Source organism: Melospiza melodia, chromosome 5 (assembly GCF_035770615.1).
Source record: "Melospiza melodia melodia isolate bMelMel2 chromosome 5, bMelMel2.pri, whole genome shotgun sequence".
Taxonomy (NCBI): domain Eukaryota; kingdom Metazoa; phylum Chordata; class Aves; order Passeriformes; family Passerellidae; genus Melospiza; species Melospiza melodia.
In genome coordinates this window covers 86,829,958-86,902,046 of record NC_086198.1, presented here as the reverse complement: position 1 = coordinate 86,902,046, position 72,089 = coordinate 86,829,958, and positions in this window count along the sequence as shown.

Genomic DNA, 72,089 nt, shown 5'->3' with positions numbered 1-72,089 from the left:
GAGTTCCAGGTCTTCATACTTGCCTGTTCATACAGTTCAATTTCTAATTTAGAGTTTATTTTTCTTGTACATAGAGTTACGTGGGGAATGAAGATTTGAATTCCAGCTTCTGAGTGCCACAAAGGAAAATATTGCTTCTTGAATTTCTCCCAGACAACCTTCCTGTTAACACACAACCTCTAGTAATATCTCAGTTAAAAAAATGAACTCCATCTCTCTGTAAATTAATTTTCTCTAGTAATTGTGTGTAGTCTTGGGGCAATTTAATTGATCTAAGATAGAGAAGAACAATAAATTGGGAGTGCCTTCTTTGCTTTTAGAAAATTTGCTTGAACTTCTATAATTTAATCAAGCAGGATTGGAATTACTAAAGAAAGAATTGATGAAGAAATACAAAATACTGAATAGAAACAAACTCACATTAATTTGGCAAAAAGAAAAGAGGACCTTCTCAGGCCAGTCATCCATTTTAAAATGTTCATAACTCATCCAATAGGTCATCAGAACTAGAGCTTGAGCTCTGGTGTATATAATAATTTAACATACATTTACTGATCAATGTATTTTTCTTTCCCCACCAGCAATAGGAACCTTCTATGATGTAACCAGTTAATATCCAGTTTTACCAGTCATGTATGAAAGCAGAGAACATTTGTTCTCAGATCACAAAATTTCTTCATATAATGGAACAAAGAAAAAGACCAAGTGCCAGCAATACAGCAAACTCAAGAATATCCGTGTTTCCCAGATCCTTTGAGTACTGTGGTTCTTTCATTCACTCAGGGACAGTAAAGCTTATAATTGTTCTCTTAGGTTCAATCAAAATATTTCAAAGATGATAATTCAGTGGGAGTGAGGCAAAAGGACCTGTCTGAATACCTATTTATTATGCAGAGCTGTGGTGTCATGACTGCTTCATTTGATCAGCTGTACCTTCCAGTGAAAACTCAAAGATAAATCCCAAAAATGGCCTATGTAAGGGGGACTGAGAATCCTCACTTTTACATCTAGTTCTTAAAGAATTGTGCTAGGTTCCTACACCCACTTGATGAAGAGATACAGGTGCTTCAGAATTAGATTAAAAAGAGCCAACATCTGACCAAACTTACAAGCAAGGCTGTAACATCGCCCAATGGCAGCCAACAGCAACCAGAACAATGAAGCAAAATTAATTGAACTGTAAATCTTTAATCACCTCAAAAACTCTTTTCCTAAAGGTTTTTTTTCTTGTTGTTGTTGTTGTTGTTTTCATGAGCTAGAACAGATTCTGAAACTGAAGTCCCTGAGCACTCTCAGATAAAATTGAACCAAATATATATTTCCAGCTATCACTTCAGAAGAGAAATATAGCTCAAAGTTTCTAAAGTTGTATATTTAACATTGTTAGCCCTAAAAACTTTCTCTGACAATTAATGAACATTTTAGGATTCTTCTTGTCTTTCCTGATAGATTAGTTTTCCGTCCCTCACAAGAGGAATAATTAATCTCTACTTTTTTGCCTTTCATTCCTTACTCTTTCAGTGTGTTAGGATTAAGAAGGCAAGAAATTTAGGGAAGAATAAAGGAACCATGCCAAAGTGCAAGAAGTCATGTGATGACATATGAAGAAAATTCAGACTGGGACCAGAGATGCGTTTTTTCTTCAAGTTTTTAAAAGTTTAAAAGTTCTGTTTTATTAATTGCAATGGGAGGGCTCAATTTCTCTTCTGTCCTGTCAGATTCCTAATGCACTTAAAAACTCTAATTGTTTAAAGTTATATTCATCACTTGCTTATGTATAAGTTCAATTTACATGATTATCTCTATGTTCTGAAATTTGAAGAGGAATCTGAAGTTTACATAGAAAATAAATTGAAAACACACTATCTATACTATGTCAGCTATATAAAAATTTCTGTAGTTTTCACCATGTAATATTTAAGATGCACTTTTTGTGTCAGAAGATTAATTTACAAAAAATTGTCAGGGATTAAAAAAAGAGAATATGATATATTACTGGAAGTCTCTGGAGAAAGAAATAAAATCTTCATAAAAATATCTAAATTTTTCTCTAGTATTTACTTCATATGACTCAGTTGATCTTCTAATTCTCATAATTAGGATTAAAATTACACTAAATAAGAAGCATGTAAGTCTTTCCCAACTCAGGATATTCTATGATTATATGAGGCTGACCAGTTTACTTTGAAGATTGGAGGCTAATTTTGTGGGTATATATTGTCTATAGAGTTTATTTTGTCCAATATTAAAAAAAAAATCATTTATTTCTGTCTCAGTTAAAAAGAATCCAATCTTTATCTAATAATTGATTTTAATTGTGCCTTTAGTTAAAATATATTTTAGTTGTTTCACTTTTCCCTTTTGTCCCACTAAATAATTAATCAGAAGAGTGAGATTAGCATTTTCATATAATTCAGCATCTACATCTGAACCTATTGCTACAATATTATTCCTTATTCAAAAATTTTTGAGAATGTTGTCCCCAGTTAAAAGAATGATGAATTTTTAAAATGATAATGTAATATGAAATAAGACTCCTATGTATTATACAACAATAAAACTATGATGAAAAATGAAAAGAATATGATTTTCAAGCTTGTAAAAGTATAACTAATTAAAGAAACTGATTAAACTGCCATACAGGGTGAATAAAAAACAGTGTGTTTAAAGTGACCACCTAAGAATGTAAAATATAATTCTTGGCAATTATGTTTTATTAGTATATTTGCATACACGTAACTATCACTCTCTTTAATTAATTGGTACTTTTCCATGACATAGAAGAATTAAAGAAATAATTTAAGGTTCTGAATATTATATTAAATGGCACATTAGAAAATGTTTCCAAAGCTATTTTGTTATATTCTGCTATTCAAAGATGAAGAGTTTTTAAGCAATTCTACACCTTTAAATTCTAGTTCTGCAACTGCTTACATGATTTTGTCTTTACCAATTTTGCACTTCAATGATATGCCTCTGAGGTTAATCAAAGGAAAAGATTTGAAACTATAAACCCACATTATGTACAGGTAGAATTATAATTTATTCCATGGTAAGCATGTAAATGATAGAAAAAGGAAAAATAAACTTTCAAATGAGTTGGACATTAAATTTTAAATTTTAATTCACCATCATTGTTGATGAGTAAATGATGAGCAAGATCAAGATGTACAAGAGCAAGGACCTGTGTATAATTCACCTTTTAGTACATGAACCTCAGTAGTGTGTAGAAACTGTATGCTGGTGAGAATATAGGATAGGTTTCAAATCTTTCCAGCCTTCATTATATTCTTTCATTAGCCATAGAACAAAGCTGGAGATTTTTGGAGGACCCACACTCCATAGCAAATTCATAGTACAGATTATGGTTCCACTGTGCCTGAGCCACGTTTACTTTATTTTAAAGTTTACACTTTATTGCTCTTTACCTGCCTAGTTTCTCCTGCTTCATGAGCACCAAATTTAGAATAGGATCATGAGCAGCAAATATGCAAATATCCTAAACTCTTTTCTTTCTATTCTTTTTTCTTTGCTTAAAGATCCCAATTTCCATTATCAAAGACAATGTTATTACATACAGTATGTACATAATTGTAGTATAAAATGCCACGATCAGATAACTCTGTTCTTGATTAATTCAGTGTGCTCAGTCCCCGTGATCTGTTTTGGGAAGAGTTCCTATTAATTATTTGAACAAGATTATGAGAACAAATCTACAGATTCATTTGTATTATGCAGCTGATTTTCAAATGAGGTGCCATTTAGGTAAATGCTCAATGAGGAGCTTGTATTAGGAAGCTTAAAACTGGTGTGTCAGGTGATAAAGGCCTTAATGTAAGAAAGAATTAAGACTGTATGTAAGTGATTTGTGCTGTGTAATACTTAAAGTAATGCTGCTTTCTACCTCTGGAAAAAAAAAGAGTGAGAGATGTGAACTAGAAATGTCTTGATTTTGTACATACTGTCTTGGTTATGCAATATTTTGTCTAAAAGTGAAATGAATTCTTATGTTACACTCTGTAACATTTATTTTTTTGTTTCTATTCCGATAGACAAAACAAAAGTTAAATTGCAATAGAAAAATATGAGCACAAAAGAAAAGTTGCATAGGATTACTGAAATTAATTTACAACTGTCAGTTTTTAACTTATCCAATATAGGTATTGAAAGCTTCAGCATAGATAGGGCATAGATACATATGTGCAAAGTTGTTACTGCTAAAGCTTCATCTTTACAGCACAAATAAGACAGCAGCAATAACAGCAATATGTCTTGCACGTATATAGAAACAGAAACTGATGAAAATTGAAATTGTCAAAACTCCTGATTTTTAGAGAAATTTCATACTAATTTTCAGTGTAGATCTAGAAGGAGACAGGAAAGTAGATTTCCAGTGAAATTTTACTGTGACTCTATGACACTACTTTCAAAATTTAAGGAAACTTTTTTTGGAAACATGAACATAAATCTATTTGAAATTTATATTTAATGTTTGGATTCAAACAAGCATAGACCTCACTTAGAGGTATGAAATGATGCAGATAAAACTAGGGAATTTTTTTTTTTCCAAAATACACTGGTTATTTGACTTCATTGAACTTCGGATGAGTTCTCACTGAGGCTGTGATCAGTATTTGTAGGCAAGTGCTTAACACCTAAGAAGTGGTCATCCATCATACAAGGAGCACTGTAGTAGTTCTACTAGGGTCAGTCAGCAGAAGCTCCATGCAGAGGGTACTCCTTTTGAGACATTTTATGAATGTCTCAAAGAAGCCTAATGGCCCCAGCAGAATCAGGAGGGTAAAGATAGAGATGATTGTCATCAAAATAATAGTGATGAATGAGCCTATTTCATTGGAAGATTGAAGTCAATGATAGATGGATGATAGGAATCAGTTTTGTGAACAGCTAATCTCTCATGGAAAGCAGATCTATAAGACAGATAGGCTATAATTTATAGGTAATTTTAGGCCTAAAGTCTCCTATATATTCTCTGAGTCCTGAAATAAGACCTGCATGAATAAAATTAGAGAAGAAAATGTCCTGAGTATAGGAAAAAAAAAAGCTTTTAGAAGATTTTGAATATATCATTGCCTAGTAAATTCATTGAAAAAAATTAATAGCATTTATATATTTACAACCCACAAAAAATGTGTTATTCCTTATTGGTGAATAAGAGTTAACCCTCTTGGTAAAAGTGGGTGCATGTATGTCAATATTATTTTGCAAAAGCAGTGACCTATGAATAGATATTTATACGAGATGAAGCTTTCATCTCCTTCTTTTGACAACATTGCACACTGGCAACTATATTTAAATGCTGTACTGCATTTTAATCCAAAGCTGTTATTAAAAATATCTGCAAGACATGATAGAAATCGAGTAAACAAATTCCTCACCCATTGCATGAAAACATATCTGATCTAACCATTCATGGATTCTCTTTGCTATCAGCATTTTACATATAGTATTATTGAGACAATGTCACTATTTAGAAAACAATGCATGTGCTTACAATATATCTTTATCACAAACTAAAAAATTCCACTAAATAACCTTTCATATAAAATTAAAGATTATTTAAGTCTAATAAAAGGATTTCTGGGATTTATAGCAATATTTATTTAAGTACATTTAAAGTTACAAAAATAGGATCAGCTTATGTGTGCAATGCTTTTAGACAGCAACAATATGAATTCAGGTGTCTATTAATACAGAACAGTCATATTTTTAACCACTTTCCCTATTATAATTACTGTCAACTATTAATGCATGAGTATTAATGCATGACTGTGACAACTCTACATGGATACATAAGTCTGAAAATATTTTTTCCGGTCCTTCATGGCATGAACTAAGACTCAGCTTCTGGGAATGTCCACACAATAGCAAGCAGTCAGCTACACAATCTCTCAACAAGCTAATTTGTGCTTCAGAAGTGCTGTAGCCATGATGATGCATGGCATGGTATGTTATAGGCTCAAAGGGGTGAAAAAGATTGGGAGTATCTTCATTCAGTATGTGCTTTGCAGATGATATATGTAAGGAAGAGCTTTTCTAAGCTAACAAAAGTATCTGAGAGGACCAAGGACATGGCCTTGCTTTGGCTGTGGATACAAAGCTTGCCCTGTTTTGTAGGGAGCACTAACCTGGTAATGTGGTCAGAGTGCACATTAGTGACGTGTTCAGAGGCTCTCACACTTCCTTCTCATGAAATTGAGGTAACAGAAGACATAGCTTCTGTTATGTGAAGGGAACCATTTCACATTCCCTCACTTTAGTTCCATCACTTTAAAATAAAGATGTCATATTTACCTATTTGGCCAACTTAGAGAAATGTGAGGAGAGCCTCTCTACTTCTTGGACAAATTGGAGCTTTTAGAGAGAAACATTGAAGGCTTATGGAGTCAAGTTGAATTTATTACTGTCTGCTGTACAGTATATGGGCATGAAGTGTGTGCTAGCTTTGCATTTCCCTGCCAAAGAGCATAAATCATCCCATGAATAGTCATTGTTTCACATTGAAAATATATGTTGGTAAATATCACAAATCAAAAGTACATATTTACAGGAACAGAAACTCAGTCTATCACTTTTTATTCATTTGGTTATTTTGTTTTATGGGGTTTTTTGTTAATGAAACATGCTCCTTTAATTTAATTCTGAAGAATGTAGTTTAGTTTAATCCATTTTTTGCAACTAAAGTTCCTTTAAATAAAACAAAAGTTAACAGTCTTCACATTAGCAATTGAACTGCTTAAGTATATTTTCAATGACTCCAAATTTCTCTTTTTTTATAAGAAATTGACTATAAGAGTACAGAGACTATACAGATTCTGACCATGACTACAAGTTTTTGAAAGAATGATCCTGAAGGGTTTTACTATACTTGCTCAGGGAGAGACAAGAGGATAATTTATAGTTTTGTTCACCCTGTAATGGATAGCCTTATGTGATGTGCCCATCTGAAAACCAGAGATTATTAAATGATTGGGAAAATTTCTATAACAAGAAGCTGAAAACTTCCAGCCATCATTTAAATTTAGTATATGAATCATACTCCTGTATCCTTTGCAGTCCTTTGTGAGTTTCTGCTAGGATATATTGATAGAAGGTAGGATTAATTATACAGAATGACCAAAAGAATTAAGAAGAAAATAAAGAAAATATTTAATTTTAAAACAGTTTAGTAATCTTTTTTCTGCTATGTAGAGTGTAAAAGACAAGGACAGGTAATATGTTCATTGCCTGAAGGACGAGCAAGTCTCTTGTGCCATTCAGCTGTGACCTTTCTGGCTGAGAGATAATAGAGATTCAGACTCAAAGAGCACCTTACAGCCAAAAAAATGAAGGTTAGATAATCTTCAGGGTTCAAAATGGGTTAACATTTCTTTTGTTTAATCTATTGTCTTTACAAATGATTTGAATAACAAGTGGGACAGTTCACAACAAGAAGTGCTGACCTTAAGCTATTTTCTTACTGTAAAAAACAGGGCAAAATAAATCTCCAAGAGGACTGATTTATAATTAAGACAATGCACATTCTTCCAGCTTCACTTTTGCCCTATAGCTAAACACCATCTACTCTTGGTGTTCAGTGCTGTGCAGTGGATAAAGATAATATCATTTATTACAGAATTACTGGTTTAAAAATATGTCCCAAAGGGAGATTTTTTACTGTCCCATATCCAATGTAAAACATACACAAGAATGGTGTATTCTACAAACTCTTATCAACGATTCATTTTAACATTTTGCTGTCATGTGAAAGAGTTTTACAGGAGCCATATTTATTTAACAGCTCAGCTAAAGCTGGCTTGTTAAAAATGCTATTGTTTGATTCAAGATATATATATTTTAGTTCTCTGTTCTAGTTCACTGGATGGATTTGACATGCCACTAGTTTGTAAATTTGAACCTCCCTTTTTTCTGGTTTATTTTTACTTGTTTATTTGAACTATTTGCAATATAGGAGGAGAAAATCCTAGTGGAGAAACATATAATAACTTCAGAATCACAGGAATTATATCAGAAGATGTTCATAGTAGGTTTTAATAGCTGAAACTAAAAATTTAAACACTCCTAATTATAAATCACCTTATTTCCAAAGTGTAGTTCTCCATTAAGTGCCACACCCAGCTGTTTCTTGAACACTTCCAGTGATGATGATTCCAACACTTCCATGAGCAGTCCATTCCAATTCTTAACCATCCTTTCAGTGAAAAAAAGCTTTCTGATGTCAAGTCTGAACCTTCCTGTGACAGCTTGAGGCCCTTTTATCTTGTCCTGTCACTAGTGGCCTGGGAGAGGAGTCTGGTCCCCACCTGGCTACCACCTCCTTTCAGGTAGTTTTAGAGCGCAATAAAAAGCCTGAGCCTCCTTTTCCCCAGGATAAACAGCCCCAGCTTCATGGCCCTTTTTGGAGCCACTCCAGCACCTCACTGTCTGTTTTGGGGTGAGGAGCCCAGAAATGGGCACAGGACTTGAGTGCAGCCTCACCAGTGCTGGATACGGGGGACAAGGACCGTCCTGCTCCTGCTGGCCACACCATACAAGCCAGGATGCCATTGACCTTCTTGGCCAACTGTGGTGGCTCATGTTCAGCCACCTGTCAACCAATGACCCCAGGTTCATTTCTGTTTGGCTCCTTTCCAGCCACTCTTCTCTCTTCAAGAGAATGGCAGAATGGTGAAGCTTTTCCTGGTGTCCTATTCACAGTATATTTGTGATACTTGTGTGAATTATCAGAAGTTTATGGAAATTGGTCTTCACTTTGCCTCACCTTCTGCAAGGCTGTAATGCAGGAGGAGGATCTTTTAGTACAGCTTTCTCTGTACTAGCTAGATGGAAAACCAGATGAGATATTGTTTCTATAGGCTAATTTTTAACTATGATCCAGGGCATCCATTCATAATTCAAATATTAACACTTCTGAAATACTCTAAGACTTGAATAGCAAATATTCCCACATGGCTCCCATGGTCATGAAGTTAAAGTCTGGGTCAAATGCCCTTGTCGATGTGTTGTGTGCATCTGTGATGCACAAAAATCCTATTGGGATCTTCACTGCAATTTAGTTTTATTCCGGCCTAGACCAGGAAATCATATAAAATATTAACCAACTGCTGGTAAGATCATAAGGCTGATTCCCCAATAGCTGAAATCAAGAATATATTTCAAACTCAAGCAAAAACTAACTCAACAAAAAGTTTGAGTTTATTTGTTTTTTGTGAGTTTTTTGCTAGTAAGAATATCTTTCCAGGTCTAATTTATTGATAAAAGTTTTTTTCACAGTCTTAGCATCTTTCCACATACAACAATTTGCTGGAACCAATACTGCATGAGATAATTCATTAGGGACAGATAATGCATATTTACTAGCTCAGCATATCCTCAGTGAAGATGTTAGACTATTAGATGTATACAATTCTTTTGTTCTTCTTTCTCAGCAGTTATCCTTACTGATACAGTCAGTGTTTCATCTCAGCATGAAATAACATTAGATAACATTGCATTTTGAGGAAGCAGAAAAAACAAGATCTCCACAAATGGGAGTGAATTAGAAATGCTCTTGCAGTAGAGGCCCTGGAGTTATAAATGAGAAACTGATGCATGTACTTAGGAAGGGACTTTACATAAAATCTTTCTTGTGCTGTAAATTTCTTATTCTTTAGCATATTCTGCTTCTGAAAAGCATTTTTTGACAAGTGCTAAAGCAGAATTTCCATAAATTATCTAGGGTTTCCTAATCAGGTTACTTTTTTTGGTAGTATATTTTTGGGTTTTTTGATAAATAGTGCCTGTCCAGAGGACATTCCAGTAATATTTATATCCTGAAAATCTTTGCAGTGTTTTTCCTGTATAAACAAATACAGGAAAAGTTAGTGTGATTAAGACTTAAAGAAAAACAGACCAAAGGAACAGGATAAATCTTACTTGACTTTAAACATCTGATAAAGTAACATCCCATTTAACTAATCAGGAACTTTTTTATTATTAATCAAGGAGTGTAGCTTTTGATTCATTTAATCCATTTTGGACACATATAGTACAGTCTGCTAAATTGCATCATCAGCCATACCTGTAGTATTCTATTATCTTTAAAAGCAAATTGCATAATAAAATTGTGTCAACTTTTCTGCTAGGTCAGATGAATTCAACCCATATATTCTGTTAATAACTGCTACAAAACTGCAAACTGTTTTAAAAAAATAAATTATGTATTCCTAGACAGTTAAAATTTCTGACTTAATTTCATTCACTCTATGGCCACAGATGTCCAGTGGAATTTTATTTTTCCAGATAGCTAAAAATCTTAAGCTTAGTAATAATGTACAGGAGACACTATAGATACATTATATATGCACAAACTTTGTGTCTGTGACTAAGTCCTGAAAAATAGATACTGGTATTGCATAATCAATACAAAGTATAAAATAATTATTCACTTTTTTCATTAGATAACACTGTTCTGTATAAATATATAAAATCATATATAGAATCATATAATCATTCATGTTGGAAAAGACTCTTAGAAATCTAACCATTTAGCTAGCACCACCATGTGCTCTCCATAAAACTATGAGTAGCACATGCCATTTACACATGCACATATCATCCACACACTTCCAGGAATGGTAATTTCACATTTTCCAAATTGCACTTTCCATATTACATTTTCAAGTGTAGTATAGAAAATCAAACCAAAAAACTTTATGTAAGAGGAAATAGTTGCTTGGCAATCATGAATCAGTATCCTGCCCTAAATGGTGAAGCCCCAAAACAGATAGCCTCCAAGAAATAATGAGTTAAAACATAGAATGTGAGGCATTTGAAGAAAGCATAGTATTTAGGAAACATATAGAGCAATAAATCGGCTAAAGCATGGAACACAATGACAGGAAAGATAGATAGGGATAGGAGAACTGATGGGCTAAGCATGTTCAGAGCCAACAATGTCAAACTGACCCTAAGAGCCTTGCCAAGCCATGGGGACCAAGCCAAGTACACCGGGAATTGGCCAAATTGGGAAAGGGGTTCAAAGGTTCAAGGAGGAAGACTCATCAGGAGACCCCAGCCCATGATGAAGGCAACCGGAACGACCACCAAGATGATCCTCAAAAGAGGTGTCCCCGCCCATGCTCCGCCTACACCACGCCCCATATGAATATTCATGCAAAGATATGATTATGTATATGATCTGATGTAATCCTCTATCCAAAACTGTATAAAAGGCTTACCTTTGTTACGGGAAACTCAGAAATCCATTTTGTGATTTCTCCGACGCGTCGCAATGAAATACCTCCTGCTTAAGCTGAGTCTCTTAGGCAGTTATTCTCGCCTTTTGAGGCAAAATTCGGCATCAATGGCATGGAATCATAGAATCACAGAACATCTCAGGTTGGGTGGGACTCATAAGGAGCATCAAGTCCAACTTCCAGATCTGCCTAAAACCGTATGACTTAGGGCATTCTCCTGGAATTCTGTCAGGCTTGGTGCTCTGACCACTTCCCTGGACAGCCTCTTCCAGTGACCAACCAACCACCCAGTGAAAAACCTTTTCCTAATATCCAGCTTAAACTTCCTCTAACGCAAATTCGTTCTTTTACCTCATGTCCTCTCACTGGTCACCAAGAGAGGAGATCAGCATCTGCCAACTGCTAATCACTGATCACTCAAGGAGCTGTAGACTATGACGAGGTCACTGCAGCAGCTTTATAGCATTTGTGAGCACAGCATTTATTCCTTCTTAGCCCTAGATATTAAATTCTAAAATAATGACACTTTTTGGGCACTCTCATAGAAGTAGTCCGTAAATTGTTTTCAAATGTATCTAACAGCTGGTGTGATAGGTACTGTATTGTACCAAAAAAAAAAAAAAAAAATCACATTTGAAAATATACCAGGAAAAGAAAACAACCACAACCACCATGCCTTAAAGCATCCTTCTTCTGTCTCACTTTATACACTGCTTAAAACTTCTTTTATTAGTCCTGAGGACCAGATTAATTTTTCATTTGCACCCATGTAATACATGTGTCTGCACGTAGTCAAGCAGTATGTATATTTCTATACCTGGGTTTTATTATATATATTAAAGACAACTTGATTTTTTTTCACAGGTAGTCAGACTCATTTTAGGAATGACATTGTCTACTATCTTGTGAATACTTATGAACACATCCTCCCACAAAATTCTCCCATTTTTTCTGTATAACCAGTCCCCATGCCCTCTAACAATCAGGCAGAGAGATTTTTTTTTTTATCCTCAACAGATTAATAAATAAATAAATTTACTTTTTCCATCTCCAGCTTGCATAACATCAACATAACTGTGAAACAACTAAAAGCCATTAAATTATATCTTTATTGTTCAGGAACTATAACAGCTGGAATTCCTGCTTTTGTGAATTTTGACACTGACCTTTGCAGGGTGATGGTTCTGTTACCCAGTATTTTGTTAATGCAGTTTCTGGAATATACATGTCCACAGAACACAGTGCTCTATTAACAATAGTTCATCCTTCTCTTTGCTTCCTGATGCTAAGTGGGTTGCAGGAGAAGCTGAGACCGGGGTATTTGGTTTTGCAATAGATCTATGTAATAGTGTGCAGAGGTGCAATCAGATTCATAACTACTTTTCAACTGGCTTAGGGCTCCAAAGGATGATTTCAGAGACTGCTGAAGCCCTAAATTGCCACAGAATGACCTGATTATTCTTATTTTTTTTCCTCACAGAACAAACAAGAATGGATTCTTTTGCAAAAAATTGTTCTAGTCCTAAAATTTCAGTGACATTTTGAAAAGAGATATATCTGATGATGTTTTGCAGTTTCATAATATCTTTTACTAAGTATCACATATTTTTACAGTCATGGTAACAACAGTTTCAGATTACATTTAAGTCTTCTATAATTGGAATCTTTGAACATTGAATAAACATTTTATAAGGCAAACTATAATGTTATATTATGAAAATTAAATTCTTAAAAAGCAGAGTTGAACAGCAGAATTACTAAAATAACAGAGAAGAAACTGCAAACTCATTCCTTTGCCTCAATATGTTCTATTAACTCACAATTCTGTTTTAAGAATGGAATTATGTTCTCATGTGGATGACTTTTTGTTGCTTAAATACTTCTGTGTAGCTCATTGTTTGATATTGTTCCTGGAGGATAATTCATTGTCTCAAAGTATGCTTTTAGCAATCAATACTAAGAGTGACAGAACCTTGAAGAGTATAACACAGAATAATTACTTCCATGAGATGTTTAATAGTAATGCTTTACAGAATTGAGATGACTCATTGAGCTTAAGCCACATCCTTCAATTATGATAGTGCTTTTTTTTTCAGCAAAAGCTTTCAAGAATGCCAGAATCTGTAATTCAGTGACTCTAAGCTTAGATGAGACACACTATGAAAAGCAAATCCTAGAGCTAGTGAGCTTTGTGAGGCCTTTCCTGCTGGCCTCTTCACACAAAAGCTGTCTCCTGAGGACTGTTTCTATGAGACATTTGTCTTCCAATGCTGTTTTATGGTTTGTAAGACAGGAAAGCTATGTAGAACAGAAATACTTAAACATCAGAGTTTCTCCTACATCCTGACAAAAAATGACATAATTCACTGTAGATCATGCACTTGGACTAGCACGCAGTTTGAAACAATGTCTCTTTTTTGTAGATTTGTTGTGTCTTTTCAAACACACAGAGCCCTGCTGATACAGCGTCGATATCTAGAAAGTTGCACATTTTTCTGGAGGTGGTATTTTACCCCACAAAACCCTTCTACATGCAACCATTCCTCTGCTCCCTATTTCTCGAAACATCAATTCACTAGCATAAAACAAAACAAAACTCACTGAATTCCTTTTGTTTCTGGTTTCTAGAAAGATCCTAAGAATCTCTAGTATTGAAATACAAATGAACGTAAATTTCTAGCTATATAAATCCTGTCATTGCTATTGTAAAGACAGGAAGTTCTTCTATAGTTCTGCTTACTGCAGCACACGCAAATTCTAGAATTGGAGGCAGAAGTCCTGATTGCACAATTTCCTTAGAAGTTTGGGCATTGAATCATTATGAGCTTAGTTATTATATTGCAAGATTTTTCAGATCTTGGATTAAGATTTAGTAACTATCCTTCAGGCCATTCTGGTTAGTTTAATTTCTTAGGTTAATCTGCATTTGTGTTCTAAATGTACTTCTACAATATAAAAATGTTGCAAGGTTTTCTCTAGAATAATGTATCTATGCATTGAATAATTTTATGCATTAAGTTTTGGAATCTTACTTGTTTAAATACTATGTCTCTATATTGGAAAAACCCTTGACAAAGGGTTTTTTAACTAAATTGAATGCTTAGCAGAAAGTGGAATTTTCATTCTTGCCCATGGAAGAAAAAGTTAAGAAAACAGTCTTGCCAAAGAATTACATTCCAACTAAAGAATCAGTAGAAGATTTCTGGAAGCATTTTTGAATGAGAGAGAAAACCTCTTGGGAGTTAATTTAACTTACAGTAGTAATAAGCAGGGCTTAATTTCATTCTGTTGAGTTTCTAAATGTCATAACAATATTTGGATTGTGGTGTATGAATTAATCTTTAATAGTTACCTGATTCTCAGAGTTGTAACAGAATAAAAATCAGTTGCAGTAACATTAGACTTCCCTCATACCACGGAGCAGAACAATTCAGGATTAAAGAATAGATGTTGAAGTGCCCCTGAAAAAACTGCATTATTAATCTAGTATAGTGATTTGAGAGAAACAGATTCTACTAATATAATCAGAAAAAAGAATGCCTGAACTTTGCAGATCTGCAACTTGCAAGCTGCTGTACCTCTTAAATGATCTGAGTCTTTCATAAGCAAGTTAGTTTTCTGAAAAATTAAAATTTTCTGCTCAATAAAAGAAATGTTTCTCCAATAAATCAATATATTATATATACATGTAAAAAATTTGTACAAGGCTCCAATTCTCCGTCTGGTCCACTCTAAGGATATTAGCAATTGCTGGAGATATTCCAGAGGAGTTCTAACAGAGTGGTTGGTGCTGGTATTCTGTGCAAACGTTGCACTTCTATTCACAAGGCAAACAAGAATGAGCCCACCTTCAAGTAGAAAAAATTTATCTATGGAGCCCAAAAAACCTGCAATCTGCCCTCAATCTTAGAAGCAAATTTCTTATTCCTTGATCACTCTAAAGCCATTTTTCTTTTAGTGGGACCATGGAAATTCATACATTACCAGTAGCATAGCAAGGCTAGACAATCAGAGATTTTTCTGATCTTGAAGGGTTTCAATGAGTTTTGCTGTCTACAAAGCTGAAATAAATAATAATTGTATTATTTATTGTTACATTATCAGTTTGTATATATCACTCCATGACACCATTAAGGAAACTATAGATTTGTTGCTTAGAGAACGAGTTAAAATTCAAAGATGCCGAATTTAAAAGAAAAAAGAAAGTCTACCAATGGTTACACTGATTATTTTAAGTTTCTGTTCTGATTTCTGTGTGAATCAGTTAACTATATAATTTTCAAGGTATGGCCCACAGACCTGCTAGTCTGAGAAAGTGAGATTTTCTGGAATGAAGTACTGCATAAGATCAATATTGTAGTAGGGTTAGGAGACTATAGATTATTGAAAGCAGACTATTTAATGTAGTGTACCAAATGCAATTGACAAAAAAAATAAATTAGTAAAAATCGATGTGACTTTTGAGTATTAAAGAAATTGGATTTTGAAAGAACCATAAATGATAAAGAAAATAAGAAGCTGTTTGATGTAATACAGAATAAAGCTTAGAAGAATCATTTATTGGGAGTTATTTGCAATTTGTTAGGAGTAATTTGCATCAGTTTATTGATCAAACAAGCTGTAGAGAATAGGGGAATTAAACTTCTGTCTAGTGAATAATATTTGAAATGTCTGTTGAAATAGCTTTAAAAAATTCTAAAGAAGGTCAAAGACTTGATGCAGAAAGTCTTATATTAGCCCCAAACTGGCTTCTTTCATGCCCATAAAGTCAATTTACTGGTTGATGGACTGATAAAAACATATTACATTACATTTTACTTCTTAGAAAGACATCTGAAAATTGCTTGTATTTAATTGCTGCATTTTATTTGTAATGTAACAAAGCAAGAATGTGTGGAACAACACAATAAATGAGACTGTTTTCCTCCCTTGTAAACAAGTGTTCAAATGGCATGTGAATTCAAGCAAATTTTGTGGCTTTATCCTAATTTTTGTTACTCATTTGTTCTTATTACATAATTATGAGAATCTGGCTTGATTAGCAGGCATTGTTCTTGAAAAACTCGGGACCACAAGAACAAAGACATTGAAAGTCAAGCCTGCAAGCTCAGAGTGGGAAGCACGGGGAGTGGGCTGCCCAGCACATGTCAGTCAGCTTTATTAAAGCAGGTGTCTCTTTCAGAATCCAGACTGTCACATAACCAACACAAGTCTGAAAACATATGCCATGTGCTTTCTCAGGGCAGGCTTTAGGCAATGGCCATTACAAATACTATTACCAGCACTCATGTCATTCTATCAGCAGAAATGAAATCTGAGAGCTTTATCGACCAAAACCAAGAAGTATTTTTCATGTGGTTTGATAAATGCTTTTTCAATACAATATCAAAGTACCTAGAAACTGCTATGGGCATGGAGAATTCTGATACTTTGTGTTTTTTTAGACATCAATTACAAACGAATAAATGGTTCCTCACTGATAAAATACACGTGTTATGCCAAAGAAATGCCAGTAGAGTCGTGCATCAAACATTACCCATTTGGAGACATCAGCTCCACATTCCTGATAAATAGCCTTGACAAAGGTGGAGGTGTTAATTAGAATTGAAGTTTGAATTTCTGTGTTGGAAAGTCAGATATAAAGGTTTCTTGAGAACAGTTCATATCATATAGCAATACTTAAAAAGCTTAGATGAGCCATTTTTAAGAGAGGGTTTTAATTTAAAAAATTGTTTTTCCCATAAGGGAATCATTACTTGCTTTGAAATACAAACATCCTTGTAATAATAAAAGCTCAGTAATATAGACTTTTTCAAAAATCTTTTACCTAAATAATAAAACTGATATAAAAACAATGAGCATAATGTTTTATGATCAGAGATTGTTCAGTGAATCTTATATCAAAAATATAAATGGATTTTTTAATGAAGTTTCACTTTAGTTGATCTGGAACAGACATACAGAGTGATAGTAACAAAGTATAACTTAATTTGAAAACTGATGAAAACAATATTTATACATCATTAATTCAATTACTGTAAAAATTACTACTAAGGTACTATACAGCCTCTTACTAACTAGATTTTTGGCTGTGGGTCTTAGTGATGAGAACTACAATTCAAATTTTAAAAGCAGAATTCAACAAATGGTGGATTGTTCACAGTGCCACACATTTCCCCTTTTCAGAAAAGTGTGCCACATATAGGAAGCCGTGACCAACTTACTAAATAATTAACTGAACTTTTGAAAAGCAAATATAGAAATTCGCAGCCTGTTTTGACAATGAGTTGCATCTTTTAAAATATTTTTAAACGCCATAATGTTTTGCCTAAAAAAGCAAAGAAGATTAAGGAGAATGTTCATGTTTTGAACAGGTCTTTAACCAAGGTGCCAGTAATGGTTGGGCCCAGGTTTAGCTAGAAGCAGTGGTCTGAATTTGCCACAGCAGGTAGCTCCTGCAGACCTGGCTCCCACGTACAGGAGAGGAGAGCCTGCACTTCTGGCAGGAACGCTGGGTGTCAAAACCCACTTCCTCATTTGTCCATGACGTTTCAAGCCTTCACTGAGACGTTTCAAAAACTAATTCCATGGATAGTTTCAATGGACAGGGCTTAGATGGTTAAACCTTTCTGATCATTGTGTTTGCCACCAAAAAAATAAAAAAAAAGTTTTAGAAGTTATTTAAGATGGCTTTTGTGCTCATGACATCATAATTGTTTTCAGTCATGCAGGTTGTTTGCACAAGCAAAGGGTAGGTGACAAAGAAGTGCCAAATATACGCAATAAGGCTGCATCTTAAAAATTCCCTTTTAAACATGATAAATACAAATACAATTGTCAGTGCAAATCCAATGTAAAAGAACTTTATTTTCTCAGTTTCTCAGACTTGTAATCATTATTTGAACTTTAAGGATGTGGTTTATATATGTGATCTTTGTGTCACTGCATATGCTCAGAGTAAAATCTTTAAGTAGCTCATCTGCCACTTGATTCAGCTTTCATATCAGGCAGGTACACAGTGGTAAAAACATGAAAAGTACAAGATAAAAAAATGGTAAAAGATCTTTGGCCTCTTCTTTATATTTTTCTTTTGTTGTACACCAAATCACAAGCTCTGTGTGTTATAGTTTGACTTATTTTCTTTGAGATCACAGAAAATCTGTTGCCTCTTCCTCTTAAAATATTTAAAATTTCACTTTATTGTGCTGCTATCAAAATCCAAGCTCTTATGCAGCTGCAAATATTTCTACTCTCTCAAGGAAAGAACACCTTGTATATTGCATGTTCCCATTCTGTCACTTAAAAGGATTAAAAGATTCAGATTACATGCAAATAAGATTAAAATACAATTTCATTTCTTATAGTATTTGCTTTGGTATTAGAATCAGAGAACATTACAAAGGCCATTAGAATGAATAGTTAGAGTCATACAAGTTCAACCTGTAAAAGTAGGAGGGGCTGCTAACTAGAGACTATGGCCTTGGAGGTTTTCTAAATATCCAGATGTTAAACCAGTGATACAAAGGAAAGTGTCTATTAAATTTCCTAATAACATTTAGAAAGATTTTCCCACTCTCTGTTGATACCTGTATAATAAACATATATTTTAAATTGTTTTTGCATACTTGAAAATCCACTTCCACTTTTAGAAACCACTATTAGTTCATTTTTTGCTATAATATGATTAAAGTAGGTAAACCATACATAAGTTCAAAATAATTGTATTAGCATATTCCAAAGTACCATAATTTTCCTGCAAATGCACCATGAGCTATCTAGGAAACAGGGGACATATCAAAGATCATTATAACTGCTACGGCTGGTGGGATTGCCTTGTGATCCTCTGATAAACACAGGGAATACTGCAAATGTACAGAGATGTTTTCTATAGGATTCTTGGAATGCACTCCCTCCACCAAAAACCCAGATGTAAAGAACAGGGAATTGATAGAGCAAACATTCACCCTCCCACAGATTCCTAGATGCTTTCCTTAAGGCCAAGATAGGATTTGTATATCTCCTTGAAACACTGCATCCGTCTTCCACTTTTAAAATAAAAATAATTACTTCACATTTTCAAACAATGACATTGATAAATGAAAAATATAAGTTTAACTGTTATTTGTGCATTTTCAATTGTGAGCAGATGCATAAGGGTATCTGTCAAACTGAATAAAGAGGAACAGCAGGGGCTTTAAACATTCTGATTAATGCTTAAGAATTTTAAATCAGAACAGAAATAAAAGTATTGTTACAATAGATATTCAATTGCTTTTTTCTCTCATTTTTTAATTTTAAAAAGTGTGATCTTTTCATGCAAGAAAGGATTTTCCTCATTAGCAGATATGTGGAGACCATACCTTGGTTTCTGTAACTACATACAATAGCTACATGTTGAGTGCAGGAGTGATAAAGAATTTTCATAGTCCTATTGAGGGCAATACTTTCCGATCTCACTGTCTGCACACTGTGTTACAAATTGGTTATAAATTTGTGGTGTTAAGATTACTCCAACAAAACCTAACTCATCTGTGTGTAATGCAATGTGTTTTGTTTGAGGATCTTCTGGATAACATCTTCCTGGCACAGAAATTTCAGCCTTTTGCTTTCACTCGAAGTGAATGTTGACAATATTTCAGTGATTTTGATACTGTGTCCCAGGGGTTTGTTTGTTCCAGGTGAATGGACATGTTCCTGTTCACTCTCAAACGTGACATCTCTTATCATCACTAATGGTGAATACCTTATAAATCAGCAACCATTGTAGAAGAACAGCATTCAGGCATTTCTTTCACACATTCAGTAAGGACAAGCCAAAACGATGAAAAATATTGATTTGATAGGAAACGTTGAATAGTAGCCAAAGAACGAGCGTATAAAGGATGATAGAAAACAGTTTGAAATCTGCATTTAATGAAACCTGCACAAAACATATAATTTCATCTGTATCTCCAGTTTTTAGAAAAAGGTAAAGAAATATTTTTTAAAGAAAGGTGAAGAAATATTTTTAAAATATTCTGTGCTTGATTGACACTGTTTCTGCTATTTCTACTTTGTCTTTTTGGTCTCCCATCTGACAGCTATTACAGACTAATTTTCATATTGGAAGAAAAAAAATTGTTTTGGTTTTCAGTGAATTGAAGTGTCTGAAGAGTAGTTAGGAAAATCTAGGTTTCTAGGAAGACCTAGAAGCAAGAGTACATAATATTTCAGATAAGACAGCAAAATTTAAATTATGCTACAGCTTCTGCTTAATTCTCAATATCCTCCTCAGTCACCGGCTACTTTCTGGTACTCAGTCTATGGATGATATTTTAGTTTTCATGAATGGCTGCAAATGTAGCTTTTGCTTTCTTCATGAGACACAGAAAGATGAAGGTTTTAATAGTTACTTTTAGGGAAGAAAAATTGTCATTTGCTATTGTTCTATTGTTCTATTCATGACCATTTGCCTAAAAAATCAGAAAGTAGAACTGACCAAAAGTCTCCAATCTCTTTTCTGAAGCAAAGGACGCAACTAATCAATCAATCAAAAAAGATATTTATTTCTTTTAATTACAAAATAACTCCACAAAGTTGAGGATTAAGATCTTCAGCTTCTGGAGAAAAACGTAATTCCTTCAAGGAGAGAGGTACAAAGGAACAAAAATGCCACAGTAAAAAATGCAGAGAAATGACGTATTAGAAAAATTCAGTTTTAGTTCTGACTAGAATAAGTGAGACAAATCTACATTTACAGGCAAGTTATCTTTGTTAATTAGAAAAAAAAAAAAAAAGCACCACAAAAAAGCCAATCAACAGACACACAAACACACACACACACACACACACACACACAGACATCTGCCAAAAAAACCCCAATTGAAAAAACAAACAAAAACCAACCAAACAAAAAACCTTTGAAAAAAATCGAATGTTTTCAATTAGGAAGTATATGAGGTGGCCTTTTTTGAAGTTATTTGCAGTTACAGTGGATTACTATGATTAATCTCTTCTAGTAGCCTTTAAAATATAATCTGTGTGTATAACTTGCATACTATTTCATTATCAAAAAGTCAATATGTGTCTGTAAAACCTGGTAAAAATTTATGTGAAAGTAAAAAAAAAAAAATAATGACATACAATTTTGAAAATCTACCTGAAAATCCTGGTATGAAACTTAGGAACTGCAGACATACCCACCCTTCAGTTATTGCTTTTTTTCCCTATTCACCTCTAAAAGAGTCCTAAGAACATGCTTTCTTTCAGAAGACATTCTCATAGCCCCCGTGCCTACATTTGAGGAGTGAAAACATCTTTTAACACATACCTCTGACAGTTCTTTAACTCAGCTGGCACTTCTCCATCCAAAAGCAGGCACATCATCCTCATCCTTTTCTCCTGTCTCCCTATCTGTTCCTTTTACACTGAAATGCATAAGTAATGGGGTGAAGTACAGGAACAAAAGGAGAATTGTCACTGTGAAAAAAAAAAATCTCTTCTTGCCATCCTCTAAATAATAATATAATCTGCAATAAATATATATCACTCTCTGGAGGTCTGCTATAAAAGGCAATTGTTCTGCAATACCATTAGTTGAAATTCACTATCATCTGCATTTCTTTCTGTTTGTGTCAAAGTTGCAACATTCTATTCTCTCTTAATCTTTTACACAGAGTGAAGAAGGGTTTACAGACTCTTATTTACCTCATAATGGCAATCACACAGAAGCATACTACTAATGGAATCAAGACTATCTGCATCCCCTTTTGTCAATGTTGTATTACATTTTTTAGGTCTGTGACATCAGGATATATTTTTTCTATCCTCCAAATCTTGCTTCATTCAGTCTAGAAGCAGACACAGTTCTTGGTAATGATCAGTTTCCTCTCTTTTAGTCTCCATCTTGTTTAATAGCCTGTACTCAGACTTATTCACTGATGATTTTTCAAATCCTGCCCTGAGGACAGAATTATTTATTTCTTCCTTTTTTCTTTTTTTTTTTTTTTTTTTTTTTTAATAGTGATCGACCCTGCAGTACTGAATGTCTCACAAACATTGACAAAATACAATGATCAAAGTAGTTATGGAATGTGTTCCATACTGGGATTATTAGATAAACTGGGATCCATGAGCTGTAAAGAGAAAAACCAAGGACAACAAGCTAAAAATTTGCAAATCATTAATGCCTTGGCAAAAATCTATAGGGAAAGATAATTTATTGTTTCTTTATGCACCAGAAGTAAAGGACAACAAATGAAACTGATAAAAGTGAGGTTCAAAACCACACCCACTATTTTACAATAAAGACAAGAATTTGTACCTGGAGGATGTTGGAGATATATTTATTGATTATATATATGGGGAAATTCTTGAACATAAGCTAGTAGAGCTCTGGGAAAAGTTTAAAGTAGATCATGTATATTTCCCACATTCTTACTTTTTCATAGAATCACAGAATGGTTTGGGTTGGAAAGGGCCTTAAAAATCATCTAGTTTCAACCCCAATGCCATGGGCAGGAACATCTTTCACTAAACCAGGTTGTTCAGAGCTCCATTCAGCTTGGCCTTAAATATCTTTTTTTAATTAAACACATAATTGTTGATTCTGGTTGAATTGCTATTTAGAGTTAGGTGGGCCTCCAGTGTAACCAGTTCAGACCATTCTTATCTTCTTATTAATTAACAATCAGTTGAGTGGGTATAACTCTTATAACTTTGTTGTTGTTGTTGTTTGGTATTTGTAAGGAAATGAGATACAAAAGGATATAAATTTTTAGTCAAGGAATTACTATAAAAGTTTGATCCTGATTAGTTCAGGGAGCTGATGTAGATGATCTCTTGGGGATCTTTCAAAACTTATGTTTTATGCCTAAGGTATTAAAGACAGAGAGGTTCATTTATTTTTAAAAATATCATGATACACTGACGCTGGTGGAAACTGTTCCAACCATACCAACAAGATTTAACAGCCTTGCATATTTTAATTAGCAGAGATACTTAAAATACTTCAAATGTGATGTTACCTTACTCAGAATGTTAATCTGGGTATTTTGGAGCTTTTCTTGACTAGTAGAGCACCTATTTCTCTTCTCCAGCTTGGAAAAAGGGTAAGCTATGTTTTTTATATAATCTGCCATCCAAACTAGCGCTTGTTTAGTTTCAACCATGAGGATGTTACCCCATTTTAGAACTAGATTTTTAGTAATTATAAATCCAGCCATCTCAAACCACCTCTTGTATGCAAGACACCTGCTGAAAGCATGAGGAAGACATTGCACTGCCTTGTCTACAAAAAGGAGCTCTGTTATAAATCAGATATTTGTATAAATATTTTCAAGTTCCAGTTGTATTTTCAAGTTCTTTTCTTTATAAATCTGGCATTTTCTGAGCCTAAGTGAGACTTCCTTCATTTCATTGGATCTGTCCTTCAGTTCTTAGTACAAAGTGTTACATTTCTTACAGAATTTTCTAAGAATTTACAATTTATTATGTTAATTATGAATATCAGTTCCTCTTTAGCTTCTGGACATTGATTCGGTTCCTTATTTCTCCTAAAAAGTTACAAGTTTCCTTACTCTGCGAGGCACTCGGACATATACTCTTGGATTGTGTGGCAAATACTATACCAATAGTTTTTAAATTAAGTCTTTAGAAATAAGATTTCCTTTTAAGCCACTTGCAAACTGTGTAAGAAATATTGTTGTTTCTTGATGCTTCGGCAATCACAGAATAACTTGGATTTTCCGTGGTAAAAATCAAAGCTCCTGCATATTCATCATTGAACAATGGAAATCAGAGGCCATTAGAAGAAAATTCAATATTAATATGAGAATATTTTACAGAGAGAAGAAATGGGTTAATGTGAGAAAATCTATGTGTGACCATTGGAGTTTTCATTGTTATTTCCATAAACATCTATATGGCAGAGGGACACATAATTCTACCAGTAGCTGGTACAGTAGTGGGTTCAGTACTTTTATCACTGTTTCATTGTTAACATCCTGAGTATTTTCATTTTACGGACAAACATTACTAAACCAAGCAGCTCAGGAATGTTATCATGTAAAAACAAATGTAATTTGAAAGAAAATATAGTTGTGTTATCTAGGGCACAGATAAATATGATTTACTAGAGCCAGTGCCACTCACTGACTTGAAGTGTTAGGGTGTTTTGGAAGCAATAATAATATACTTACAGAAGAACTGTGCATTTTCTGTAAACTTCTAAAATACGTTTTTTAATTCATCAATATTTTTACTCCTTTAATATGACTTAGACTTTTACAGGGCCATTTCATTGACTGCTCTCTTCAAGTGTTTCACAAATTCTTTAGTTTTAACTACAATGCTTACCTTTCATTTTACAATATCTAAAAATCACAAATTTTTGATTTGACAAATTTCACAGATTGCTGCCATGCAGATTTCAAGCCTTCCTTGATTCCCTTCAAGACTCACAGTGCTATCAATTTCTCAGCTAGTTTACAATTTCTCACAGGGCTATCAATTTCTCATCTAGTTTAACTGCGTCTTTAAAAACAGTTGTTGAGTATCATGAGTTGGCTAAAATCATTGTTTGTAAAAATCCATGCTTATCAATTATGTTAAGAGCAAAATTTGGGCAAAAACTAGAAAATGCAATAGTGATGCCTTAAGTTTTAACTTTTATATTTTCCAGATTCTGTACTGCATTAGTATATAACTCTGAACCTCATATAAGCTGTCATCAAGTTCTCTTCGCAGTTCAGTCAGACAAAACAATACTTTTCCAGCCTGAGAACCAAGGACACCATTACACTGTTACAACCTCGGGCCCAAAAACTGCAAACAACAGCGAACTGAATAAAGCAGTTTGGGAGGATGGCACTTCATAAACTAAAGCTGTAACTGAACAATTAACCCCGATATGTAAATGGACCAAAACTTATAAAAGTGTGGAAACTCAGACCAGGCATCCATCTTGGGTGAAGCCTGGGCTGGGCTCTTGTGCTACCCAAGGTGTACCCTTTGAAGGCATTTTAATGAATACCTACTTTATTCCTTTAACAATGTCCAGCCTCTGTTCCAGACAGCCTCTTAAGGCACCAATGGTAAAGATGATGTCTTGTTATTATCCTTATCAGAACTAGAAAATAAATTCAGCAGGTTACATCAAAGAAGATTCTTATAACAGTGTGATGAACTTGTTTTATTTCTCTCCTCACCTCTTCACGAAATATGCCTAATAATCAGCCCACAAATTCAAGCTGCACTTGCTGTTCTTCAGTCTAAAATCTGTCATCACTTCTTTCAGGTTTTCTCATGAGGACAGAAATCCCACCAACAAATGTGAAATCTCTTCCTCATCCAAATTAATATAGTATTTTGATTTCTCTTATTAAGTTCACATAATTAGACATAAATTCACAGGAGAGACATAGACTCTTATTTCTACACATATGCTATCTTCTATTTTTTCTACTTTGTTTCTTCTCTTTTGGGGTGAACTGCTCCTTTTTAATGTAATGAAGTCAACTACCATTCTGTATTCATATTAAAATGTCCTTAAAAATGAAATTTTGTTGAGAAAAAGTATTTTTCCAGACTGCAAAGGTAAATTAAGTATATATATAATCTTTCCAAATAAATGCAAATGGCACTTAATTGGAAAATAAAATTGTATATTGACTCTGATAGGAGCCTATGAAATACTAAACCTGAATGAGGGAAGAAGAAGGGGAAGAAAAACAGAGAAAAGGATTTAAAGGTTTTTGGTGCAGATGTTTTCTTTCTGAACCCAGGTAAGAGCTGGGAGCCAAGCAGGTATCTGCTTCCACAACAGACATCCTAAACACTTCTGTTAGTCTCATAATTCACTGTTACTTCAGGGCTCCTTGAATATTCATATATAAACCATCAACACATCATTTTACTCTCACAAGTGACACTGCTAATGGCATAGCTTTAGAGTGAAAAAAAAGCACTAGGGGGAAAAAATTACCATATTTTACAATAGTTAGCATGACACTCAGGAACTTAATTTTACTGGCAGTAAGTGATCCAGCTATAGACAGCTAAATCAGCACTGATCCTAGACTGAGAAGAGACAGCACTGCTGAGGCAGTGTAAAAGGCAACCTTCTGCTTTGTTAGCCATGTTTAGGAGAATAACCACATAAATAAAAAGTATTTTGGAAATAAGTGCTCAGTTCAAGACCAGAGTTCTGTCTGGAAAAGGCCAATGGAAATTATCTAAAAGGAAAGGTAATATTCCAAGGATGGTATAGGGAGGAGACTACTTATGCAGAATATATGTTTTGCACATATGTCTTTTTTCAGAGACATGACATTAGTATCTATCCAATATGAATTTCTGTTCACATGAGATGTTGATTTTTCCATGTACTTTGACATATTTTGCCAGCTAACAATATTATGGCCCTAAAGGAATTATCATATATTTAAATTGGAAAAATAACATACACATATATCAAGCTACAATTTGTTTTGTTGCTTTTTTATTTTTAACTGATGTGTATGTTTTGTGTATTTTCTCAGCTTTTAATTTTTTTTTATAATTTTACTTTTAAGTCTTTAAAATGGAATTTTTGAAGAAAAGCATTCATACAAAAACTTTCTATATTACTGATACTTGCTATCTTACAAATATCCTATAATACTTAACTTCTCCTCATTCTTTAATCCCCTACTCATCCAGTTTTGGCCTCCCTCACTTTCTGCACAATCTGGTGCAAAACCCTTCTCTTCTGCTTTTTTTGGCATCTGACACAACATACCTCTACTTCTCCTTTTAATTTAATGTGAAATCTCAGCTGAAATATTATCTTTCTTCCCATGCTTACGCCTCCAAGTTTCAGTCCCCTGCTGGTGTAGTTTGATTTGTAGTTTTACAACATGTAAAGCATAATTACTTATTTTAAACTGAAAAAGCTAGAAAGAACTCTTTAATTTTTCTCTTTTTGGAAGAGGCTTCCTTTATTTTAATTAGAACTTTCTTTTTACAGGCAAACCCACTTATCTTCTACTGTTGGTTTCTTGCATGTATATGCAAGTAAAAACTCAACTATGTTTCTTTCAGACATATAGTAATTGTGCTTGAATGAGGGTAATAGAAAACTAACTTATTCTCATTAAAAAAAAGTTTACTTTCATAGGGTTTATTTCAGTTATAGTTTTCCTAATTTGGGTTGATTTAAAACTCAGCTATGAATATGAAAGTGCACAGTGGCTAGCACGGGCAGAAATTCCTCATCTGAATCCTTTGCTTTTAACTGCAGGATAAAGTATTCTCATGCTCATTTTTCTCGTGTCCTTGACATCTGTGACAGCACTGCAGAGAATGGGAGATAACTCCTATATGGTATTTAGACCGCCAATCTGCTGTAATAAAGTGATTTTGCAGCTACAGTTCTTGGATTTCTCTGGCTCTGCCTTCTTTCAGAAAAACAGTTTCGTTTGCTGACTTTTTTTGTTTATGTCAGGAAACCCTTTGTCAGACTTGCTTTACTAGAGACAACAAACATCTCTACATTCCTTGGTTAAACTATATACTGTCAGTTCATATGATTAACTGAGTTTACTGGTTTTCTGAATTTTTTAGAAATAATCTTTGTCTAAAGAGGAAAACATCCATTGTGTTCATGAAATTCACAGACATTTATGTATGGGTTCCAAAGCTCCATCTAAGTGATTCAGGGCTAAATATAATATTTTTTTTATGCCAGCTTTTAATTGAGTAATGGTGTGTGAAACTCATGTGGCACAGTGGGAAGCATACAAAAAAGAATCTGAAAGAGCATAATGACTGCAGAACATCATGCATTTGAAATTGGGAAGATGTAAGAAAAATCTAAGTCTTGTCAGTCACATAACATGAAGTAATGGGATTATGCAAAAAATGTGGTTAATAATGCTTCACTATAAATGCACCAGACCACAGTGTGAAACATGTGCCCTAAACTATGATATTTTATTTAGAAAAATGATCTTATTATTTAAAAAATGACTAAACAGTCATATAGTAATCCTCTTATAGAACAAAATCTAAATGCGCAGAGTATGTGGTTTCTATTTCCACGGTATCATCTACATTATTTTTCAAAGTTTGCTTTATTTGTTTTATTGAAAATAGTTATTTTATATTTTCCACAATTAGTAACTAAAATTGTTGCTAAGACTCTGAAAAGCTATGACAACAATGCCTGAGTAGGGTCTGCTCATACTTACAAGTGCCTGGACATTGACAGTAGTTGCAAGGATGTTTTTAGAGCTTCCCAGAGGTCCTGGTGTTAAGATGTAAGCAGATCTGTGTCTTTTTTATCCTTAGAGAAAATAGAGACATGTTGGATGATTTTTCTGAGACTTCACCGCTGTATGGTCTAAGCAATGTTCTATTTCCCTCATCTTGGACTTCTTTTGTGACCATCAGGTTATATCTTTCTATACTGTCAGCTGGATTCAACTCCCTGTTTCTCTTCAGAGAGTTCCAGTCTGAAAATTTTCCACAACTGGTAATTTGCTCCCAGGCTTGGGTCCAGGTAAGCTGGAAGCAGGGATGTGTATAGTTTTTTGCCAGCACACTTAGCCTGAAGACTTTCCGGATCCAGTCTTAATCTATTTCTTTATTTACTTAAATTCTCAGCTTGAAATCTATGAACAATACTCCACAGGTATAACTTTTACTTTCCCAAATCCTACAGTTCTGAATATTGTATGTATAATAACAAATTACTTCCTGTGCAGTCTATAGTATCAAGCCATCCTTTTATTGCAGGAGGTCACTGCTGCAATAGCAGGTCCTTCCTTGAAGAGATATCACTTCAGCACTCTGCCTTGCAGATCTATTTCTAAATAAAGATTACTCATTAATGAATTGCCAGCTGGTCAAGGAAGGCTATTGTTCCACACTGCTCTGCACTGGTGCATCCTCACCTTGAATATTGTGTGCAGTTTGGGGCAATGCTTTAAAAAAAACACATGAAACTATTAGAGAGCATCTAAAAGAGAACTATGAAGACAGTGAAGAGTCTAGAAGGGAAGCTGTATGAGAAGTGGCTTAGTTCACTTGGTGTGGTCAGCCTGGAGAAGAGGAGACTGAGGCAAGACCTCTTTGCAAGCTTCAATTTTCTCACTAGGACAAGAGGAGCGGCAGGTACTGGTCTCTTTGGTGACCAATGACAGGACCCGATGGAATGGTATGAAGCTGTGTCAGAAGAAATTTAAGTTGGATAAGAGAGAAAGGTTCTTCACCCAGAGAGAGGCTGGGCACTGAAACAGGGCAGCGGTCATTGCAGCAAGCCTGATAGAGCTCAAGAGGCATTTGAACAACAGTGCCAGGCACATAGTGTGACTCTTGGGGCTCCCCTGCTCAGAGCCAGGGACTGAAATTTGCTGACCCTTGTTGGTCTCTTCCAACTCAGAATATTCTGTGATTCTATGAAAGCACTGGAGGAAAAGTGAGAAAGGAGGTCACTAAAGATCTTCCACATAAGAACAACTTATGTGGAAAAATTATAAGGGTGGGGTTATATCATTCACAAGATAATGTAACCTACAGAGGATGGTTTCTTAGGCTTATAAAACTGAGAGAAACTATATATTCAAATGAGAAATATTTTATAAACCAGTTAAAGCAGATAAACCAATTATGCATTTGAATACTGATTTGTGATGTCATATGGAATGAGTCCAACAAAACTGACACAAGTCTCCTCAACATTTTAGAAAGGGTAACTCAGAAAATGTAATCTCTAATCCAAAGAGTTGAGGGCTCCCAAACTCAAGAAGTCACCTTGGGAGTCAGCCCAATTTAAGGTGGATGAAACGCCGCTGACTGCAGATCCTCTACACTGCTGCATCTAGGCCTGTGGTACCCAGAACAGGAAAGACATAAACCTGTTGGAGCAAGTCCAGAGGAAGCCACCAAGTTGATTAGAGGGATGGAGTACCTCTCCTCTGGGAAAAGGCTGAGAGAACTGGGTATGTTCAGGCTGGAAAAGAAAAGGCTTTATGGTGCCCTGTTGTGGCCTTCCAGTACCTGAAAGGAGCCTACAAGAAAGATGAAGAGAAAATATTTACCAGAGCATGTAGGACAAGGAGGGGATGGCTTCAAACTCAAAGAAGTTTAGGTTTAGGCACTGGCAAGGGTTTTCCAGAGAAGTTACAGATGCAGGGATTCTGGAACTAGATGGTCTTTCAGATGTCTTCTGTGGTCAGATATGTTCACACTAAGCCCCTTTGGCTGGGGGATCTGAACTTGTGCCACACAATAGCCACCACGCAGATGTGATGGTGGTTGGCCTACACAGGGTCTGGTCAGCATTGCCTGGCTGAGCTGGCCACGACGAGGCTGAGGTCACTTGCAGGTCAGCCACTGAAGGGGCTCATTTCCTCCCTGAGCAAACATGCCTGCCTCTCTTGAGAAAAGGATCAAAGCTGGTGTAAGAGCAGGATTCTAGAAAACTAAAAAGGGATGCTAAAACATAGACTGTGTTGCAGAAGTCCCTGATTTAGCAGAGACTTGATATGGAGAAAAGAGTGCTGTAACAAACTGGTATACATCACAGAAAATTAATTTTAACTGAAACATATCTTTGTACAATCTGGGGAAGTAGTTTTAGTTCTCACCATGCCCCCATCTCTATTAGGTGATACTGCCATGCCAGCGATTGATTAGTTTGGGGATATCCTCAACAGAAATTTCATTATTTTTATATCCTTCAGTTATACTAGAAAATAGAAAGGAAAAGGATTTGTTCCAAATGTTGATTATTTCAGTGAACAAATGTTGGAACATTCCATAATTATAGAAGGAAAAGCAGGCAGAGATGGTAAGGAGTAATTTAACCCAGCATAAACTGTCTCTGGTAGTGCTAGACCTGGGGGAGTAAATGAGATAAATTACCTGTATGGCTTACTGCCTTACTTCTCTACAAAGATATGTTATATGTGGGGATATACTGAAATATAACAGGAGAAAAAATATCAAATGTTTGATAAAAGTTTTAATTGGTTTTGCAAATCTTTTATATGAGCTTGGCCCAGCTTCAAATAAGGTAATTCAGCAATGTGGTCCCTGTTATAATGAGCTAGAGTAGACTATAAATTTTGGGCAGTAAGTCTAAGTCTCTAGAAAATAACACTGGAAAGTGCAAAAGCATATAATATATACAGGGAAAAAAAGTCAAGTTTTAAACAACAGATGCAGAATTTAAGATAATGTATCTAGCTACAAAACCCAATATGAAATCTTTGAAGTTTTTATACTTGTAATTTATTGAAGAAGCAAAATTAGGTTCTTTTTCTTCACAAGCCTCTTCTAACATTTCTTGTCCTTGTAATATTTAATTCATATGTTTGTGCTAAAAATTTCAGTGACTTCACCTTCAATTGTCTGTCCTCCTTCTACCCTTCAGATGAATGCAGTACTTGCAGTTATGAGCTTTCTCCTGAGGTTTTTCATAAAAGGTCTCCCAAGATGAAAAAGGCATTTCTTGCTTGGCATTTTTATCTGAAAAGCTGTGTAATTGCAAAAATGAAACTTTTCAACAGGATCAGGCAAACAAACATAAAGTTTCGCATAGAAATGAGACCTACAGGAGTTTGGATCTCTTACTTGAAAAAACAGCTGTATACCAGCTGAATTTTCTGAAACAAGAGTCAAGTCATAAAAACCCAATTTTTTACTGATTTTATTATAAAAATGAAAATTGAAATTAATGTTTCAATTTGCCATTAAGGTAAGTATAAAAAAATGTAAAAAAGTAAAAATGTAAAAATGTAACAATGTAAAAATGTAGAAATGTAAAAAGGTAAAAATGTGAAAATGTAAAAAATGTAAAAATTTTCATTCTGAATAGAAGAAAGAGAGAGGGAAAGAAAAACCCCATGCAATATTTTGCTCATTTTATTAGTAGGAAAATGAGATGCAATTAGTCTAAGTGCATAATGTGATTGCACAGAATGGCTGTTTTAGCAGAAATAGTTATATTAAGCCAGACCACCAAGACCAGGCTTTTACCTGCCACAGAAAAAAAATAAAAAGCACTGTAAAATAATACCTATCTTTTGAAAACATGAAAGATACATGCTAGAACAGAAAAACAGACTCAAAATGTTTCAGCTTCTCTACAAAAAAACACCCCAAGAGTCTGAAGCACCTTAGAAATAATAATGGTCTTTCAGGTTCTTTAGGATTTATGAGACACTAGAGTTGCCTCTAGGTAATTTACTTGACTGACTACTTCTAAAATTCTCAATGATTGCTGAAAAAACAGACAACTCATGCTGTACACCCACACAGATGACCAAAGGCTTTCTGCAATTCATTTTCTTTTTTTTTGCTTTGTGCCGCACGTAGGTTACATCTCCCCCGAAAACATCATTTCTTTTATGGGCATCATCATCTCTGTTTCCCAAGCATGGATATTTCATTTCAAGGCAACATGAAAGATATAGCTTTTCAATTTATCCTGATTTTATAAATACAATAACACAGTACTCTGTTTCTGATTAACATGAATAAAATATCAGCTTCAGACTCTGAGGGCTTCTAAATCTTCACTCCATTAAGGGACCCTGGCAGTGCTTCCTTTTTTTTTTTCTTTTGGCAATTTTTCAATATGCTAGGGAAGAGAAAGAGAGACTCCCTATCTCAGATACATCCTGTTTCCCACTAGCTTCTTCTCCTCTGGGTCTCTTAAATGAAGAAGCCTTACTGAGTTCACAGTAATCTCCCTCCATCCCCTTTGTACGCACTCCATCCTGAACAGACTGGGGAGGATGGCTATTTTTGAAGCTTCTGTGAGCACTGACACACATGAAAAAGATGACAAAGAGAGAGGGACAAGAAGAGACTGGCACGTGTAACTGGAACGGAGACACGAAGATACAAAAGGGCACACTGAAGAGAATAGGAGGGCTAGTTACAGTTAGAACTGTTGAGTGGCAATAAAAACTTGTAAAAGAAGACTTATGTCAGGCATAACCTCTGAGAAACACACTATTTATTTCATCCTTCTCACAAGTTTTCTCTTTCATGCTCATAATTCTTTTATGTAGACTATGGTTTGTAATGTAAATGTCTGAGTGGATTAGAGTTTTTTAAGAGAAAACTGAACTTTGAAAAAATCTGCTGTTGTGGGGTGCTCTGTCATACAACTTGTGATGGTTGTGATTGACAGCTACCAAGAGGCAGCTTTTGAAACTTCTTCCTAATGTGTTTACCTTCCCTTTTCATCCTGTCATATTGGTGTTCTTCTAGACTTTTCACAAAAGATATTTTAGGTATAGTTCGTGAATTTTAGGTACTTCAGATTAAAAAGCATTGATCAACAGCCTGTGTCTACCCTGGAGTGCTAATTATTTGAGATCCACCTTTATAGTTTGTTTTTTTTAAAAATATCTTCCTTAACAAGTACCCTCAATTTCAGTATAGAAAATATAGGAAACACAGGCCCAGCCTTCTGAAATATATCAATAAATCAATGGACACAGGGAATAGAAGGGGTCTTAACAGACCCTTAGGTCAATTAAGAGCCTTAAGGATCTTTTCTTTACATACAAAGTGCCTTCCTTCCTTGGTTCAAATAGATGCTATTTCCAGTTGGAATAGCACATTTAACACGGAATTCTCTGTAGCAAGCCCTGAGCCTATAAGACTTCCCTGGCATTCAGAAGCCTCAGATAGGGAAATGCCAAGTCATGGTGACTGGACCTTAGAAGCCCCTCTTCTCTCCTCAGACCCTTGCTTATCTCTCTGTAAGACTGTAGGTCTCTTTCCTTTAACCCTTGCTATTGGACAATTTCTGAAACCCCTGTATAAAGAGCTGCTTTTGCCCAGCTTGGGCAGAAGAGCTGTCGCTGGGACCCTCTGCAGAGGAATCAATAAAGGCGCTCCTGTGGAACCCCACACAGCGCTTCTCCTCTCTCGCTGCGTCTGCCTGCCTAGGCACGCTGAAATCACAAGGAGCTCATAATCACTGAACATCTGTTATCACTTAAGCTTGCTAAGGTGTCCTGCAGCTAAGAACTGCCTGGGAGCTCGGACAGTCAGTTCCAAACAGGACCGCGCTACCTGGGCCCTGTGCATCCTGCTGGGGACACCCCAAACCCCAGCAAAGGCCGCAATAATTATCCCTGATAAATACCTGAGGTGCTTAATTCATAAAATGTAGTGACCATATTCAAAACTGTTCTCTGTTAATACCATAGTATTTATCCAGGATGTGAAATCCCAAAACGTAACTGTGGTCACAAAACCAGATCCAAATATTAGACCTTGCCCTCTCCAGCAAGACATTGTGTCATGAGAGAAATATAACAGAGACCTTTCTTCATCATTACTTACTGTTCACATTAAGTCTATTCTCTTACTATATAGCAAGAATATGTATTTTGACTTCTGTTGATCAATTCTAGCAGATACTTCAGATCCCTATAGACTAAACAAAAAATCCAAAGCTCTTTGAGAATTCCATGAAAAGCAGGCCCTCATCTAATTACAGCGATTCTAATCGACTCTTAAAAATACAAAAAAGACTAAAATAAAATGTCAAAGTATAAATTTTCCCAGTTCCCATTCTTATCTTATTGTGAATATTGATTCTGAAAGACAGCTGAGTATGGATGTAAGTTATCATACACCAGCTCAATTTAGCTCCTCCAGTAACTTTCAAAATATATGTTTTTGTGCTTAGTGTTGCAGAGTATGTTCTAAATAAGCAGAAGGTGTATAAACCTTATTGTAAAAAGGAGAAAATAAAAATACCTGTACATGAAATCTTAAAAAAATATATCCCTAAAAACTTTCTCCACATCAGTGAAACAATGCACTGTGCATCTCTTTCTAGCTGTGCTGGCTGAGCCTGGCTCACTCAACAGATTTTATAAGTATTTTTCCAGCTAAGGGCCTTTTCCTATAATTCCCTGGTTTTATGATATTGGAAGGAACTTTAAAATACTTTATTTAAAGAAGATATTACTTACAATTTTATTCACTTGTATTCTCTAAAATATTTTGATTTTTCCATTTTTTTTATGCTATCCACAAACAAGATTTCCAATAGAGAATCCAAGGTATACATTGCTTAGGTATTGAGAAGAAATAGCAATATTTAAAACCTCTAAACATGACTCCAACACAATATTTCTGTACTTTGTTTGATACAAAAAGTGAAGTAACAGAGTTGTTTTCACATGAAAACCTAATTTCCTTAAAACTGATATTTTGATTAATATGGTAGGATAGGTTGAGCAGTCTATCAACTTTTACATTTTAGAATATGCCTTAAGAAAGAAACATACAGAACTTTATTTTTTGTGAAGACTGAGTTTTTGAAACTTAGAAATGTTCCTTATGAGATCAGGTAGAAAAGCTATTGAAAAAATTAGGACAAATCCCACTTACATACACTTGACATTAGGCATTTGCTTTTTAAAATTACACTGGGATTCAGTCTTCAAGGAACAAGGGGACACTACTCTGGGTTTTTTCATAATCAAAAAAAAAACCAAACAAAAAACAAGAAAACTGCAGCTTCTAAGGGAAGCAACAGCTGGGAATCTTTGAGTTTCAAGGAAGTTTTATTCCTGATACCAATTGCAGGTTTTGGAGGGATTGATTACACCAGGAAGTGTTTATTTGGCTCAATCACAGAGACGTAGCTGCTGCAGTTGCCAGTCCCTAGATCTGATTAGCAATGAGGCCAAGCACAAATTAACACATGCAGATACACATCACAGAGCAACAACAGCCACACCGACCAACAGGGACAGAGAACAATGCCTTTATCTGCATCAATACATGCAGAATCAACATTCACATGAGCTGCAGGACAGAATCTTCTGTTTCTTCTGTTTACCTAGTCTGTAGTCTGCTGGTGGTTGTAAATATGTAAACATACACACACCCCTTTTAGGAACAGACCTCAACAGGAGGCAGGAAACTCTGCAGTGATCAGGTGTAGAACTCAGTCATGCAAATGTACTGGCCACCATCCTGCTTACATTCAAACAGTCCCTTCTAACCCCGTTTACCTCCATTTTCCCATGCTCCTTCCCCATTTACCTCTGTCTCTCTGTTTCTTTATCCTTATCTTCTCCCAGATAATAAAACACAAAACAGTTAATACTTTCTTCCTATTGGTTACAGTTTTCTTCCTCCTGTATCCAAATTTGCTATTTCTGTTAAAGTTACCGACATACTTCATGTATAGACGGTATTTCTGATATGTTTACCTGGGTGCTGTGTGAATCGAAAATTAACTCCTCTAATTATCTGTAATATTTGACCAACTGTAATCCCAGCAATCCAGACATGCCTTATCCTTGTGGTATTATTCTTATTCTGAAAACTGAGTTTTGGAGCTTCTCACTCTCATTTGTTTTGTCCAGAAATAGCTCCTCTCATGTTCAGTAATTTCTTAGGTTCCATTCTGTCATCTATCTTTAGAACATGAGCATAACCTATCTGCATACCTTAACAACTTAAAATTCTCCTTGCACCATATTTCTTCTGTCATATATGCCTAATTCCAGACACAATGTGCCTTGTAATTTACCCCAAATACTGAGAATAATTTCAATCTTTTACACATTCACCTTTTTCAAGTGCTCTATTTCTATCATTTTCTAAGAAAAGCTACAGCTCCATTTCTACAATTACTGCCATTAAAAAAAAAATAATTTTTCTACTTTTGAAAAAACTTTAAATAAAAAGTTGTCAATCAGATATATCTACCACTAAATCACTACTATTATAAATAATTTTTAAAGTCTTTCTCAGATTTTTAAGACTGATGGCTGTCACGGCCAGGCTTCATATAGCAGTTAAAATTAGATTTAATCCACTAACACATTTCTTATTCCATGCCACATCATATTACCTCTAACAACAATGTCCTTTTCCCTTGCTGTTCTGTGAAACATAACTCATGACAGTGGAGCCAGCTACCCCAGTTGTTTCCTGCATGTATATTGCATGCATTAGCATTTCAGTCTTGTGAGTTATACTGTAACTGTCTTACAGTGCTGAAAGAAATCTTGTTGGAATTCAAAAGGGTAAGATTTATAGGTCTAGATTTGGAGAGCATAGTACAGCTTGTCCAGTTGTCACATTGCAAACTGGAGAAGGAAGCACCTTTTGAACTATTACTGTAATGAGGTTAAACTGAAAAACAGCTGATGTCAATGAAGACTGATGTTCTGACCATATTTTTGCTCTTTTTAAGGAAGACATGCAAAAGGAGGCTGTAGGCAAAAATAGGCTGAGGGCAAATGGGACCTGAGTTGAACATCTGTGCTTGCTTTTTTTTTTTCCCTGTTACTAAAAAAGAATGTTAAGCTGGTGATTTTAAATGATTTAAACTTGATAGTGTTAGGTCTAATAATAGCAAGCCAAACAACATCTGGTGTGGAGCAAATGAAATTATTTGGTATAACATTTAAAAATCTGCAAGTGCAAGTAGGGAACTCTTTTTATGTCTCTAAAGGACATGTTGAGCCATCATTTTTCATGAATAATATGATAAGATGGGTTGTGGATTTCTCATGAAATTTCTATTACATTACTAACTGAGTTGTCTTTTTTTTTCTCATTAGAAAGCTTATCAGAAAGGCAGGTATTATGCCTCCTCAAATATTCTCACTCTATTGTGGAGATAATTGTTTTCTTAATATTATGCTCATTTTTGTTTTACCCCTTTTCTTTTCCCTATGCTCAATGTGAATGTCATATTGAATACTTATGAAGATACACCTGGGAGTATCAGAAAAATTAAGATTTGGCTACAAACCACAGATTACCCAGAAGAAGTTGCAGAAAACTCAAACCAAATATGAGGGTGAAGTGCTAAAAGTCATTAGTAGTGTTAAAGGCACACTTCATTGGTATTTTCATGTTACCTATTTCAGCTACTTGCTCAAAAACCTGTTTATAACCTCAGTTCTTGTACCGTAAGTTTAATCTGTAAATCAAATATTCCCAAATTTTCTCTATATAGAATTCATCATCTTAAATGAGTTCAAATTCTATAGTCATAAAGTTCCAATAAACCTAGAGAAAATCAGAAGTAGAACAAGTATGCATGTATGTATAACATTTCAAGCCTTTTTGTACAAAATTCTTAATATGTACAAACTCTTCTAAACACTCTATTTTTCTCCACAGGCAGAAGCCCAAATTAACACTCTACCATCTAAAAGTTACTCAGTGACATTTTAATGAAAACAGAAAGAGTTTCAGGACATTCATCCACACATGAATACTTTTTTCACTACTCTGACAGGATCTTAAACCAAAATTATTTATCAAATATCATTTAAATTCTTTTCCTAACTATCTCCTCCATTTCATCATATTGAGATGATGTTTTTTAATTGGTTGATTCTGTATGTATGTATATTCATATATTTAATTGGAATGTAAAGATATTAGAGGTGAACACAAAATCTGAGCTTGAAAACCATAAAATTACATAATTTCTTTTATTAAATCAAACATTATTGTGGTTCTGAATATGTCTAACAGATCTTAAAGATTGCTTGAAATAATTTTTGTATTTTGCACATATTATTACACTTAGCAAGCATAGCTAATTGGCATGACTAAAGTACATGCATAACAATGCGGCTTAAAACTACAAAAGAAAAGGAAATTATGTTTTTTTTCTTATAAATAAATTATTGACTACTATGTTTTATTTATATTACACAAATTTAAGCAATGTATAATACATGAGGATAAATTTACTATATTTGGAACAAAATTAACTGAGCTGTCTCACAGGACCTTTATTAATATTGCAAAATTGGTATTATACTCCTGTATAATTGATTTTTAAAGACTAATTTGCATATGTTTTCCTAAATCACATCACTTAAGCTAGAAAATGTTACATATCGTATACTAGGTTGATAGCACCAAGACAAAGGTGAGTGGTGAAGCATGAGACAAAATTCCTTAAAATTCTTGGAAATTGGGTTACCTGTATACAAAATATGAAACGTCATTTTTTTCTGTAAGAAAACTCACAACAAGTTATTTAAATCTTCTGAAAAAAAGCTGTCTAACCCTAAACTGTAATATGTCTCTATGATCTACATATTCTATTCAAATTGCAATAATGAACTGTTAAGGAAATTACAGATATTTGAAATCCTCATATTGGAAAAAAACCCCCATATTACTATTCACGTAATTCCTGAAGACTGGTACAGAAGGTGTGATGAAATTTAGGTTCTAGGAGTTAGAATAATTTTTTAGGAAAGTAATGGTAGATGTATTATCTTTGAGAGAGATTTTGAGATCCAAGTGGTTTCACAGGTGCTTCTATAAGACTAGGAAAGGATGTGAACAATTTCTGTAGTAGAGGACAATGACCAATCTTTCCTCTATCTGCCCTTTAATATTTTAAAATGGTAAGGCATCAATTATGGGAAGGTACCTCTATAGAAAGTAAGATAATAACGAAACTTCCCTCTCATTATAAGAGGCAAAATATTTTCCATTAGCAAAGACAACTGTTGTTTTTTAGTCTAAATACTCATCCAAACCTATATAAATAAACTTTAAAGATGCATTTTAATATTTTTTTGTACATTCCAGTTTGAGTACTCTTTTACAACAGTTCCATGCAGTGTAGGAATAAATATTTACAGTTCAGGAATTTTATACCTTCAGATCAGTTTTCATTCCTTTTGCTCTGAAAAAGAGCTACTTCTGGATTCATGTCAATTTAGTTTCACAGAAACTTTTGGAGCAAAGGTGTCTCCTGTATCACATCAGTTCATCCCATGGAAGTGCTAGACATCATAATGCTCAAATACTGTGAAAATATACTATTGTTTTCCTCAGATGTGTTAGTACTATTTAAGGCAAACTAATTAGAAATTTTCATGGTCATTTAGATGTGTATATATAAAGGAAAAAGAAGGAAAAAAATGCTAGACAATAATCCTAGCTCTTGCATTTTAACTCCCTACCAATGAATTCTACCAAAAAAGATCTTATTGCCACACCAGCTGCTGCAGTGTTTGGCCCTGGGATGTGCGTCAGTTTTGGAATGGAATACAGACTCATCGGTTCTTGGCTGTCATAGTCTTAAAGCTTAGTGCCTTTTCTTTAAATCAAAACTATTAGGGTGTTTTGTGTTCAGTACTGTAACCAGCTGAGAATCTTTAGGTGAGTGGGCATTTTAAAATGTCTCTCGTCTACTGGGAAAGGATTAAAGCCCTGTGATTTCTACACTTGCTTTTGTTATCTCAAATGTCACAGTGATTGATGGCAAGACATCTTTTCTTCTGTAATGGTTTGGACTTTGTTGCTTGCCTTAGAGCAGATAATGTAGCCGCAGCAAAATGTGAAATGACAAATAAATAATTTGTCTTGTTTTCTCTCCCAAGCTGCAGCTAGAATAGTCAGGATACACCTGTTCACTTACCTCACTATTGCTTTTGATAACATTTTGGTGACTGACACCAGACATGTGCAACACATAATCAAAAAGTTGGAGGAGAAATCTGCATTCCTCCTGGAAAGACAAGGCATTTTGTTGCCTAAATAGTATGGGAGTTAGTTTATTACTAAATTTTCTGTAAATTTAATGAAAAAAGCAAGTTAAAAAACTCAAACTAAAGGAAACAAATCACAGTGAAAAAATGTTTACCATTTTCTTTGAAACCTTCTTATTAAAGAATCTTGATTAATCCAAAACATTCTGGTCTACCAGTAACAGGATCTTTTTATGGTTTAAGGTTTATTTTCCTTTTTTTTGAGGAAAAATATCTGAGGTACCAAAGCCATTACCTTGCTTTACATCAGGCAGAGGTGCTCGAGTGCCAAGTGTTAAGCCTCTAATTTTGGTGTAGACAGGCAGTCAATGGCTGCCAGATATTAAGAACTTCTTTATTTTCCCGATATCTCTATCAGCCCAATACTGGTCCCTTAATCTCAGACATGAAATAGTGAGAACTAGAGAAGATCATGAGAAGGGTAACAGGAAAAATAAAAGCTTTGATTGGCTTCAGTACAGGGAATAATTAAATATGCAAGAATGTCTTAGACCGAAAAGCACATGACTGTAAAAAGATATGTATAAATGTATAAAATCATGTGACGCATGAATAAAGATTAATACAGAACAATTTTTATTCTTTTCTTCAAAATAAAGAATAAAGTAACAAAAGTATAATATTAGGTGTCACATTTGAAACACATAAATACAGATGCATAGTTTAACTGTTGAATTTTTTTGCATCATACAAAGAATATGAGTTGCCAGAAAATTAGGACAAAAAGTGCATAAAGTGCACCAAGCCCTATAAAACATATCAGTACAAATACAGAAACCTACATTTGAATTAGTTGGAATACCTTTACAATCAGAAAGAAGAAAAAGGTATTTTTAGGATATAAGTTATATAATTCTGAAACACCCCAACCCCTTCACCCAGAACCACCCAGTCCCTACTTGGGCTCAGCTATAGTTCAGACCTCTACTTAGCTCTGCCTTCTGCCAATCCTGATGGACTGGATTTTTCTAAATGAGCCTCAAACTGTCCCTGATACCTTGAAATTTGTGTGATAAAACTCAATGGGAGTTGCAGCTGCCACCATCCATGCTGTGCTTATCCCACACAGAGGCTGTAGGATCATACTTAGCTGGGGAGGGCACTGTCCTGCCCTGCTCTTGCTGCTCCCCAACAGAAGGTTAAAACAGAAGGTTAAAATAGATCTTAAGAATATATTTTTTTTTTCCTAGATCCCAATGATGATGCTTTACACTGGGAAAATGCAATGTTTTCTCTAACCTCATCAAACATGCTTGACTGGAAATCCAGTGATGTTTCTTGCCAGACACAAGCAAGATATCAGTCTAAACCGACTCTTGGTCTAAACTGGTACATTTTTGTACTCTTCAATAAGCAGAAACTCCCTAGTATAATACTCTGTGGTGCCTTCTTCAACGGTGTCTGCAATGTTAATAAAGCAGTTAATAATTTTGTTTCTGTAATATAAGAACTGACATAAGAGCAGAAGTACTATTAGAGAGAATAATTCATTTTCTGTGCCCACTAAACAAAATAATCTTTGGCCACTTAGAAATAACCATTTTGAATCCATTAATTTCACTGCAAATAGTACATGTTGGTCTCAATTGCATTTGGTCTATTTTCTACTATAAGGAAATGTCAGGGTCTCTATTTAACAAAAAAAAAAAAAAAAAATAAAAGCATTGTTAATACCAAATAGTCTGTTAACCAAAATTTCTCTTCTTTTTAATGACTTACTTCGTAATTGCAATTTCTGTATCAATCAAGGGCAGGAGGTTAACTAGCAGGAAGAATTGTCCTTGTGAAACAGATCTGTGAAACAGATCTCTGAAACAGAATACTAAGTGGTAAGATGCAGGCAACTTCCAGTTGAGTGGGAGAATGAGAAGTGTAGATAAGGTGTCAGTCTTTGCAAAGAAAAGAACAAGATCTCATGTCTTAGATTGATGGGATAAAAGACCTTGTATAACAGAGAAACAAAGTTCTCTATGTAAAACTGCAAGTTACTTATAGACTGTGTGTCAATCAGAACATTCTTCATAGCTGACAGTTCCTAAAGGAATTAGGAAAAAAATTTCTAATGTCACAGGCAGAGGCTAAGAGCAAAATGTTTCTCTTCAGATTTTTCATCCTCAATAGAATTCTGATAGGCTTGACTTATCCTTCTGAACACAGAAGTTTGACTTGGTCACCTACCAACACAGAAAAATCCTTTGATTCATATTATATGACTTTACTTGCAAAAGTCATGGTATTGAACAAACAGTTCTATGGTTCCGTTATAAGAAATTATCTGAAGAAAGAATTAATGGTCTGGACAAAAAGAGCAAGAAAAATTCCATATTGGGCTGCAAAAATCCCTTGTATGGTAAAGGTACATAAATGCATTTTGGATAAAATTTTGCTGGTAAAAGAATTAAATAGAGCTGGTGCCTCTATTTGTGTGGTTAAAGAGACAGTTCATATTCCCAGATTTAATGAACAGATTTGTAAAATTTTATTTAAAACTTGTTGAACATGAAAATGAAATATCGAGTTAAGCATGAAACCATGAGCTCAGCAATTTAGGAAATATCATTATCTTCCTGGATTATCCAGGAATGTGGAAATATTTGTATAATACTAACTAGTTATTACATTATTGTTTGTCTCAGTAGGTATAAAAAAAAGACATTCAGGTACTCTTTTTTGCTAATAATCACAAGAATTAATGATATAATAAAATTTTCCACTGAATGAAAATAATCTTGTTAAAAAAAAATTATCTCATAGTCTAAGAAAGTATATGACAGGCATATTTTTCAAATAAACAATTATTCACTAGTATAAAAGAATTAGTTAGCTATCAAGTATCGTAATGGACAAGCAATTAATTATGTGGTCGTTTTTCCCTTTAAAATGCATGCCTTCTTGATTCCTATGGGATTTTTTGCATATATCAATTTGACACAGCCTCCCACATAGCAACTCTTCGGGGAGAAAAATCCTTTGATTTGTGCCTTTTGAATGGCAACTTCAAGTGGGAGAATGTTCAAAATACCCTGTATCTCTCTCTGCATTCCTTACAGGTCAAAGGGTTTTGCTTCCTTTGGAGAAGGTTTGCAACTTCAGAGTAGCTGAAATAATTTCTGTTGACCCCAGGCTTGTATTACATCAAAAGAAGATATTTTAAAAGGACATAAAATTATAATAAAAGCGTGCAACTAAATAAAATTTAGGAAAAACAACAAGCACATGGCATATTGAATATCTGTCTTTATTCACTGTGTTTTGTGCTTCTTTAGCTTATTGATTCAATTTTCTAATGTTTTTTGCCACCTTTTCTCTGAATGGTTTTCTAATATTATTAACTTCCTTCTCTTGACATAGTAAGATATCTATATGTACAATTTAAATAACAACAGAACATTTTAGTTTTCACTTGGTTCCTATGGAAACCTTTCTTGTTCATCCTTTCCAGAAAGAAAATGTGAGGGCAACTAGTCCTTGAAAAATATTTGCACCCAAAAATTCTCCCTTCTGCTATTTCAGTCTATATATCATTGAAACCTGAGTAAACACCTAGCCAATGTCAAACCTCAATCCCCCTCTTCCATTCTAATATCATCCTGCCACTGCACAAAGGTACCTAGAGTTTTGGGGGTTTTTTTCTGTATGTAAAATTCTTACGGATAATTAGTGAGTTTTTTCTTTCCCATCCATTCTTAGGTGCAGCTAAACTCTGAGGGTCTTGATTATGATTTCAAAATAGATTCCAGTAAATTGAGATATGCAAGTCTATTGTGTTGCATTTCATAATGTAAACAATACATTTTTATACTTAATTTTATTTTATCAATTTAATTGGTATCAATAGTTGGCAGATACCAGGATCATTGACACAAAATTAGCAACTTTTCAATTTAAAATATTTACCCTTCTTCATCTCATACTATTCTCATAGAAATTTGTTTTAAGGACTTCAAGCATATCTTAAGTGCAATATAATAGATAAGAATTTTGTCATTTATGTTAAAAAAGCCAAATTTTGATCCCTGTTGTTTTTTCACCGGCATGTTCAAATAGACTTACCAAGAGTTGCCAAATGCACACAATGATGTCCAATTTTTGCCTCTCTTTTGTCAGTTGATGTGCTTATTACAAGACTAAATGATTACCCTATGAGCTGCGATTTCTAATTCTTCCCGCAGAATTTTTTAAATTGTCCAATACTCAAATAAAGACTGCTGAGGAAATTTTCAGGCACAGGGAGAAGTACTTAGACAAGGAGGTAAGAACAATATCTGCAGTACTGTAATTTGTATCTAACATGGTTTTTCATCAGTCAGAAAGGGATGGAGGGTAGGCTGATTCCTTTTGAATTGCAATGGACAAGCAATTGTCATCAACTTAAACTTCAAAAGAAGCACTGAATACTTAATACTTCCCTTGGAAATAGTTGAATTCCTAATATTCATAATTTGGCTTTCCGTAACAATAAGAAAAAATAAAGTATTTTTTATTAAACAGATTTTTTTTTGTAAGGAAAATTTAATTTTGTCTTTTAATAAATAATCACTTGGAAAAGAAGCATGGAGGCACAAATAAACAGAAAGAGGGTCTTACAAATAATAAATATAAAACAACAAAAGATGAAACAAGAAGGCAACTTAGAAGATATGTAAAATAGAGAAAATTGTGAATTGTCAAAAAAACCAAGATAATAGCTATTTAAAAATGTGTAATGGAAATCAGCTCAAGAGACAGCCATATATACACAATACAAATTTATAAAATTTATTCCAAATTGTGATGCATATAGATGAATAACTCAGAGCATTATTCTTGGAAAGATGTGAGATAATGTGCTCCTTGTCCTTTAAGAAGGATCTAGTTATTACAAGATTTCTAAACTCATTTCTTTGAACTAGCACTATATGAATTTTTATCCTTGCCTTATGCATCTAAGTGAAGACAGCATCCTGAAATTCAGATAATGGGGAATGAAAATAATCATGTGGAAGTATGAGTTCCATATTTTGCTAATCAGGAAAAACATTAAAATGTCATACAATGCAATATACAGGATTTTGAAAAATCCTACATAAATTTCAGTAAGGATAAAAATATCTAATATAGCTTTTAAATTTTACATCAGATTCCATACCTTAAAATTTTGATTTTTCATTTTCTATTGTACATTTAAAATTTATGACAAGTGCCAGGAACAATATTGATAGGGTCTGTCAAATGTATTTGAGGAGTTGAGTAATGGTAAACCAGAAGAAAAAAGTATTATAATAGCTAAGATACTTACCTAGCCATAATGAAAACCTCCCCTAGTATTAACTAATATTTATTTCTTTCTATGATTTAATTTGATTGCATGCAACAAAAGTACCTGACATAATTTTATGTTTAATGGAAATTTCCAAGAGAAGAACTGAAAATTTCTGCCTGTCAAGTTGTTTTCTAGAAGTATATTTGACATTAGGAGGATCCAGAATATTTAGATGTAAATCTGATAAAAAATAGCTAAATCACACACACTGAACTTCCTTCAAAATCACAGAAATTTGCATGTAGCTTCATTCAAAATTCACAAAATTCATGAATAATATCAAATACAGGAACTAATGATCTAGTACTAGAACTGTTTAACCTGAAAAAGATATTGTTATGCAGAACAAGGAAGTATTTGCTTTCCAATGGAAAAACAATTATGAAAAATATTATGGAGACAAAATACTTAACAATAGACCCATTTCATTACTGCAACTTAATTTTCCTATAAATACTATTAAGTAGTATTTGATAAATTTGTTTTTCATCCATATAGTTAAGACAGGTCTTATAACTAATGACAGATGTGTGAGATGGCAGTGACAAATGTCTCCAATGAGAAGCTAACTAAGACACATTTGAAGAGAGGAACCCAGAACTCAAATAGTGGTTAAAGTGAATGCATAACAAATTATTCCTTCACCACTCAAGGGTACAGACTCTACATGTGTTTGCAAAGAAGTCTAATGAGCAATGAAAATTATAACATATTGCGAATCTTCAGCACCACAGCATTGATTTATAAAGGCAATAAAACACACACCAAAAAATGCTATTGTTTGTTAATTCTTTTTTTTATGGTTACCAACAAATTCAGAAATGAGTGCAAGTGAACATGACGCTTCTTCCATTAGAAGAGTAAAGTTCAGCTGATGTCTCACAGGACTCCCTGACCCGAGGGAAGTTGTTGTTATCTCAGTTAATTGAATTCTTTGGTGGGAATCCAACTAATTAGTCTTCTATTTCCTCACCAAAAGAAAAACAGCTCTTCTATCAGTGGATAAGAAATAGGGGGCAATGGAGGTGAGAGGATGGGACACATAAAAGTGATAGAATAATGTGGAAGTCATCGTCTTTCCCTCAAAAAGCCAAACCAAACAAACAAACCGACACTAAAACAAAACCAAAATAAAACAAAATAAAACAAAACAAAACCGAACCCTCCCAAGAAGAAAAAACAAAACAAAAAAAATCCAGCCAAAAAAAAAAAAAAGAACCACAAACAAAAAAATACACCAAACCACATAAAGCTGAGTAATGTGAGTGCTCGAAGTTAATTAAAATTTGCAGCTTGTTTTAACAATCAAACACAGACCTGCAAAAGATAGTATATACAAAACTGTAACTTTGGTTCAAATGTCTAATAGCATTGATAACCTAGGAAGGATGCTGCACACAACTGTCAAGTTAGGCTCCTTCATGGATAATTGGGGAGGCTCTTGGTGCCATCATTTCCCTATACATGAAATATCATCGATAAAATAGAGATTGATTGTCTTGGAATAGAGTATGCTGAATAAAAGAGGATTCTGTGAAGAACAATCTCACTATCCGTCCACTTAACAGAAGCTTAGCATGCTGAAGAACATCTTGCATTGTTTGGATTCAATCCATCATTAAACAAAAATGAGAGGAAGACTGAGATACACAAATGTGCAAATGCCACATGGATGGATATATTAAGGAACGTGTAACCATCTGGACTCAATATGGAACCTAAAATATACCCATTTATCAAATTACAATTCCCATGCAACATATCACATCAGTATTTCAGAGCTGATTAAAAGTAAATTGTTTAGAATTTATCAAACTGAGTAGAGAAGCAGAAGCAATTTTTATACTTTGTTATGTACCATATATTCTTCAGAGTTTATTTTATTCTCTATTAGAAACATGCAGCAATGAATGCCCTGGTCCTGCAGAGTCTTGTACACGTGTTTTAATGGATTCAGGCATTAGTCTTAGTAACTGTAATAGGATTGTTCAGTCAATGAAATAAAACTTGTGCTTGAATATTTATGACATTTAAGTTTGAAAAAGAAGCATTTTAACACTTAACTCTGTCTGAAAGGATAACTCAAAGAACATGGAGATATCAGAGACAAGCCCAGAACTTGCCAGTGACCATTTGAATTTTAAGATATGTAACATAATGAGGTAACTTTGCCTAACTTCTGAAACTATGGGACTGGAATGAGCCACCTATGTATCCATTCCTCATGTCTCCACCTCTTCATTGGGGTTGATTTTGGAGGTTTAAATAAGTCTTATTTAAACTTACTGAATTATTTAACTGATTAATTGATTAGATTATGTTCAAGACATAATTTCATTATAATTTGTGCTTTACCAAATAGGTACTGAATAATGGTTTTAACCCAGTCTACACAAAAGTGTATTTTATAATGGAAGTGTGTCACACTTGCAATAAAGGTTTTGTTGTACAACATGAGCCATGGGACAAATGTCTAAAACTACATTTTGAAAAGAGAGTTACATAAGTAAAAACAAAGTTTGAGAAGAAGAGAGTGAAAACCTTTAATTGTTTATAAAGTTTTAAAACTGAAACAGATTTTTAGCAATCTGCATATCAGAGTTCCATATAGAGCAATTTCTGTATCATAATTAGATGCAGAAATATAAATGTCAAAGTACAAACTCAGTAAAGTTGAAAAAGATTTAAAAAATTATTTTTAAGATGTTTTTAGGCAATGAGGCTCTCAGACTTCTTCACATAGTTTAAAAAGGTGAAGTGAAGGTTACAAGAAAAGTTGAAATGACAGCTGTTTTAAGTAAGTGATTAACAACAATATAACAAGAGGACACTGTGTAAAAACTTCCTAGAAGTAAAAATATATATAATTACAGCAATAATGTATAAATCATAGTCTCATCTACCTAGTAATGATGTAAGGATGAAATTTGTTCCAGGAAATGTGCTAATGGCGGGAAGGAACAGTCAGCTGTTATTCTGAAGCAAGCTTTGATTCCTGTGAAAACATATATTCCTCTTATTACAGGGCTGTAAAGAAAGACAGATTTTAATCTAGATTAGCTAGATTTTCTTCTGTGGAACTTTATATTGAAAGAGATTTTCATTATAATTTTGAACAAGGCTACAATTTATCTCTAGTAATACAAAACCCTCAGTGCCAGTCAAGTACTGTACTTAGAGAGTATCTATTGACTGACAGCTTTTAAACCAATAGTAAATTGCTAAAGGAACTACTAAAACAACAAACCTCATTGGAATGCATCAAGTCTTACCATTGAGAATGCCAGCTAGGGACTCCAAAGCGTTATGTTGTTCTTACCATTTAACAAGAATAAGAAAGCACTGACATAGCACTATTGCACAAACTAAGTTTTCTGAATTAATTTAATTCTTTTTACCTTTTCAGCTTCTCAGCTCCAGTGGTCACTTCTCCTTTAGAATGTTTTTCATGCCTTTAATCGCTGTAATCAGTAGTAATAGTTCTTTAACAGAATAAGTAGCCGGGCAGGTAATTTAGATGAATATTTTCTCTGCATAATCAAATAGCTGGCAATAAAATGGAGCGTATTTTACTCCCAAATACAACAATATGAACCAAAGTTAAGTCCTTGCACTTTGGTTATCATTAGACACTTGTCACTAGTGGGATTCCATAGGACTCCATGCTCGGCCCTGTGCTCTTCAACATCTTTGTAAATGATCTGGATGCAGGAGTGGAAAGGATACTAAGCAAGTTTTATGATAATACTAAATTGGGAGTAGCTGTTGACTCCCTTGAAAGCAGAGAGGTCCTGTAGAGAGACATTGACAAATTACATGTCTGAGCAATTGGGAACTGTATGATGTTTAGTGAAGACAAGTGCCTGATCCTGCACCTGGAATGGGGCATTCCCGGATGCCTGCATAGATTGGGTGGTGATATGCTGGAAAGCAGTGCTGTGGAAAGGGACCTGTGGGTCCTCATTGATGGCAAATTGAGTGTGTCCCGGCAGCAAAGAGGGCCAGATGTGTTCTGGGGTGCATCTGGCACAGCATTGCCCACCAGGCAAGGGGGCGGATTGTCCCATTCTGCTCTGCACTGGGCAGCCTCACCTTGAGTGCCAGGGCAGTTTTGGGCTCCACATTGTAAGAAGGATATAAAGTTACTAGAGGGCATCTAAAATAGGTTTTTGAGTGTAGTGAAGGGTCTTGAGGGGAAGCCAAATAAGTAGCACCTGGTTTGTTCAGCCTGGAGAAGAGGGGCCAAGCAAGATCCTATCCCAGTCTAGTTTCCTCACAGAGGGAGGTGGGGGGGCAGACACTGATCTCTTTTCTATTGTGACCAGTGACAGGACCTGAGGGAGCTGCACGAAGTTCTCTCAGGGGAAGTTTAGATTATATATTAGGAAAAAGTTCTTCACCTGGAGGGTGGTTGGGCACCGGAACAGGTTCCGCAGGGAAGCGGCCACAGCATCAATCTTGACAGAGTTCAAGAAAGATTTGTGAAATGCACTCAGGCATATCTTGTGATTTTTGTGGTTGTCCTGTGCTGAGACAGGAACAGCCCTTGATGATCCCAGTGGCTGCCTTCCATTCAGGATATTCTATGATCCTATTAGTCTATGGTTTTTTTTCCATTGATTGCCACAACTGGCATGCTGGCATTCTGTGGTGTCAACAGATTAAACATCATAAATGCTTATGCACAAAATTCTGAGCTGAAATTTTAAGTCAGATTTATCAGGCTGTGAACAACAAAGAACATATTTTGAGCATTTATTTTATTAAGTCTATCACTAGCAATTAATGTTTTTCATAAAAGTCAAATTATTAATTTTGGTTTTATAGGGAGGCACAGAGAAACATATTCAGGTAAGAGTGGGATCTAATATTCTGAGAAAGGAATTGACAGATCTACTCTTGAGGAAACAAGAGTAGAAGTGAAAACATCACTCTTAGGTAGAGGTAGAAGTAGTGTACCTCTGAGTTTTTAGTCCTACAAGACACATGACCCTTTTCCAGATTTTAGTTAACTAACTTCTTTCAAAATTGATGGACATGTCTTATGAATTCACTCCAAAGAGGAGGGGGTATAATTTTCTTCCTAATCCCCTCATATTCTCTTTCATCAGTTCCTTTGCATTTCAGTGATTACACTGCTTGTATAAAGAGACAGGTTCAATTACCTTCTTTATCTCAGAGGATCAGAATCTGTCTCTTCCATTATAATGACCTATCCATAAAGTTATATGTATTTTGGAAAAACATCAATTTTTTTTGTTTTGGTGTTTTTTAGAAATCACTTCATTCTGTATGGAATAGTTCTATTTTAATTGACCCCTAAAGAAAAAGAAGAAATGAGGCTTCATGCCTCTGAAATTGGCACCCACTAGTGCGTAGAGATGTGTTTCTCCTAATTTTCTTTATTTCACAAATATAGAACATTTATATTCAGTATATACTTTATTGTCTTACATAAATTCAGTTTGTGAGCTCAACCACGACATTTACCAAATGTGCAAATGATGCACCATTGACAATTTGTGATTGAAATGTGTTTCTTCCTTATTTTTTCCTTTTTTTTCAGACAGTAAATATTATGTGATTCAACTCTAATGACCAAATTATCATATCAAAGAAAACCACTGTGGCAAAAGGCACTAAGAGGTATCTTTTCCAACTGCATGGGAGAAGTCAGACTTTAAAGAACATCTTCATCCCAAACTGCTTTTATTTTCCCTCAGGGATTTGAATATTCACATTATAAAACAATGTAGAAAACTTTTTTAAAGATGACCATTTTTAAAGATGACAAGACTGTTCAGAAATAATATATTTTTTGTTCTCTCTAAAACAAACACTTTTCAAATATTTATTTAATCTGGGGGGAAAAAAGTATCTCCAAAATTGATTTGGCAAGGCTGTCTCTTGGCACAGATGAGACAATGACAAAGGTGCTCTCGAGTCCTTGATAGAGACAGGAGGGTAGTTATGAAATACTTATGGATGAAAACAATCTGATCAATAGTTCTTTACTTCTTTGTATTATTGTATTATTCTATCTTCGTACTATTGTAAAGAATGCAACATATTCATTAAATGTCAAAGGCCTCTGGGAAATTTTGAGAGACATAGGGAACACTTTGTAGGAGTTTCATGGCATGTTTCTCTGCTTGCTCAGTGACTTTCTATTCTCTTAAAATTTGGGGTACTTTTATGTCCTCTTTGTTTCACTGTTGCATGGTATTGCCATGGGTAGCAATATGGGGAAGACATTGAAATGAATTTGTACAGCCTCAGGACCTGGGCTCGTAAAGTTTGTTTTCTCTTACCTTTTCTTCACCTACCTTGGTGACATGGTTTAGATATAAGTGCAATTTTTGTAACTAACTGAGAGACTATGGCTAATTTGTTTATCTTTGTTTGTAATTAGCATGATTTTTAAAATCTACAGGGAAAAGTAGACATGGTGTGACAACACAGGCCTTGAGAAGTGGAGACAGAGAATGGTCATAGAAGAGAACTTCCTTGTGAGGACAGGGGATGGAAGGTCCTGGAGCAAGAGACTCATAGCTATGAACAACTCAGCAGATGTCAGTTAAAAACATCAAACATACAGCTGCACTGGTTCTTGGCTAAACACCAGTAAAAGCCACCATATAAAGTAAAACTGGGTGAAATAGGAAGCTTTAGACCAACACAAGGTGTAAAAGTATGTCAACAGACCTGTAAAAATGAGCATGGGTAGTTAAAGGAGGAAGAAGTTATCAACTCTATACACTAACGCTGTATTATCTCCAGTGAAGAACATCAAAGGCTGAAACCCAACCATAACATCCCTACCACCATGGGAATGAAAGCACCAGCCTTAAGACCTGGAAACAGAAGGTGAAGAGCAAGCCCACCACCAGGCAATAGAGTAGAAGCTTGGAAGTATACATATAACAGTTCTACCTCTGTTAGCACTGAAAGATTTTCTGCATAAAAGTATTGTTTCTTTCCTGCTGTCATGGTTTAGGAATGCTACTCTCCCATTTACTGCTCCCACTGAGACTCTAAACCATGGACCACTTGCTCACTTCCCCCTCACCTTCTTCATGCCCTCTGCATCGGGATGGAGAGGAGAAGTGGAGTCAATGAAGGTAAAGATCACAGGTCGAGACAAAAACAATTTACTGGAAACAGCAATGAGACAAGAACAGAAACAGTGACAGCAACAATACTAAAGACAGAGTGTACAAGAGGCAAATCATTCCCACAGAAACCACCCAAAACCAGGCAATACCTGACCCCTCCTTCAGCCCCTCTACACCAACCTAGAAGCCAGCTCTTCCTGCATCCTTAAAAAATGATGTGAGTTCATGTAGAATAACCTCTGTGTCCCAGCCATGACCTCCTGACTACTGCAAAACTTAACCCTGTCCTGGCCACAACAAGAACACCTACAATAATTAGATCCAGACTAAGTTGGTGAGACTGCTAATATTTCAATTATACCATCAATAAATTCCTAGCCTTAAATACATATCCTTTGATTGTTCCTTAAAACTATGAGTTTAGATGTTTTGGATCTAGACATACGTAAGGAAACAAAATTTCTTACAGTCATTGCCACACAGGTAGTGTGTCACTCCCCTGCACTGGAAGAAGATATGCATGAAGAGGTTGCATTGACTTAAACCTGCAGTGAATTTGTCCCACAGGATATGTTTAAATTAATTCTGCTGAAAAAAATTTTAATGAACTATTCATAAAATGTTATGAACAACTTTCATAATTTCCTAGAATTTCTGTTGAAAAAAATGTACATCAATAGAATCAAAGCACTGCATGGACTTTCCCAGTCTGTTAATATCTGTAAGAATTATTGTCCAGAGTGATACTGAAAAGAAAGAGAAACCAGATAGAGGATTTAAAAACTTTTCTACAGGGTAAGGAAGAATTTATATTATTATTCTGTATTTTTCTTTGTCTTTTTCCTTTCTGTATATGTTTGTCTGTCTGTGTTTTGGGGTTTTTTTGCAATAAGTGCTTCAGCAATAAAAATGAGATGATGCACATGAGGGTTGAGTCCAATAAAATTGTGAAGAGATCATAATTTGTTCTACTCATTTCTGTTTCCTACTAAAAGAAACAAGGTATTAATGTCAAAATAAATGTTATTTCATTTAATAGACTAAAAGGTCAAACACATTTCTACATTTCCTCAGCTCAGAGTACTGGCTGTTAGCACAAAATATTAAGATAAGACTAATCAGAATAATTAACAAAATCTTCATGGTTTTCCCTGAGGTGCTGGTATCTAATAAGATTTAGGCTGCTAGAGTTCCACCCACTCTACCTACCTACCTACTCTGCAGCAATAACAGATAAATGAAAAACTGCACTGAAATCATTATTTTAGGTAAATGTTTAAATATTTTCAGGGTAAAGTATAGTCTGTGGAAGACTGTACATGTTTACAGGTGCAATAAGACATAAATCATAAGTACTGATCTTCCTCTGAAACTCCATTGACCAATAAGGAGAATTCCATCAGGATATTTGGAGAAGTAAGTCATCATTCAATTCTGATCTTAATCTCTCTCTCTTTCTCTCTCCCCCTCCTCTCTTCCCCTCCTTCCCATTTGTATTCTTTGGTGCCTCAGACATTAAGGTGAAACAAAAGGCAGTATCATACTGCTTACCATCTAACTGATGGTCAACAAGCTAGATGTTATTTCCATCAGAAAATAAAATTTCCACCATTTTTTCTATAGTTTTTTAATGACCAGACCTTTCCACCTGAACATTAACTTTCACATTACATGTGAAGATAAATGTATTTTTCACGACTACACTTAAGGATCCTTAAAAGTTACCCTGTTGTAATGTCAACCTAAAACTTAAGAGCATCAAATTAAACATTGCAGTTAGTTAAGCTTAGTTCCAGTTGTCATCAGATTATGAAAACAAATCCAAAATGACTCAAACCAATGAAGTAGAGATTGTATTCTCTTTCTTGATTTTGATGTTGAGAAAAAGGTTTGATTTCAGTTATTCTCATACCTGACATCACTGGTTCATAGAGACAGGAAAGGTATCATGGAAATCTATTTGAAGGTAATGTTAGAAACAAACTTAAAAACATAGTTACAGGTGTCTTTCAGTGCTATCTGAAAGTTTAAGGTTTTTTTCTGTTTACATATGATTCCTGAGAAAATCAAATTACTAATATCATCATAATGATACATACCTGAATATATGTTGAAGGAAAAAAAAATACTTATTGCAGAATTAAAATAAAAATAAAATTTTACCTAAATCCGTGTTTTCAAAATGCATTCTCAGATGTATGTTTCCTCATGGGACATGAACAGTAACATTGAAGATTCCAAGAGGGAGCTCCTATGTTCTTCACAGCTTAATCTTTTACTATAAAAATAAAGGCAAACCCAAAGGATGATGTGCTTGCAAAAGAAGCTTTTGAAATTCAATTGGTAAAGTGCTACCTAGAGAGACATTTGCCTGAGAATGTAAAGGGCCAGATGCCAGTTCTGAGCCATGAAATGTCCAGATTATTTCATGTGATGCAGAAACTGAGAGGAGATTTTAGAATTTATCATTATTAACTATTTCATTCATTTTCAAAGCACATAGTAAAGCAAAAGGATTCTACAATATCTTGGAAAGATTATTTCTCACAGTGTTTTGTGAGAGGGAGGAGGCATGTAAAAGCAGAGGAGGAACATGTGAACATGTACAAATAAAGACATACAAGCTTGAAACACAGCAAGATAATGTTGCACTGAGGGCTTTATTGGCTCCCCTAACTGTTAGCAGAGATAGCAATACTTCTTTTTTTTTGGAAAAATTTTAAGATATGTTGATGGATTTCAACAAGAGTGAGGTATAATATAAGAGGAAATAAAAATTGACTAAATATCTTTCTACCCCAATAATGATGGAAATATTTGGAAAAAATATGAAAACTTTAAATATTGTCTAAATTCAAATAAAAGCAACAAAAAAACCCTACAGTCTTTTCAATTAAAACTATAAACACGTTAATGAGTCATCTTAATAAAAGCTGAGCAGAGACACTAGTGCCAGCTCTGGGCTTTCTGTAGAGAGAGAACTTTTGCTGTTTGTGCTATTAAATACAGACACCAACAAATAGCTGTGCTATTCTCTTTCAATGCAAAGTAATATAAAAGTGATAGAGATAACTGAGCTGCCAAACAAACAGCCAAGATGCTTTCATCTACTTACAAGTTAAATATTCAAATACAGGTAAATTTGCATAATTACTTAGTTATGAACATTATGTCTTCATCCACTTCTGTCAAATATCCTGGACTTCAAAACTGATCATTTTGCCTGTTGTATGGTATTTCTTTTCATCTGCTTAACTGGATTTGCTTGTTTCCTCCAGTCTCCCTATTTCTTATTTTATGCACTGAAAACAAGTATTACGTCTGCAACACAAAGAATACTGATTCAGAGTTTCAAAAAAAATTAAGAATAATTTCAGGCAAACAAAGCAGACAGAATTGGAGGTAGTCTGTTATAGGCAACTAAAACCAGGATGAAGAGGCAGATGAAGAATTCCGTAGGCGGCTGGCTAACATTTCTTGTTCTTGTGAGAGGCTTTAACCTGCCAGATGCCTGATGGCCTCTTAACACAGCAGAGAGTAGACAGTCTAAGAGGTTCCTGAAGTGTTTGGAGGAAAACTTCCTGACACAGCTGCTGAGAGAGCTTACTGGGGCAGTGCCCAGCTAGATTTGTTGTTAATGAATAGAAAAGGGCAGGTGGAAGATATTGTGGTGAGATGCCAACTTAGACACAGTGACCAAGAAATGATAGTTTTTTATTCTTGATGGAGTAAGGAAGGGAGTCAACAAAATCTTTACCTTGGACTTCCAGAGGGCACACTTTGGCCTGTTCAGGAGAATCCCTTGGGAGACTGTATTCAATAAAAAAAGGAGTCCAGCAAATCTGGACAGACTTTAAGAAGAAAATCTTAAAGGTGCAGGAATAGACCTTCCTTACGTGTCAAAAGACAAGCTGTCAGGGAAGAAGACCAAGCTGATTGCACAGGGAGGTTTTGCTGGAACTCAGGGGAAAAAAAAAGATAAATGAAAATAGACTGCCTTTGAAAAACAGGGCAGTCAACTCATGAACAGTACAAACACGTTGGTAGGTCATGTAGAGAGAAACTTAGAAAGGCAAAAGCATAGCTAGAATTCTATCTTGGCACTATGATAAAAGATGATAAAATGTGTTTTTATAAATACATTAACAACAACAAGAAGGCCAAAAAAAACTTCATCCTTTATTGGACTCAGGGGAAAGCATTGTAACCAAGGATGTTGAGAAGACTCAGGCACTTAACGCCTTCTTTGCCTCAGTCTTTAACAGAAAGACCTGCTCTTCTCAGGGCAACCAGATGTTTGAGATGGTAAACAGGGAGAGACAGCAGAACAGATCCACTGCAATCCAGGTGGTTAACAACCTGTGGGGTCATTTAGACACTCACAAGCCTATGGGGCCAAATGGGAACCACTTGAGGCTACTGAGGGACCTGGTGCAAGAGTTGCCGAGCTGCACTTCACTACTTATCACACAGCACCTACAAGAGAACCAGTGGATCAGGCCAAGCCATCTGAGATTTAGGAATGCCAGATCTTAATTGACCAACCTGATATCCTTCTATGACCAGGTGACCCACATATTTCCAGATGTCACCAAGCTGGGTGGGATTGTTTATGATATGGAGGGTAGGAGGGCTCTGCAGAAGGACCCGGACAGGCTGCATTGATGGACCAAGGCCAGTTGTATGAGGTTCAGTAAGGCAAAATGCTTTGTCCTGTGCTTCAGCCACAAAAACCCCTGCAGAGCTGCAGGCTGGGCAAAGAGTGGCTGGAAAGGTGCCTAGCAGGGATCGCTGGTCAACAGCCACCTCAACCACATGAACCACCACATACCCAGGTGGCCAAGAAGGACAGTGGCATCCTGGCTTGTATCAATGACAGTGTGGCCTGCAGGACTGAAGAAATTGTTGTCACTCTGTACTTGACACTGGTGAGGCCACACCACAAATCCTGTGTACAGCTCTGGGCCCATCACTACAAGAAAGACATTGAGACGCCTAAGCATATTTCCAGTAGGGCAACAAGTCCAGTGACGGCTCTAAAGGGTAAGTCATATGAGGAGTGGCTGAAGGAGCTGGGGGTGTTTAGCCTGGAGAAAAGGAGGCTCAAGAGAAACCTTATCACTCTCTACAAGCACTAGAAAGGAGGTTCTAGCCAGGTGGGGGTCAGTCTCTCTCAGTAGTGACAAGAGGAAATGGCCTCAAGCTGCACCAGGAGAGGTTCAGATTAATTATCAGGAAGAATTTCTTCACTAATAGGGTGGTCAAGCATTGGAAAAAGCTGTCCAGAGAAATGGTGGAGTGATCATCATTGGAAGTGTTCAAAAAAACTGGATGTGGCACCTTAGTGAAACCATCTTGCTGTGGTTTGACAAACTGGTGTTTGATCAAAGGTTGGACTCAATGATATTGGGGTTTCATCCTCCAGTAATGTTAATAATTTTATGATTCTTTGACTCAGAGGAACTTTATCAAACCATGAAGACAGGAAAGAGCCATTTCTAAATAGATTCTGTACAGAAAACACTTATTTGCATTTGATACTGAAAAGTCTGTAACATATGGAAATAAATGTAAGTAGAATTTGTTTTTCCTAAATTTATCTGTCACGTAGTTCTCCACAGTCACTATGCTCCAATTATAATCTCTGGAGAGTTAATCCATAGAATTTGTGCAGTTTTTGATGCAATTTATTTGATTAAATTGCAGGGATCTATAACAAAATGACCCAAATTACTCATATTTTCCTTTGATTTTAGTTACTAGATTACCAGAAACTGTAAAAGAGCAGGCACTGAGGGTCATTGCATTTGTCTATAGTTATATAAAATTAAACTCTCCTGAGGACGGATGGATGGATTGCTAGTTAGCTAGATAGATAGATAGATAGATAGACACACACATAAAAATTATGCATGACTATACAAAAGAAAGTTCAAGAACAGTGTGAGCTGGCATAGCCATCTTAGGCCAGCTTACTCTGAGAAATAGGTAAAAGAGAAAAAGTCATCATGGTACACATTTCAGTACAGTGTAGTAAGCAGGATACACATTTCAGTACAGTGTAGTAAGCAGAATACATCTGTAGGATTACTGGTTACCTTGTATTATGGTATAGAATATATTTATTACCTTCATTAATCAATATGTGAAAGTTAAGATTAATATATCTATCCAAACTTCATGTTTTCATGTCAATTTGCGTTTTAACATGTGTAGCCTGATGGTGATTTTTCTTAATGCCTTTTTAAGGTGTGGAAGCAATAGCTTCATGAATTCAGGGGTCTATTTTTCCTACCATGTTGACATGGTATTTAGTTGCTAAAATGTTGGTACAAAACTGCATTGAATATTCTTAGTTAAATCTCAGATTCTTTCTTGTACTGTACGAGGCCAATGCAGTTGAGGGTTTTTTAATAAAATTGAAATAATTAATGGAAGAACTAATAATGGGTTGACCTTTTTCAAATGTTCAGAAAGTAATTGGGCAGATAGAAAAGCTCATGACTTTTTAAAAAGTTGATTTCATTATTTTTATTATATTTAGAAAATAGCAGATGTTGTGGTCTTTTAATTTACCTTCTGGGTAATCAGGCTTTAGTATTACTGGCCTCAAGCTTTTGCTCTTAATCATATGATTAGGCTTCTAAAAGTGTAAATTGATCTTTCTGCACACTGAAATTATCTCAGAACATAAGACTTGAGGAGATGCACTAGCTTCAAGGTGAAGAAAAATGTGAAGCTGGCAATAGAGCAATGGAGTTAGGATCCAGGGGATTTCAATGGCTTAACCTGACTGCTTCAACCTACTACTATGAGAATTGACACAGGCTCTGAAGTCTCAGAGTTTTACAGAAACAGAAATTGTGCTGTGCTAAACATTTCAGTGAGGAGAATTTGGTGATGCATTCCTAGAACTGGTTTTCACAAATCTTGGACTTCTTAGGAGTCCTATGAAGAAAATTCAGAATAACATGAAAAAGATGACTGTTCAGAATATGGCCAGTTTGGAAAGGGGTGGGGGGAGTAGGCTATTTTAGAACAAGAGGGTGGCAGGCCCACTGTTTAAGATAGATGGTTTCATTTTAATACTGAATTTACTTCTTTCAAATTATTTGACATTACACAGTATTTTCATTTATAAGAGTGATACTGTACTGTACTGAAATCACACTAAAAGTAAAAATTACACTTGGCAGATCATACCAGATCTCATATAAATGTGATTCTTAGTACAGATCTCTATAATATGCCCTGTGTCATGATGCTGGATGTGCCCCGTCTCAAGGAAGAAATGCATGGCTTGAAGCAAGCTCAAGCCTATTGCTCTCTTCCAATTCTTCTTGTTGATTGTTATTTATCAAAACAATTTAGAATAAAAAAATCTACACAACCAGTGTTCCCATCAACTAATGTAGCTATCCATATATAGTAAAGGACACCCTGTAGTTCCCTTTGTGTTGGTCTGTCCTTCTTTGCATCAGGAGTAGTCACCTCACTCATGCTGCCCTTGCCCATCGTCTCTGAATTTGCTCTTGTTATAGTTGATTGGTCACAAATAGCCACAGAATCCAATAGGGAACCGATGAAATCAATGAATCACTGCTCTTCCTTTTTTTAAAGATGGTGGCACCAGTCTGCACTCTGTATTATACAGTATGTTTTAAAAGCAGTAACTTATATTACTGCTTTGAATACTATAGAATATATTTTGATGAAAGCCATGACATTTGCAAAAGAGGAGGTCCTTAAGCAGCTAAGTGATTCTTCTTCAGACACTCTGTTTGAGTACAATACCTGCAGACTGCCTGAAACGTGCTTATGCACTTTAATCACTTACTGAATGTCAGTCTTACTGGCTTTTCTGAGAATGTCACAAATTAGCAGGTTTCTAAGTCAGCCAGACACGTGAAATGCAGCATCTGAATCTGCAAGTCTTCTACCAGGTCTGGAAATGTTAGTGAGCTCTGGCAGTAGCCTTTTTTGGAATATGAGCTTCGAGAATGCAATGTTTGAAATACAGGAAACTCAGATTTTCTAAGTAAGGAATATAACTAAAAAAGGGTCTTAAAACACTCTTCATTTTCCCCACTGTTTTCTTGGGGTAGTCTTATTTTATTCCAGCAAACTTCAGTGATTAGTAGTGCCTAGGAGCACCAGTTTGGTTCCTGCCTTTAGAGGTTTCCTATCTTTCTGTGAAGTAAAATGGTGGGTTATATTCATTGGATGGAGAATCTTAATAAAGATAATTTGAACAGTAAAAATATAAATTAGAAACTAATTTAATTTCCATGTATGCAATTATGAGTACTTACCACACTTTTAAAGCTTCTTTAGTATATATCATACAAAATTTAGTTTTTAAAACAGAACATATGTAACTCTCATCTAAAATTTATTTCTGTGAAAGAGGGAGCTATTACTAATCCAGCAGAGATCAAAACAGGCTTATCAATTGACTTTTCAACATATGTGCCTATGCCTACTGGTTTCCACTCCCAGCTTCTCCAAGAAACATGATAGTTTGATGTATGTATTTAGGAATCATGTAATGATACTGCTCTGACTAAAAGCTTTATTTCAAAATTATCATCTTGAGAAACTTAGTGAATAATTGCCATTATTCATTTAGAAGATGAGGAAATACTACTAGAACAATACTTTTGTGTAAAAATTAATACTTATTGAAATAAATTACTAAGAAATGCACAGGACAGGAAAATAATAAGATTTACTCCTTTTTCCCCTCTCCTTTTTTAAAACACTATCACTTGTCAGAAAGATTCATCAAAAAGAATTAAGGATTTTGTTCACTCATTCATCCCCCCAAAAAAGGAAATACTTTTTTTCCTAACCAGTCCTATAACACTCACTGTCAACAGCTTGTTCCTATGCATTGCGCAGAAGATTTGCAAGCTTAAAATGGGATTCCCTACTCAAACAGGAGCTCAACCAAGTTGGATGGTACTGAAATGTCAAGTGGCACAAATGGCTGGCTCACAGAGATAAGCACTAGTATGTGGCCAACTGCACCTGTTTATTCATTTTGGATTCCCAGAGGGCTAATTGTGTAAAATTGCTAAGGAATCAAGGAACTTATTTCAATTTTTTTTCTGTTTGATGCTGTGCAGGATTTTACTGCAAACTGAGTGCTGTATTTTCAACGTAGAGTACCCCTCCCAGGGTATTTTCCAGTGTTTCTTTTATTAGCATAAATAATTAAAAACTTGCAGTACATGAAAAAAAATTATTCATCATCTCACTGTTTAGGGAACCTATAGGAAATGTGAGTCTTTCCTTCAATAACTTTTGTAATATCATGTATGCATGCATTTTTCTTCTCCCAAAGCCCCGCAGTATCTTTGTGACTAAAGCTAAGCAGTCTTCAGGCACTTTATTTTCAGAATTCATTTTAGTCATATTTTAGCTTTAGGAAGAATTTTACCCTCCTTATTAGATTAGCCTTGTGGAGTAAAGGTATTTCAAAATTTGTTCATCAGTGAAAGAAGACTGTGAAGTTTGGTTTAAAAACTTTATTTTACCAACTTAGAAATTACCCAGTGTATATAATCATTTGAAAGCATTACAGTTGTAGTGGGATTCCCGAAATGTGGTGTATGGAAATTATGACTGTTTCAGACATGTAAGCTCCTCTCTTCCCTTTCTGGCCATTTGGCCACTACTCATGAATTCAGGGGGCTGGGATGGGATTGGGAACTGCAGATGCAAACATGCCAGCTGCAGACCTGTAGGTCTGTATTTCCACAGTACATATTCTTCACAGAAAATGAGACAAAACCTGAGGAAACAACAACAGTCAAAGAGGAAAAGGTCTTGTGCTTTTCATGTTTTTGATGGATAAAAATGGAGAGAAAGAAGATGATATATTTGTATCAAATAGCATGATTCTTCTCTGGATAAATGACTGCCAGATAAAATATCACGTCCACGTAATATAGTGAGAGTTGAACTAACTTACCAGCTATCACTACTCTCTTATCTTTCATTTTATGGTATTTACAATGACTATGTTGTCAATGCACAAGGAAGAAATAAAATCAAATCCAACCATATGGTTTGGAAATAAAATCCATATTAGATTTGCATCCTTAAACTCTGCAGTTCTGACAGAAATACAAGAGTTGAGGTTATTTTGTAGTCATTAAAATGAGCAGATTTTCTTCATGATACACTTAATAGAGAGTTCTGTTGACTAAGGAGCCATTAACACACATTTATTCTGAAAGAAATGAACCATTTAATTTGTCACTTCCCTTAATAAGATTTGTGTGGGTACCTTTGAACAATGATCCTGCACTATTTCTCACAATCAGTATGAAAATGGCAATGTCAGAATGTGAAAAACAATTTACTACATAAACATTTTTCTGCCAAAACACACATGGTTAAAAGCCTTATACCAAACTATTTCCTAATATGATAATCAGCCCACACACCTGGGATCTTCTTTCCTGGAAACTCCTCATCCAACCACCAGTATAATCAAGAAACATGCAATCATAGAATAATTTAGCATGGAAAAGACCTTTAAAATTATTGAGTCCAACCACAAACCTAACATGGACAAGTCCACCGATAAACCAGGTCCCCAAGTGACATATCTCTAAGACGTTTCAGAATCTCCAACAATGGTGAGTAGACCACTTTCCTTGGCAACCTGTTCCAATGCTTGATAACACTTTCAGTAATATTTTCTCCTAATATCCAATTTAAACCTCTCATAGATAAACTTAAGGACATTTCTTCTCATCCTAGATGCTTCATGCCTATCCAATATTGACATTCATAAACCACAGAGTGTTATAAGGTAAATATTCCCTTAAATCTTTTATTAAAATTTCAATGGTCCTGATCTCTTTAGCTGTTAAAGAAAAAGAAATCAGAGAAAATTTAAAAAATAGCAATAATAATTTTTAAAAAATGCAATGAACTTTCACTCAAAGGTAATCATCAATGTGGTACCCAAGAGAATAAGCTGTCTGACTGGGGAGAAAGTATTTACAAGAACATTGTCTCAGTTTAGGGACAAATTTATGAGAAAACATTCTGGAATGAGTTGTCTCCTCTATAAGGCTTCCAAGAATCTCTTTCCACCACCAAGAAGTGAATACTAGTGAAAGTGAAAAAAACCCTGACAGTTTATTGACAAACAGAATGCCCACAAGCCATGGGAAAAAGGTAAATAAGTGTTAGATATTAAATTGCCAGACCTTACCCCCTCACACACACTGGAACAAAACCCCAAAATGCCAGGTAAAAAAAAAAATTTCTGGCTCACACCACATAGTAGAAGATGGTGCAGGCTTTTCTCTCAGGGAAAAAAACAAACAGGAGCTCAGGCAATGAGATGGAAACCTCTCCAGCAATGGTTCACTCTCCAGAGCAGATGAGGCAGATGTGCCAGAGCCTCTGGCATGCCATCTCTCCCTGGCTCAGCCTTCCCAAGGCGTGGGGCTGAGATGAAGCAGCCTCTCTCCCGCCGATCCTGACCAACTCCTCTCCCACAGGTCCTATTTCCCCTGATCTTGTACCAAACAAGCTGTCCAGCCAACCTCGAAATGTTGCCAAAGCATTGCTGCTGCAGATTCTCCAAAGCCAGGGAAGGGGAATACTTCTTGCCTGGACTAACTACAAGCAAGCTGGCCAAGCAAAAAGCCCCAGACCATGCTGCACCCTCGGGCACCTGGGGAGTGAGGCCTTGAAAATGCCCAAGGCTCCCACTTTCCCTGTATACACCTTAAAAATACAGCAACCCTTTTGGGCATAAAGCAGAGGATCAGGGACTGGACTATCACTGTAAATTAACCCAAGACAAACATGCAAGACAAGGGTGAATGAGGAAATGGTTTTAAACTGATAGAGAGTAGGTTTAGATCAGATACTAGGAAGAAAATCTTCACTTCTGTGGGTGATGATGCACTCAAACGTTGCCCAGAGGTGCTGTAGATGTCCTGTTCGTGGTAGTGTTCGAGGCCAGGTTGGTTGGGCCTCTGATCAATCTGGTATAGTGGAAGGTGTCCCTGACTATGGCAGGGGAGTTGGCACTTGATGATATGTAATGTCCCTTCAACACAGGCCCTTCTATGATTCTATGATTTCAAGAAGACTTTTTGTCTTCCAGGTGTGGGACTACAGTTGTTGGCAGACACCTATTCAAAGATACTTTTTCCAAGGGCAACCTCGTCATAGTATAAAACTTTTGTTCACTCTGATATGGTCATTAATACAGAGATTCAAGTCATTTAACACTAAGTAAAAGAGACTAGGTCATAAAATCTGAAGCAACAAAATCATAAAAATTTAGCGAGAACAAATTTTTAGCACATTACAGTGAAATAAAGACTAAGGAAGAAAAACTTAGAGGCAGAACCAGAACAAAAAGAGATATAAAGCAATCTGATATTTGCAATAGCTCTATTTCAAGCATGATGTTCTCTCTAGGACAGAGATGTTGTTCAACAATGTTGGAAAAGAGGAAGCACATAAATGTTGGATGCACTAAAATCGAAAGTACGTTAGAAGTTGCATTTCACCTTCACTGCATGGGCAGTGATGTAGAAGACATGATTCACTGACTAAAAATAAGTGGCAGAGATGAAGATGTCCTTGAAAATGCCCCTAGTATTCTAAGTGACCTTTTCTCTCTAGGAAATAATATGGTTTATGAAACATTTGTCTTCAGCTGGGGAAGACAAAAGGAAATGAAAAGCTGACCAGCTTTCCTGCCAGATCATACCAATTGGCATGCATATGGAGTGTATTGAGCTGTATCTTTCAATCAAAATGTAAATTGTGTGTCATTACTTATTATCCAGGCTTTGAGCAAGCTTTCTGCAAGCCAAAACTCATGGCTGACAGATTTTTGAACACTAAATGAGTTGTGATACCGGCAGAGATACAGACTCAACACAGGAAAACTGATGTGCAATTTATTAGCATACCAAAAGGAAATGAGACCATAGTCCAAGGAAGCCAAGCCTCATAAAATTGTGTGGATATTGAGATATTGACAGAGGCTGAAGCAGGTAACCTACATTGGAAGAGACATTCCTCTTATAAAGCTTTGATAGTAGTAAACACAAAAAAAAAACCACCCAAACAAACAATCTAACAAACCTTTATGAAGTTCATCCTATCTGTGATCAAAATCAAAATAATTTACGAGTATAGAAGAAATGCCATCGTGAATTTGCAAAGCTTCAAGTCATTTGATCAAGGAGTATGATAGCAAATTATACAGATTCAAAGGAAACAAAATACCTTATGAAAATCTTTGGGAAATACAAAAGATATAAAAGTAGAAAGTAAGAGATAGAACCAATAAGAAATAGTCAAGAAATACATTGTTTGAGATATGATTTTTCAATAGAAGACTCCACAGAAATGAACTGAAAAAAAGAAAATGTAAAAGCCAGATCATGATATATGAAAGCAGATTTAAAATTTCAGGAAGATGGAGGTTGAAAACACACAGGATGCACAGAAGAAAATGGAATAGGTTTCATAAAAACAGGGAACACAAAGGTCTGGCAGACTAGAATGTAAGAAAGGATGTATTGTCAAAAATAGCTCAGAAAATGAAACACATAACACACTGCTGGTAAAAATCTGAATATGCTTTAACAGTAAAGACAAGAAAATTCATACAGACTAACTTGCTATTCCGAATATTTCAATGATTTCAGAAAAAAAGACAACATGATTTTTAAGGAAGAGAGAAATTAGCAATGAAGGTGACATAATTCAGGAAAGTTTGAAGGAACAAACTAGCTTGCTAGAATTATTAAAATATTTCAGTAAACAAAGGAAGCTGGGCAGCTGGGACATGACATGATTCCTTTCCATGAAAAGTACCTCAGTGTAGAGTAGCAAAAATGTCCACAGAATATTTTTTAGAAATAAAATTACAGGTTTATGACACAGATATAATAACATAATAATATGTTTTGATAAGTCAAGCATTCACATCAGAAATAAAACATGCTGCATCTCATTTATGTCATCTCATTTTCTATGCCAGAGCCCATCAGACCCTGGGATCCCTTTTGGGCTCCTCATGTCCCAGGCCCCAGGGCCACATCTCCACCCCAGCGCTGTGAGCCTCATTCCCTGCACTGCTGTGAAACAGAAGTCTCCTTGAGCCAGGTCTTGTAAGCTCTTAGAGACCTCTTTCACATCCAAGATAGCTCAGCTACCTTGGGTAGCTGAAGGCATGAAATCAGCAGGATGGCTTCTGTAGCAGTGTTGGAAACAAAAAGGTTTTGATAAAAGGCAAAATAACAAACTCTTTACGGAGAAAAACTGATCCAGATGCAAGAGGCCCTCCTGCCCCTGGTAAAACACCTCACAAAAGTGATTAGTTTCTTTGTTCTCTTCTATTTTTAGTAAATTGCCCAGGTGGGACTTTTTGGCTCCTGTCCAATTAGCTATCCTTAAATTTGAGGTGAAGTCCTATGAGATGCCTTTTTCACCTAATCGAGGAGGGAAACTTCTGGGCTTATTTCCTTTTTTAAGGGGACAAAGTGTAGTTTTGTCACTCCATGAACAGGGGGCACATTCCTACACTGCTGCAGGGCCCGGGCTCCCCTGGCCGTGGGCACGGCTGCACTGGGCTATCCACAGCTGTGGGCTATCCACAGTTCCACATCCTAGCCCAGCCCTGGCCCAGCTGCAGCCCAGGGAGGGGGCTGAGGTGCCCGGCTGTGGCCCGGGGAGGCACCCGAGGATGGGGCTGAGGTGCCCAGCTGGCCCTGGCCCAGAGAGGTGCCCAAGGATGGGGCTGAGGTGCCCGTCTGGTCCTGGCCCAGGGAGGTGCCCGAGGATGGGGCTGAGGTGCCCGGCTGTGGCCCAGGGAGGCACCCGAGGATGCGGCTGAGATGCCTGGCTGTGCCCCAGGGAGGTGCCCAAGGATGGGGCTGAGGTGCCCAGCTGGCCCTGGCCCAGGGAGGTGCCCGAGGATGGGGCTGAGGTGCCCAGCTGGCCCTGGCCCAGGAAGGTGCCCAAGGATGGGGCTGAGGTGCCCGGCTGTGACCCAGGGAGGCACCCAAGGATGGGGCTGAGGTGCCCAGCTGGCCCTGGCCCAGGAAGGTGCCCAAGGATGGGGCTGAGGTGCCCAGCTGGCCCTGGCCCAGGGAGGTGCCCGAGGATGGGGCTGAGGTGCCTGGCTGTGCCCCAGGGAGGTGCCCAAGGATGGGGCTGAGGTGCCCAGCTGGCCCTGGCCCAGGAAGGTGCCCGAGGATGGGGCTGAGGTGCCCAGCTGGCCCTGGCCCAGGAAGGTGCCCAAGGATGGGGCTGAGGTGCCTGGCTGTGCCCCAGGGAGGTGCCCGAGGATGGGGCTGAAGTGCCTGGCTGGCCCTGGCCCAGGAAGGTGCCCAAGGATGGGGCTGAGGTGCCTGGCTGGTCCCGGTTGCAGTGGCGGGACAGGCCGGACAGTGAGGCCCAGCCCTGCTGCCCTGGAAGGCCCCTTCTAGTCCTGTTCCCTGGCCCCAGGGAGCTGCCAGCTGGCCAGGACAGTCAGTTGTGCAGTACAAATTCCGTGTGGTAGTGTCTCATTACCCTTGCCAAGTTTTCCTGTGTTATGACCCTACATTTACATCACTGAGCCAACAAAGCTAACAGTGTCGGCTTAAAAACAGACACGCATGTGGTGCATGCTCCTTGGTTTGTTTATATAATCTATTTCCACACTACTGTGAATACAAATTTTTTTTTCTGCAAATCTATCACTTGAACAATGACTTAATTTTTACTAAACTTTCCCAAAATAAGAAAATGTAATTATTCCCATTTCACAGCCTAGATATGACGTACAGTAAAATCACAGTGAAAAGCACAGTCTCAGCTTGTGTCTCTGAATTTCTTTCCTAGCCTAATACCACTAACTACACATTTTAAATCTCCTACTGATTCCAGTTAGAGTACTGATCCCAGAAAACTAGAGTTTTGATTGTTATGTCTTGGTATCTCAAATTCAATAGCTAAAAATGTTACTACTATTGTGTTATAAAACTTAGTAAAGAAGAAAACTGAATGCAATAAATCATAAGAAAGCAGCAGATCAAATTCAAGTCCTCAGACAATGATTCACTTAAATCAATAATGAGAATGTCAGTAGACAGGACATTTAGAAGAAGTTTATTAATGAAACTGAAAAATGTGACATTGAACAAGTAGTCATGTGAGTTCTAGCATCTTTCTTCTGTTAATATATTGCATCTTTAACAAGGTAAACTGTGCTTTTTGATGATATACACTGATTTTTAAATGCTTTGTGACAGGGTCTCCTATTTCCTGGGAACAATGCAAAGTTTCTCAGCTTTAACTATTATCTCAAACATATCTCTAACCAGGAGAATAATAGTTTTCCTCACTACTTCTAATGTCCCTGCAGAGGGACTCCAAGCACTTGATTGAGGTCAACCAAGGTGAGTGACATTGTCACCCAGCCTGGCAGCTCTACAGAAGTGTCAGTCACTCGTATTCTATAGAGGTACTTCTGTGCAAACACAAACAGCCAATTTTGTGGTCTTAAGAGAGGAAGTGATTGCAGCTGGGTATTCCATAAGACCAACTTGCTTTGAAGTGGAGAGCAAGGAGCACTTAGTTATAGCTGCTTTGAGACGAAGTATTTTCATTCATATTAAAAAAATGACCATTTTTCTGTCATATCGTAAACCAAAAGTAGTATTGTTGAAATATCTGAACAGAATCCTCATTGAAACAGACAGAACTTCTCAAAACACAGACAAACCAAAATCAAAGCCTTAATATGGTAGAATTGATGGAATATGAGTATAGGAAAATGCCCAAATTTGGTACATGCTGCTTTTTCTCTAATCTTCCTAAAATGCTCTGTGATTCAAAACTGAAGACTTTAGGGGGTTGATGTGGGGTTGGTTGATTTTATTTAACAATTAAGTTAGTACATTTTCAAAATACTTGTTCTATTTGCATAAATAATCAAAATGTATTTTGCTTTAGAAAGGCATTGGGCTAGAGTTAAATCATAGATATTGGGCACTTTATTCAGAGAAGAAGTTTGGAAAGTCTCGTTTGTGGTTTGTCTGTAGTGTCAGAGAACATCGGCCAAAAACATATCTTCTGTAGTGTTATGCTGTTCATCAGAATTGTCCTTAGAAACTACATTTGTTAAGTTTTATAAATTCAATTAGTGTGATTTTTGATTTGAAATAAATGTTCAGGCATCTAACAAGGCTGAATGTATCTGTTATGTGAGGGACAGGAACAAAACTACCGCCTAAGTACCTATGTATTGCTTAGGGCATGGAATTTTAATATACAGTCTCCTCAGGTTTCTTCCAACCTGAATTATTCTATGATCCTATGACATTCAATAAGAAGTTGGGGCAGAGATTTATGGTGACAGTGGAAAGCTGAAGATTCTGGAGATAAAGGCAAGATATGGCTCAATCTTGAAAATGACTCATTTGAACTCTGAATCTCTTAATTTATTAGCAGAGTGAGAATTATGGTGAACATGCACACACTCTTATATTTTAGTTTATGCTTGTCTGTAATTTCAGGATGCAGCATACCTTAATAATAGCACTTAAAACGAACAAGTGTCTGTATGGTTGCTTAGTATCTTTTTTAGAGTGAGCTGCAATTTTTTGTTCTTTCCTGTTAAAAGAGGCAGATTCTGAACACTGAAATTTAGTCTCCAGGCAACCATCCAGCTCTTGGATGGCTGGCTAGACACCACTTGAATTATCTCTCCGTGTGCAGCAGTTAACAAACAACTGTCTGATGTAAGTCATGGATTGAAATTACAGCAATGAAAGAGGCAAAGATTTTCTGGTTGAAACTAAATGGTTCCATCTTGACCTGTGTTAACATTATCCAGGACAACATGTGCTGATAAAAAACATGGGGGAAGGAGTCTTACACGGTACTGTGTTTACAAATTCATATGCAAAAATTATTACGTTCCAAATATGGAAACTGTTTTGAACTGCACATGCACATGTGCAGGTATATCATCTGCATAGGGTATAAATATACATGTATGTGTATACATTTGTGCATAGCTACAAATATAGTTCTATGGGTAAATATATCAAAATAGAAGAATATAACTTATGGCAGCAAGAATCCAATGTATAACTCTGGCATTTATTTTTCACATGCTACATTATAAAGTCTGTGAAACTAGTCCAGCAGATAATCAATTCATATTACCATTTAAAAATTACCTATTATAGACCTTTCAAAGCATAACTTATTTAATACCCCTAATCCCTACTTATTCATCTTGGGGTTTGTGTTTTCATGTACACATTAATACTGACTCTCAAGTCGAGAAATACTAATGGAGTAGTCCTAGGTTCAAGTAAAAATCTGTTAATATAACCATATCTAAATTTAATTTTGCATATGTCAAAGCATTTTTTTTCAGAGACAGTCTCTTTGCTACCTTTTTTCTGATTTTATGTATTTACTTCCATTTTTTTTATTTTTTTGTGTCCACAATATAATTGGAGCCTTTTTAAAATCTGGAATTAGGACAAGAATAGTTAAAAAGAAACATTTTCATATGTATTCATTACAAGTACATGTTACAAGTAAGCATTCATACATAAGTACATATGGTACTTATATACTGTTGAAATAATGATGTCACACAAAAAACTTGTGTTTGCTTTCATAATAACTCTTTGATTTTCTCATTCACTTTGCCAATTTGTTTCAAAGGAAGTAATCTGAAGTAAAAGTATTTTCTCTAAGTATTTTTGTTTATATTTAGTACCTTAAGACTAAGATATCTAAGAATCCTTTTGGATTGTTTTCTATAATAAATGATAAACTTTATTATTGAAATAAATCTATG